Source organism: Wyeomyia smithii, chromosome 3 (assembly GCF_029784165.1).
Source record: "Wyeomyia smithii strain HCP4-BCI-WySm-NY-G18 chromosome 3, ASM2978416v1, whole genome shotgun sequence".
NCBI classification, from domain to species: Eukaryota; Metazoa; Arthropoda; class Insecta; order Diptera; family Culicidae; genus Wyeomyia; species Wyeomyia smithii.
In genome coordinates, this window is record NC_073696.1 from 10,701,700 (window position 1) to 10,773,788 (window position 72,089).

The 72,089-nt window shown below is 38.5% G+C and overlaps 1 protein-coding gene across 1 annotated transcript; it reads right to left on the reverse strand.

The window, feature by feature from the left end:
• Positions 1–17,721: 17,721 nt before the first annotated feature.
• On the reverse strand, positions 17,722–19,836 carry LOC129732107 (37 kDa salivary gland allergen Aed a 2-like). The gene is made up of 6 exons (XM_055692624.1): positions 19,698–19,836; positions 19,432–19,626; positions 18,863–19,378; positions 18,586–18,807; positions 18,334–18,525; positions 17,722–18,271 (listed from the first exon to the last, which is right to left on the reverse strand). The coding sequence occupies exons 1-6, from the start codon at positions 19,737–19,739 to the stop codon at positions 17,972–17,974; spliced, it is 1,467 nt and encodes a 488-aa protein (XP_055548599.1). The 5' UTR covers positions 19,740–19,836; the 3' UTR covers positions 17,722–17,971.
• Between the last annotated feature and the right edge of the window lie 52,253 nt (positions 19,837–72,089).

Here is a 72,089-nt window from a genome sequence, read left to right on the forward strand (position 1 = left end):
GTTGTTTGGCATCTAAAATACTATACTTTAACATAATGTAGTGCATTATTAAACCATTATTGAGCTTTCTAGAAAGGTGAATGCAAAAAAGTGGGTTTTCCCATATAAATTTTCATACAAATTTGAAATGCAATGCGCCAAGCGGAGACAAACCAATCGACTCCCGGTAAGTTTAGGCTTGTGTGGGGCCCCAAAAGAAACCAAAAAAACTTGGTTCTGGAAAATCGATTACTTTACCCCACCCTAATATCTATAGACTTTTTCATAATCCTCCGATGTCTTTTTGTATTTTTTTCCTCAACGTGAGCATTTCTACATTCTTTCCAGATTAGGGTTTGCAATACTACTGGAAATTGGTTCTCCGGAAAACTGGAAGGAAAATTTCATTTTCCGGGAATGAAAAAGAAATCGCGAAAATGAGATTTCGAATAAAGATTATTAATGAAAGGTATCAAAAAAATATTCACATTTTGTCATTTCACTTCAATGATGGTTTCAACAAACCTAGCATGTACAAAATTACATCAGCATTTTGCTCAAAATTCATATATCTCTCACCGTGTACCGCATGTGTGTGAAATATTAATTAACAGTGAAACACTTGAAACCAGACAAGGGACGATCCATTAATGATGTCACGCAAAATTCGGAAAAAATTAACTCCCTCCCTCCCTCTTGTCACAAGCTGTCACAACTTCCTTGCCCCCCCCCCTTAATTACGTTACGTTTTCAAACCCCCCTCCCCCTTTTTGGTAATAATTGATTGAAAATCGAGAAATTTGTTAAAAATGCATTTTTTCTTAATAAGAACAATTTTACTGAAAGAAAAACTGAAACTTAAAAGAAAAGAAGATTATAGAGGATAACTAGAAAGCGTTTAGTTCTAAGTCCAAGGATGCTGTTGATGGAGTCGCACATAGAACATAGAAAGCCGAGACAGTAGCTGCAGCATCATTGCTGATTTTCGAGAGACCATCAATATTTAGTTCCTCTTATTCAATCAATTCGCAATCCAAATTTTCTCCACATGTTACAATAGCCAAGCATTTTTATTTACGTTTTGTCACAAGTTTTGTATTTATTGATTGGATTGAGAGACATTGAAAATTAATGAAATTGCGCTGTTATTCATAAACGAACATGCACGGTGAAACATAATTAACGAACATTATGCTTTTTGACATGAAAAAAAAGTCATTTATTTCATCTAAAGCAAATCTTAAGCGAAAAAAGGGATCGTAGAACTATAAATGAATGATTCATATATCATAAATAGTTCTGAGTTGAGCTCTGTGGTTAGGTATGTGACTATTTTATTTATTTATTTTTTTTTGAGTTTAAATGTGATGTCACACTCAAGCTAACCACCCCACCCCCCTCCCCCATATGTCACAAAATGTCACAATAATTGATACCCCCTACCACCCCCCCCCCCTAAACGCGTGACATCATTAATAGATGGTCCCCAATTTAAAACTTCATTTTCACGTATCTGAGAAGCTGTGGAGATTTTTTAGCCGAGTGAAACGAAAACAAAGTTGGCCTACTTGATGTTCGATCATATCTTTATCTGGCACACGGAAAAGAGTATGTATAGGTATTAAATTCTGTCACATACTTTGTTTCCCGCTCGCTTGCACTCTTTCAAGGCAGTGGTGATCGAAATTATGTTGACCCAAAAAACTTGATTTTAGAGCCATAGTGTCTTCAGTAAAGTTGTTCCATTATTTATTCTCCTTGTTATAGAAATTACTGTTTTGTGATTAATCCTCTTAACAGTGGAAAGCGAATTTTACTTTTTTCATTTTTGCATATAAAAATTCATAGTGTTCGGCAAAGTTGTAGCACATTTTATAAGAAACAACTTTGTCAGAGACACCATACTTATATCTACCTATTTAAATGGACTTATGTGGAGTTTTCTGCTGATTAACTTTTAATTGTGATTTTCTACAATTTTTCGATGTTCTACAATGTTGTTTGCTATAACAAAACAAACAATGTCTGCGAAAAAGTTTATTTTTATCTCACATATTTCTCCGGTTATCGACGATTATTTTTGAAACAATGTATTAAATTACTAACAAATATCTCCAAAATCTGCAAATATCTGCAGACTAAACCATTTCTCTATCTAGGTATAACTAAAACATCATTAAATACAGATATAAGCTGTTGTCTCTCGCTGTCTCCTGTGTTTATATCTGTACGTAAATTGGTGCACCATTTTGATAGAAATCTTTAATGACTAAATAATTATTAGAGATAAAAATAAGCTTTCTTCGGTGAACTCGTGTCTTTAATTATACCGAAAAACATTGTAGAACATTAAAAAAATTTTGAAAATCACCGTATAAAGTAATATCAAAAAAATGATTTTTTGGAGCATTCTAAAGGAAACTTCACAATAGTTCATTTAAACTGACAGATAGACGTATGGTGTCTTCGACAAAGCTATTTCTTATAAAATATGCTAAAACTTTAGTCAGCAGAGTGGATTTTTATATGCAAAAATGAGAAAAATTAGATTCGTTTCTCTCTTTTGGGTGGATAAATCACAAAATTCTGAAGAATAATTAACAAAACAACTTTGCTGAAGACACTACGGCTCCAAAATCAATTTTTCTGAGTAAAAAGTAATTAGTGTGATTAGTACATTATTCCAGTAGAAATCGTCGATAACTAAAAAAAAAATTGAGATAAAAATAAACTTTCTTCGAAGAAATTGTTTGTTTTGTTATAGAAAATAACATAATAGAATATTGAAAAATTGTAGAAAATCTCTACTAGAAGTTATGTTGAAAAAACTGATTTTTAGTGACAATCTGTAGAAAACTCCACATAAGTCCACTGAAACAAGCTGATAGAAGTAAAGTGTCTTTGACAAAGTTGTTTTTTTTATGAAATGTGCTACAGCTTTGCCAAACAAGATGAATTTGTATATGCAAAAATGAAAAAAAGTAAAATTCGCTTTTCGCTGTTAGGTGGATTGATCACAAAACTATAATTTCTATAACATGGAGAATAATTAATGGAACAACTTTACTGAACTATGGCTCTAAAATCAAGTTTTTTGGGTCAAAATAATTTCGATCACGTTTTCGCAGCTTTGGAAACAGTGTGCAAACGGCAAGGAAAGCTCTTGGTAAATTTGCAGATAATCAACTTTTCTATCTTGAAAGTGGTGAATTTTAACTCATCTGCGTATAAGAACCAAGACGTGAAACAAATTAAAATTGCAGGACGATATGAGACTGAAAAACGCAACCTCGTGTTACAAAATATGCATATGAAATTCTTTTGGGGGACCGCAAAGTTTCTGTGCTTAGCAAAGGGGACCGTAAAGCTCTTTGTGTTTAGCAAAAGGGGTTACAGAACCTAAAAGGTTGGGGACCACTGGGCTAAGGGTTAGTACTGCTTTATAGTTTTATGATGTCTGCTTTTGCGCTGTTGTAGGAAACTAAGGTTGTAGGAAACTAAGGCTGTTGTAGGAACTAACTTTTTGTTTCTAAGATCCGGGAATTTTGGGTAATCATTTCAGGGATTGAAAACCCTATTCCACATTATTATTTTTACTTTTTCTTCAATTTTTTTTCCAGATTATAAATTTTCCTTTTCCTCGAGTTACGTTTCTCACGTGTAATTAATTGAACGTTGAGTTAAAAATCAATCATTTTGGATTTAGTTTCGTAGCATTCAACTAATTACTAGCTCACTTCTATAGCTGAGAACAAGATGATATAGTGCACAATCGTACGTGCCATGTGTCGTTTCAAATTCATTGTTACTTTTACTAAACAGATTTTGAATATTAATATCTTAATCAATAGGTGAAGTTTTCCTCAAAATTCTCAAAGATCGTGGAGAACCTTCATTTTCAGAAAATGCATTTGAGATAGAATTAAATTGACAACTTTCTTCAATAGCTATATTTTTTTCCTGTATAATTCTAAACTATATTTCGAGAGCAGGTTTGTAGAAGTTTGCTTCAATTCGTTAAAAAAAACTTGATGCTGATTCATAAAACTAGGTACTGCGATTTCTAAAAATAAAGCGAATAAGTAGAACCGCCTTCAACTAACATACATGTTTGCTGTTCTAGTTTGAAATCAGCATCATTGTTTTCTATCACTGTTGTCCCATGTTCGATTATTTCAAAAAAAAAGTTATTGCTTCTAGCCAGCATTTAAAAATTGGTTTGTGATCGAAAAAAAAAGACTCATGTACTCCAGTGATAACATTCATATTATATGCAAAAACCACGTCAAGCTTTAATTCAATGATCGTCTTTGGTTAACTTTCTGAAAACTATCTTTTAAATTCAATTCATTAATTAATGAAATTGGACTTATGATGGCATACGATTTGTAAGTGACTGGCCAAATATGTATAAAGTAATAGTTAGTATAACAAAGGTTTCTGCACCACTAGGTGGATTAATTCAGGTTTTTTCAATTGTCAACCAGTGAAAAAATAAACTAAAAATCATTTCGAAAAGCATTTTCCAACCAATCACGAGCTCGCTTTCTGTTCGCGATGTTTTTTAGACAAGGCTTCGCCTTTTTTCAACCTCTTTCATTCCCGTAGTTTTGCAAGACGCGAAGTGATTTTATTCTAAAATGTAATACGAATGGACGGAACATGAATCTCCTTTTATGTTGGCAAATAGTGATACAGGATGAAACATGAAAGCTAGCTATTCAACCTTTCCTGAGAATTTTGGTGTCTCTAGCCATTACCGTTTTTTCAAAGACTTAAATGAGCTTTCTCGTAAACATAACGTTAAAGCGACGAATCAGACTTTTTTCGCCTTTTGTCGACCACATTTTATCTACCACATAAAATATAACACAAAATATAGGCTTATTACGATTTTGTGTGTTGCATATTGCAGCTATGTGCCTGGGTAACAAACATATCTGTTCGTACTACCGTTGCACAGTGGTCCAATAAGGCAAAAAATGGAACTTAATTCCATAGCACCTTTTACCTTTATCCTAGCTTAAAAGTGTCTTCGGAACAACTGTTTGTTTGAACGACCCGCATAATCGCAAATTATCAAAAAGTATGAAAAGTTTACTATACTTAAAATAAAAAAATAACTTTTCTGTGTTAAGGGATAGAAGAATAGTTTGTTCAGCAAAGTTGAAGAAGATTCAAAAATATGAAACTTTGTTGAACAAATGAAAATCCTATCTTCTTTCGGTACAAAGTTATAAAGTATATTACATGGAATTTACTTAAAAGTTAATTTTTTGTACTTAACTTTTGTTAGTTGCATTTTACACGAAAGTATTGTTCGGAGGAATTGTTAAAGCACACAAAACACACATTTTTGCCAAAGGTAATATATCTCCGAGACTTTTCCTTACAAAGATATATCATATTTTAGCCTATTTTTTCGATAAATTCAAGAACGTATAAGTTAAAAAGGAGCAAGTGGAATCTTTATGTCAATACTTTTCCTTGAAGTTAAGCTGAAGTACTATAAACTTCTTTTGGTTCCATTTGTCCCAATCCACCCATATTAGAGTACGGCGAGCATATGTTACAGTAGGTTTTCTTATGCAGTCATACCTCGATATAAGGCAACCTCGATATAACGTAACTCGATACTACGTAACTTTTTAAAATGTATTGAAATTAAAAATAAATGATACAGCAACTGTTTTTCGGTTATAAATGGTCTCAAAAAAATGTTTGTAGTAAGTTTTGAAACTAATGAAACCAATACGAAAATTGTCCAAAATGGGAATATGGAAGGTTCAAAAAAAATAATAGGTGATGGGAAATAGGTTTTCACGCATCTTTCAGTAACAATTCACAGTCTTGCATTAATTGAAAAAAATTTTTTTTTGCTTGTTGAAATTTTCTCTAAATGGGATAAAAAGGTTTAAAATTAATGGGAAATAGGTTTTCGCGCATCTGTGAGTAACCACCAACAGTCTTGCATCAATTATTTTTTTTTTGCTTTTTGAAAATTGTCCTAAATGGGCATAAGAATGGTTTAAAAATATTGATAGGTAATGGGAAATAACTTTTCACGCATCTTTGAGTGACCTCTTGTATTAATTGAAAAAAATATTTTGTTTTTGCTTCTGAAAATATTTCTAAATGGGCATAAGAAAAATTTAAAAATACTGATAGGTTATGGAAAATAGGTTTTCGCGCATCTTTGAGTAACTATTAACATTCTTGCATAAATTAAAAAAAAAATTTTTTGCTTCGATATAACGTAATTCGATATAACGTAACGAAAATAAAAATAAAGTTGTCTTATATCGAAGTATGATTGTATCAAAAATACTAACTTTTTTGTGTTAGAAGATAGACGAATGGTTTATTCGGAAAAGTTTTAGAACGTGTAGAAATATGAAACTTTGCTGATCAAACAAAATTCCTATCTTCATTGGGTACAGAGTTACAGAGTATTTTCTGTAAAAGTTACTTAAAAGTTAATTTTTTGCGCTTAACTTTTGTTAGTTACATTTTAATTATAATATTTGGCCTTTGGCAAAAATATGTGTTTTGTGTGCTCTAACAGTTCCTTTGAACAACACTTTCGTGTAAAATGCAACTAACAAAAGTTAAGTACAAAAAACTAACTTTTAAGTAGGTTCTATGTAATATACTTTATAACTTTGTACCGGAAAAAGATAGGACTTTTGTTTGTTCAACAAAGTTTCATATTTTTGAATTTTCTACAACTTTGCTGAATAAACTATTCTTCTATCTCTCAAAACAAAAAAGTTAATTTTTTTAGTTTTAGTTTAGTAAACTTTTCATATTTTTTGACAATTTGCAATTATGCGTGTCATTCATACAAACATTTGTTCCGAGGACACTATTAAGCTAAGATGCAGGTGAAAGGCGCTATGAAATTAAGTTCCGCTTTTTGCCTTATTGGACCACTGTGCGTTGGCTAGTGGCAGACATAAGAATAGAGTTCGAAATGCTGCTGAGAAATAGAGGTAACCGTCTTTGTCAAGACGTTTCAACATTTTGAATAGAATGTAACACATTTTCCAACACGAATTCAGCATTTTGAAAATAGGAATTATTAAGGGTTTGGAATCCCGAAACGGCAGGTAGAACAGAAATACAATGGTCTACCAAAAACTCAAAAGTCAGATCTACGAGAGGCTCGTAAAGATTCACATCGGAATGGGAAGCGAAATCGCAAAGTTAGAATGGAATGAAGAATTATATAGGACAAAATTGCGAACTTATGAAGTGCACAAGCAGTTGAAATATCAGTCGGTTTCAAAAATCGATATTTTCAATGTAGTCGTTAGTTTCAATATCAGAGAATATCGGTTAAAAATTTCCAACTCAAAGTGGTTTTGAAGATAGAAGGCTGAGAACTGTTACATATTTGATCATCTGAAAACTTTAAAGCTTATTTCTTCGAACGCAGTTATTGCGGCCTTATGAAAAACTGCTGAATTTATTTATATAAAATTACATTTATTTTAAGATAATTGAATTACGCAACTATTCCTCCGCAGTTAAAAAAAAGTAGGAGGGTGGTATTCAAGACACGACCGCATGACGTTGACTACCGTATTCTTATAAAAAAAAATATTCCATTGAAGCAAATAGTAGAGGGAATTGCAACGCTTCTTTTACAAAACTTCTGTAACAAAATTTCGAGGCACCAAAAGGTACCAGTTGCCGATTATTCTCGTTTACTGGTTAGTCCGTCCAGAATTCCAGCCATTTTAGTATTTTGCAGTAGCCATTTATTACTAACAGCCACCAGCATAACGGGTGAAACCGGCACGAGATGACCGGTACTATTTTGTTTTTCCTCCTTTTAGCTGCTAACACCGAGCGTCCGTATGTATCCGGTACGGTTTAATAATGAAACTGATGGGGTGAAATGTTCGAAGTTCGAACGATACATTTTATACCAAGGCTTCGTCAGATAACTAGAAAGAAGGAGGGGCCACATAGATGATGGAATGGTAGAGACAAATGTTTCTTGAAAGCTGCACCGGCCACTGTCGTAATATTAACACCAGCACAAACATGCATTTTTGCAAGGTTTTTTCCGCTAGCAGCAGCATTTGGTAAAACAGAAAATTCAATTGGCCGCTTCTGTACCAAAATTTCGAGGCACCAAAAGGTGCCAGTTGCCGATTATGTTGTTGTTTTTTGGTTAGTCCGTCCAGAATTCCAGCCATTTAAGTGTTTTGCAGTAGCCATTTACTACTAAAGCCACCAGCATAACGGATGAAACCGGCACGAGATGACCGGTACTATTTTGTATTTCCTCCTTTCAGCTGCTATCACCTAGCGTCCGCATGTCACTGCGGTTTTGGAATCAGAATGATGGGGCGCCGGCCGCTGTCGTAAAATTAACACCAACAAAAAGATGCATATTTGCAAGGTTTTTTACGCTAGCAGCAGCATAAACATCGGAAACAGAAAGTGACAACAACAATAACAACAAAGTCAGATCGATTGTATCCGTTAGTGTCGACTGTGCTTGGGAAGAGAGGTAGTGATTGGCTGCGCGGTATGATTTAGACAATCGATATTAATTACCAATTTTTCAATAGTGTATCTCAAACAATATTTTGTTTTTGTTACATAAATTTAACCGTAAAAGAATTTCTGTTCGATTGATGCCAAAACCTCGAAAACCTGGTTATAGATGACTGCAAAATAAGCGCTCAAAACCTGACCACTTTTCTCTGGTTTTCCCTGGTTGAATTACTAGATTTTCAAATTCAGGGGACTAACTTCGATATAGACGTTAGTCAACGTCAAAAAAGGTTTTCGGTTTTGTGACATTAAAAAGTGTGGAAATAGAGTAGCTACTTCATTCAAAAATGTATTCTATATTTACTTTAGAACATTTTTTTTCTGACTGTTGCTCTATCACCTCGAAATAAGTATTGAAAAAGTTCACCGTTTTCTGTTGCTATCGATGAGGAGACGGAAAAGTAACGTAGCAAAAGAGAATCTCGTAGGTCAGAAAAACTCGATCGGCGCCATAACGAGCTTCGAAAAAAAATCGAATTGCTGAGTGTTTGAAATTAAGTTTCACGTCTAAGCAGGCTTGTTGTTCTCCTCAATATGTGAAAAAAGCATAGTGTAGATTCACCGCTCATTCTTGTTCAGCATGAGTGCTGGGTGTTTTTTGCATCGTACTTTTTTCTTCTGCTGTATTTCCACCGCTCGCAGAAAAACCAACACACTTGCTGCTTACACCACAGCCGAGCGAAACACGTGTGGTGAATAACTCTAGTGAGAATACACAGAAGTACAGCGTGATGCACACTGCTGAGTTAAATTCGAAAGCGTTCGAAAAGCAAAATGAGTGACGGGCGGCTAAATTTTATTTCCAGTTTCGAGATCCAAAGCAAACAACGCAATCTACTTTCCTACCTTGATGCTCCCCTTATTTGATATATGCTCAAGAGACACACAGTAAATGTATTGCAGTGAGCTCTGTTTTGTAGTTATTGCGCGTATAATGTCCTTTCGCGTGAAGAAGCTTACTTCACTTTATAATTATCTTTCTGAAGAAATATTTCAGATTACACAGCGGTGTTTTTTGCGTGCTCCTCAGGTACACACGGTTCCCTACTTCCAAAGAAGTGTGTCGTTTTGCTTCCCAGTATGAGAACAGTTGTTTTCGTAGATATTATTCTACACGCTAGTGATTCTCTGAGGAGAGACAACAAGCCTACGTCGAAGTATACCTCACGGTGGCAAGTTCTCCAGAGACTACGATTGCACGAAGAAAGAGGGAAAAACATTAACAGCATTTCAAATGCTTCAAATGCTGTTATCAGCTGTTATTTCATGATGCTACCAATTTTTGCTATCAAAAAATTGGCGTAATTTTTTGTGGCTAGTAAGGCTGATACAAAGTTCGAATTTTTTTTATGTCCAGGGTTATCAAAGTTAGCAAAGGGGGTGGCAAAAAATAAATAACACCGAGACGAAAAAAAAAACAAATATCTTTGATCAAAGTTTGTGTGCAAGTTATGACGTTTGTATTTTGCACTCAAATAAATGTTGAAGAATAACACTTTATTTTTTTTTTTTTTCTTCACATAACATTTATTTGACACGGCACAAATACAATTTAATGTTTAACGGCGCCAATTATATCTGATGACTTAAAAACTAAAGCAAATTTTTTATCCTCGCTGCCGACTACGAGCTGAAATTAAGTCTAACTTAAAACTAGCATGGGATTTCCAATCAGTGTTTTGTTGTTCAATGGTCGTCTGATAATCGTCGAATGGCATGTATGGATTCGTTCTGCTGAGCCACGATGTCGTGAGTTGGGACAGAGGCTCGTAGTCCTTGGGTCCTGGTTCTATTGTGCGGGGTCTGGTTGCTGGTTTTGTGCTTAAGGTTCAAACGTGTTCTTGTCGTTTTGTTGGGTGTAGACGGAGGGGAACGGGACTAGACTGGGGCGTGGATGGATTTCAGGAAAACGTATATAAGGGACATGTAGGATAGGTCACGGCTCGCCAAGACATCACGAACAGGAACAGCCGGCTGTCTACCCTCGGCCTGCAGGGAAGCTAATAATTTAGACCTGGCGTCACGGTGTACAGGGCATGACCAAACCACATGCTCTATGTCGTGATAACCTTCACCACAGGCACAGATACCACTTTCCCCGAGCCCAACACGACGGAGGAGCGCGTCAAATCTATAGTGATTGGACATAAGCCGGGACATCACGCAAATGAAATCCCGACCTACATCCAACCCCTTGAACCACGGGTTCGTCGATACTTTGGGGATTATGGAATGTAACCACCTTCCCAATTCCCCTCTGGTCCAAGCATTTTGCCAACTGATGATCGTATTCTGACGTACAAGTGCGAAAAATTCATTAAAGGCAATTGGTCTTTCATAAATATCATCGTTTGTTGCGCCCACCTTAGCCAAAGAGTCCGCTTTCTCATTACCCGGTATCGAGCAGTGAGAAGGGACCCACGCTAAGGTAATCTGAGTAGATTTTTCGGATAAAGCACTCAGATGTTCCCGTATTTTCCCCAGGAAATACGGAGAGTGCTTAACATCTTTCATCGATCGGAGAGCCTCAATGGAACTGAGACTGTCCGTAAAGATGAAATAATGGTCCGTGGGCATTTTTTCGATAATCCCTAGGGTGTACTGAATTGCAGCTAATTCTGCGACGTAAACAGAAGCAGGATTATCGAGCTTATGGGAGACGGTTAAATTGTTATTGAAGATACCGAAGCCAGTGGACCCATCAAGAAGTGATCCGTCAGTGTAGTACATATTGTCGCAGTTGATGTTTCGATATTTATTGGAAAAAATTTTAGGGATCTGCCGCACGCGTAAATGATCCGGGATTCCACGAGTTTGTTCTATCATGGATGTATCGAAAAACACAGTAGAATCAGAAGTATTTGATAAGTCGACACGATTTGGAATATTCGAAGAAGGGTTAATATTTTGGGACATGTGATTGAAATACAATGTCATAAAACGGGTTTGAGAATTAAGTTCGATTAACCTTTCAAAATTTTCAATCACGGGACGGTTCAAGACCTCACATTTGATAAGAATACGAGAAGACAGGCTCCAGAAGCGGTTTTTCAATGGTAGTACTCCAGCTAAAACCTCCAAACTCATCGTATGGGTCGACTGCATGCAACCTAAGGCGATACGCAAACAACGATATTGTATTCGCTCCAGTTTGATCAAATGTGTGTTTGCTGCGGAGCGGAAGCAGAAACACCCGTATTCAATAACAGACAATATCGTTGTTTGGTAAAGCCTTATAAGGTCTCCTGGATGGGCTCCCCACCATTGTCCGGTTATTGTACGAAGAAAATTCACTCTTTGTTGACATTTTTTCATCAGATACCTCACGTGACAACCCCAGGTGCCTTTAGAGTCGAACCAGACACCAAGATATTTGTGTACCAAAACCTGAGAAATCGTTTTACCCATTAATTGTGTTTGAAGCTGAGCAGGTTCATGCTTCCTAGAAAAAACTACTATCTCAGTCTTCTCCGGAGAGAATTCGATACCTAGCTGTAAAGCCCAAGCAGACAAATTGTCCAAGGTATCTTGCAATGGTCCTTGCAAATCGGCAGCTTTGGCTCCTGTAACAGAGATTACACTGTCGTCTGCAAGTTGTCTTATCGTGCATGAATTTGCCAGACATTCGTCGATGTCATTTACATAAAAGTTGTAAAGAAGGGGGCTTAAACATGAGCCCTGGGGAAGACCCATGTAGCTAATGCGAAAAGTTGCCAAATCGCCATGCGTAAAATGCATGTGCTTTTCGGACAACAAATTGTGCAAAAAATTGTTCAAAATTGGAGAAAATCCTTGTCGGTGAAGTTTACCCGAAAGAATGTCAATAGAAACGGAATCAAAAGCCCCCTTAATGTCCAAGAACGCAGACGCCATTTGTTCTTTACGAGCATACGCCAGCTGAATATCTGTTGAAAGCAACGCAAGACAATCATTCGTCCCTTTGGCACGGCGGAAGCCAAATTGAGTTTCTGATAGTAGACCATTTGATTCGACCCAGTGGTCTAAACGACGGATTTTTTCCATCAATTTCCGGATACAGGATAGCATTGCAATCGGCCTATAAGAGTTGTGATTAGAAGCTGGTTTCCCTGGTTTTTGGATGGCGATCACCTTCACTTGCCTCCAATCCTGCGGTACAATGTTTTGCTCCAGGAACTTATTGAACAAGTTCAACAAGCGCCTCTTGGCATTGCCGGGTAGATTCTTCAACAAGTTGAATTTGATTCTATCTAATCCAGGCGCGTTATTGTTACAGGACAGGAGGGCAACTGAAAGTTCTGCCATCGTAAAAGGTGATTCTATCGCGTCGTGGCCCGGAGACGCATCGCGAACAATATTTTGCTCAGGAACAGAGTCCGGACATACTTTCCTGGCAAAATCAAATATCCACCTACTTGAAGACTCCTCGCTTTCGTTGACCGTTACGCGATTCCGCATTCATCGGGCTGTGTTCCAAAGAGTGCTCATCGATGTCTCCCTCGACGTCTCGTTCACGAACCGACGCCAATATCCACGTTTCTTTGCTTTAGCCAAGCTTTTAAGCTTGGTATCAAGCTCCGAATACCGTAAATAGTCGCCAGGTATACCTCCCGTCTGGTAGGCCTTAAACGCGTCGGATCTTTGCGTGTAGACATCGGAGCACTCTTGGTCCCACCACGGAGTGGGAGGCCGTTCTTTGATCGTTACGCCGGGATATTTCTTCGTTTGGGCTTGCAACGCGGCGTCGAGAATCAAGCCCGCGAGGAGGTTGTATTCTTCAAGTGGTGAATGATGTTGAATCGACTCGACCGCTTTTGAAATCATTTCCTCGTATAACTTCCAATCGACATTTCGTGTGAGGTCATACGGAATGTCAATTGGTCGCATGCGAGTTGACCCGTTAGTAATTGAAATAAGAATAGGCAGATGGTCGCTACCGTGAGGATCGAGGATTACCTTCCATGTGCAATCCAACCGTAGCGACGTCGAACATAAGGATAGATCCAAAGCGCTTGGGCGCGCTGGAGGTTTCGGGATACGTGTCATTTCACCGTTGTTTAAAATAGTCATGTCGAAGTCATCGCAAAGGTTATAGATTAAAGAGGAGCGGTTATCATTGTATGGGGAACCCCAAGCCACGCCATGAGAGTTGAAGTCTCCCAAAATCAAACGTGGCGAGGGAAGAAGTTCTATTAAATCAAAGAGCAGCCGTTGCCCAACCTGTGCTCTGGGGGGAATATATATTGAGGCAATACAAAGCTCTTTACCTTGTATTGTCATTTGACATGCGACAACTTCGATGCCTGGAATCGAGGGGAGGTTAATACGATAGAAAGAATAGCACTTTTTAATCCCTAAAAGTACTCCTCCATATGGGGTGTCTCGATCAAGGCGAATAATATTAAAATCATGGAAGTTGAGATCAATATTTGAAGTAAGCCAAGTTTCACAAAGGGAAAATGCATCGCATTTGTTTTTATTTATCAAAACTTTGAACGAATCAATTTTTGGTAAAATACTTCTACAATTCCACTGTAAGACAGAGATAGAATCCTTCATATACGCAGTTGAATTAGGCATCGAAGGATACAATCGCTGCAAGGAGAGGCCATTGGGCAGTCAACTGCTTCAAAAATGATCTAACTGTTGGGAGGAATGCTGTAAGAAAAATTTTAATTGGATCGGGTACATTGAAAGTTTCAAAAATCCAGTCCACAATGTCAGAAAATTTCACTAATCCAGAGTTTGTTTCATCAACTGGGAGTGTAAAAGGAGCAACTGGGGTTTTAGATGTTCCTGGCAGTGCTGGGAACTCCTTCTGGGACTTTAAATTTGCCAGCCCAGGAGGAGTTTGCTTCGGTTTTTCCGCAGCACTGTTTGGTTTGTTTGTAACTTTCATTTCACTTTGAGAAATCTTAGGACCTTTTCTGGGAATTTTAGGAGAGGAAATATTTTTCCTCTTTCTAGACTCCCCAGGATTGGCGTAAGATGCTCCCGCTGGTGAATCGTCAGAATCGGTTTCCTCAGAGGGCAACAGATCGAAGGGGTTCGAAGTAACGGGAGAAGTGGTAACGGTCTTCTTCAGCATGTCAGCGTAGGAACGCTTTGAACGCTCTTTGAGAGACCGTTTTATTTTATCCCTGCGCTGCATGTACACCGCACATGTCGAGAGCTCATGCAGATTTTCTCCGCAGTGAATACACTTTTCAGCGTTAACACTGCAAGAATCTTCCGCATGAGACTCCCCACACTTGCCACAACGTGCCTTATTGCAGCAGTAGGCGGCTGTATGGCCTAACTGCTTGCAATTCAGGCAGTTCATGACGCGGGGCACGTAGAGCCTCACAGGGAGACGAACCCGGTGGATCGAGACGTGGCTTGGTAGTGCAGACCCGGCGAACGTAACTCGAAACGAGTCTGACGGAGTGTATACTGTTTTGCCACCGATGATCGATGCTGACCGCAATTGCTTGCAGTCGAGCACCTTTACTTCGGGACACGTTTTGTTCTTAAAGCACCCTTTGGCACTTTGCAGTATACACTCGACGGACAGACTCGAATCGGTTATGACACCGTCGATCTCCACGTCTCGTGCGGGTATGTAAACGCGATACTCGCGTGTGAAGAGCTCAGAGCAAGCTATATCGTTGGCCTCTTTCAGGTTACCGACCACGACACGGAGCTTGTTAGGCCGGACCTTGGAAATTTCGGTCACGCCCTTGTACTCCTTCGTCAGGTCTTTAGAAATCTGCAAGAGGTTCAACTTTTTCGATTTCGGTCCTGCCTTTGGCCGAAAATAAACAGTATAGCTGCCCTGGGCTCCGTCTGGGTAAAGCCTGGGGCGAGGGGGGACTGAAGAATGAACAGGGGAGGGGGTAACAGAAGGGTCAGGGTCAGAGGGGTTCGGGGATGGTGGCGCGGGAGGCGAGGGATCTACATCCATCGCGCTAAGTTTAGCGCACTAGCGCTGACAAGAACACGTACCTTTTTATTTCTCCCTTCCAGTAAGGTTGGTTGTCCGATCGTTCGAAGTAGCAGCCGTTACAGCCAGCAGCACCAATACAGCAGCACCAAACAGCCAGCAGCAGCGAGCCAGGTGTGAGATCACTCCACACAGCGATACAACTCGCTGACACTGATGGCTTCTTCTTTTTCCTCGTTTGTGTCTCGTCCACTGCTGTAGCACAATCCAGCCAGCAGCCAAATCGGCTTACGCACCAGCTGGCAGTCACGATGCGAAACAGTTGCACAAAGGAACGACCTTGAACCCGGATTTATTTCACTCGACCAGGCAAACAATGCCAACACTTGTTCACACGTCTTTTGTTTTATACTCTATCGGACCGATCACCAAACACGTCCAGTACTGATGCGTGTTCGGCACAGAATGGGGGTAACACTTTATTATTATTATTATTTATTTCGCTTGCCTTTCTACTATGTCACCTGACTTGTTTGTTGCTAAATTAAGCATTTATGCTGTCGCAAAACCAATGAAATGAACAAAACGGTTTGAGCTTTTTTTCTTCCCCTTCAAGATTTTTGAAGGGGGGGGGGGGCAGGTGACAAAAAATGAAAATAAAATTTGTAATGGCCTAATTATAACGTTTGCGGTAAAAAATGGACTTTTTTCCAGGAGGGTCATGAAACAAAATACTGAGACAGATAATTGAGTCGGATAAATTTCCCAATAATGGTAATTGTATCATCTTACTTGCAAAAAAAAATCAACGCCCTTGCGAGGGGCCTTCCGGCAGTTAACCGGAACATTCGCCATGGCGGACGAAAACTGGCGTGTAGGCATGTTTTTAATCTCTTTCTTCGTTTTATATTGATTCCTTTTCCGTTTTCGCGACAAAAGTGTTGGAATAGATTTTGCGCTTCAAGTTTTCCCAGAAATTCTCGATGGGACGCAGCTGGGGGACGTTGGGCGGATTCGCCAACTTCGGTACCACATCGATATTCAGCCGCTCCATCTCCTCCAATGATCGCTTCGAGTAGTGAGCCGACTCCAAATCTGGCCAGAACACCGTGTCTTCGCCCTTATGGTATTTCTTGATGAACGAACGATTTCCCCGTTCGCGGCCAGCCCGGAGCGAAAGAAGAGCGGCTTTGACATCCCCTTCTCGCTGAATGTCAGCCACAGCAGCACCTTCTTGGGGAACTTGGTGTGTGAAATAAATTTCACCTCGGAGCTCACTTCCTTCGTGGGAGAAGTGAAATACGAACTACCCTGCCAGTCGTTGCCATCCAGGGTGAGATATGTCTCGTCGTCCATCACCACTGCCACGCCGCGATTCACCGGGAAAATCGACATGACCATCTTATTCAACCACTTCACGTCATTGCCCGCAGCTCCGAGACCAGTGGACGGGACCGCCGCTTCCTGCCATGTATGTCCATGTTCTCTAGATACTTTTTCACTGTTTTACCGCATGTACCAACCTCCCGGTCAGATGCACGCAGCGATGTAGCCACTTCTCCCTCGGTCTTCCTCTTCTGAGCATCTTTTGAAGCTTCTTGTCGCTGAACCGGGCTTTCTTTCGATGCTCTGATCGTTGTCCAATAGTGTCGAGATGAGGCGAATGGCCTCCCGCCGCTATTCGCGTCCACTATAATCACTATAACTGTAATTTTCATCTGAAAGTTGCTAAGAAAAAAAGTGCAATCTATGCGCTTAGTTGCTTGCTGATAAACTGAGTAATAATATTTTTTACTGGAATAATTTAGTTGAACATCTTATATTAGTACTTGTTTGTTTTCTTATTTAAGAAGTTATATACCTTTCTGCCTGCTATAATTTTATAATAGCACAGATTTTCAACAACAAAAAAGTGTTTTTTAATAAAAATTAGTAAAGCCGATACAAATTTTATTTTCATTTTATGTCACAGACACCCCCCCCCCACCCTTCAATAATGTTGAAAATTTGAAGGGTAACAATAAAAGGTTCAAGCCGTTTTGTTAATATCATTGGTTTTTTGACAGCTCATATGCTCAATTTAGCAACAAACAAGTCAGTTTCAGGGTTGTAGCATTTTTCGTCGGTCAATCGACAATCGCGCACCAAAGAGATGCACACTGTCATTAGTTTGGCGATGTTTTTGGCCTATTTCTGTCTACTTTGTTCTATATATGTTATTAGTCATTTCCAAAAAAATCTGCACTCAACGTACGTAACTCTCATTTCTAGAAAAAATGTCAAAATACGTTCCTAAATCCGGCTATGTTTATTGTGGTACCTTCTGTAAAAATAGAATCACAACATCAAAATGTTAATTTTAAGGTGTTATTGAATAGAATCTGGTCATTTATATGTAGTTTGAAAGATAAAATTTGATACTTTCGTTAACAACTCAACTAACAGTTTATGTTGATAATTCAATTGGATGGACTGCTAAAATTGGACCCTAAGTATTGTCTTTATTAACTTAGTAAAGTGTTACTTTGTTGCTCCGGTGCAGATTTTGCTATCAATTTGCCTAATTTCAGCCTGAACTTGCTCTCTGTTATAAGACACTCCATTGATGACCCTATCGTAGTTACCGGAAATAATTTCTTTGTTTTCGAAAGCTTCTTTAAAGTCGGTTGAAGATGTACTGTTCAACAAACAACCGTACAGATAGTAAGCTCTCTCGTCTGCGCACGTCTGTTGAGCCTTAACGGTGCACACGTGGATATCTTTGCTGCTTTGGCGATTTAGTTTCCCGATTAGGGCGAAGTCACGGCGTACTTCCGAAGCCTATGAGAAATATTGAGTTCTTAGCTCTCTAAGATAAGGCGATTTGCATTTATTTATTTCACCTTGACATCGTTACTAGCTGACAAATAGCGAAAACCCTTGAAAATGCAACTGATCAGTTCCTTTAAACTGTCCTTGTGTTGGTCGTCATGTAAAAATTTGCGTACTTCGCATAGTTTACCATGAAGGACATCTTGGTAGTTTCTTTCACAAAATGCCGGGTATGTTTCGTGGGGTAGTTTGATATGCGGAAGCTGTTGTGAAGTGGAATCTCATTTTCGTGGAAATGATTTTTGCTCTTCTTTGGTACTTACGTTCCGATTAAATATGCTCTTGGTTTGATTGGGGTGATGAAGTAACTTTTGTATAATTTCACCGTAGCTTCTGTAGATATCGATGAAACTAATGTGAACTTTTTCACAAGAATCTTCTGCTGCTGATTTTCTTTCCAAATTACTTAGAAAAATGTTATACTGCTCTTCATTAATATCTAAATAATCACCATAATCGTCAAATTGAGCAGAGAAGGTGTTCGACTGAAAGAAAGATAAAATATTCAGGAAAATGAAAATAGGGAAAATATTAAGTCACCTTGAACCCTCCAGCTGGTGAATATATCTTTAAATTTTCAAGAACACATTTTGTAAAGCACTTTGCCTCATTGCTGATTCCCTCAAAAATCATCCATACGGTTGCAGCTTGTTCCCGTGCAGTGTTACCATCGCCGACATGCAAATCAAAGCATCTTGTATATATAAATAACGCATCATCCGGAGAAAAAGAAACATTCGTCTGTTCTTCAATGTCTTCCTCATCTTCATCCCTGCACCGGCTAGTAGGGCACAAATTGCCATCGATTTTCCTGACCTCTTTGGCAACAGTTTCAGGGTTGTAGGCAGTTCCGGGATCATTGTTACCGTAAATTTCTCTGAAATCGATTACGTCTCTCCACTGCTCGAAGCTATCGCTGTACACCATGCACTCGAAAAAGACAAATGCTTTCTTATCCTTCGCTTTTTGCGTACTAGCATTGCACTTTTCAATAGACGAATTGACTTGTTTGTTGAGATAATGAGTTAAACTAAAATCTTTAATGATTCGCTCGATCTGCAAAAAAATCGAATGAAAAATATCCAATATTGATGAATTCCATAATTAACCTTAACGTCGCCTTGTTCCGTGAGATAACCGAATTCACTAAAAATGCAGTACACATGATTTTCCTCACCAGCTTCCTCGATAATGATGTATTGTCGCAATTCACAAAGCCGCTGTTTCAATGGTTCTGATAAACTCCGCTCACATCTTTCTATTCCGGACGATTGGTTGGACTTTGCAAACATCGACATTGTGCTCTTAAAAACAAAAAATTGCAACATAAGAAACTCAAACAAAAACAAAAACTTTAAATTTATTCATTACAAACCATAAAATACAGAAGTTTTGTAACGATTTTCAAAAACGCCATCGCAGCGAAACTATTCGTACGCGAGATGAACGATCTTTATTGATGGATCTTTTTCTAACCAATGCAACTCATTCATAAATGATCTTTTATAGCGCACTTGAAGTTTGCGGATGAATGTTTGTTCAACTGATATGATAATCACGTCAATGTTGATACACATTCGTATATTTACATTCCAGTGCCAGCTACAGATGTCAGAATAGTATTGTTGTCAGTGATTGTTTGATGTTCAAGTATTAAACTTGCATTCTACTAAATCATCAATTGAATATATTGAACATTTTTCTGAATGAAAATTATTCTATTCCGACAAGTTATCGATAGTAAATCAAATCGCACTGTACATCGTACCAGGTACATATCTCTACGCAGTGCAATGTGCAGTTGAAAATTACCCGCTGGAAAAATGCTGCATAGAAGCAGTATTGATCCCGCCAGATTGTAAACCCCATGCATATGCTCGATATGCAAAGCTTGTCCAAACATTGCCCAACCCTACGAAAAAAAAACACCAGAACCTAAGGCCAATGAATCGAAGACCTACAAACATAAATAAAAAAAAAATATCGTCGAGTGGTTTTCTCGCCATGGTGTTTGCCGTAAACATAAGACCGGCAGCAGAGTCTGAGCAGAAAAAGTGCAACCAAACAACGGGAGGTCATTCATGCAAACTGACAATCACCGCCACGACGACCGCTGCACCGCCGGATACGCGAGACGGGTTGTCTCGTCTGCCACGTACACATACCTACTCCCGAACGGACAAGTCTATTTCGATAAGTGATAAATGCGCTTGCACTTTCAACTGCCATGAATGAGATTCTTTCTGGTGTGATACGTACGAGCCTCTGCGTATGTTTGCCCCAAGTGTTCAAATCCGCGGGGACTCCAAACGTCGCGGTGCGGTTTAGATAGCATCAGTCAATAATTTAAAGTACCACATGTGAGCGTGAATCCCTTGCATAACTCGTTTACACCCGGCTAAACAGGCCGATACCCTAATGGCAGTCAGCAGTCAGCAATCAGCGTTGAATCGCAACCAATTCGATTTAAATCGATCCAATTTACGTCCCCAGCCCCCTCTGTTTATGGATGAGAAAATTTCCCACAAGTCGGACCACTTTCCAAAATCGGGTCAGCGAAGGTAAAACCCCTCCCAGGCAGCTTCCAGTGATTAGAAATTGATAGGCAGATCGTTTTTATGTTTGCCTGGCCATGACCACGCCACTGTCCGCGAGCAGGGTATAAATCAATGTTTACACTCGGGCTGAGGTAATCTCGAAATCGAGCACTTTTGTGGACCCCGGCTTCTGTGGCCCACCGGCGCAGCGACACCCAAATCCGTTTTGCATAATTGGTTTACCCGTTTTCGGAAGTCTAGCTAGGCTCTTTCCATTCCTCACGACGCGATTCGATTCGTCGTGAACTGCCGAGCTGATATGTATGTGAGTTTCCTTTAATGTAATATTATTAGCTGCTAACGGTTTCGATATCTTCACACCGAGATTAGTTGGTTGGTTGGAACGGTGGAGGGAATTCAGTTGGCATACCATTCGATCAATCGAGATCGAAGAAAGTTGGCGCACGGTCTAGGGAGAATTACGATACCTAGAGGCTTCTGGTGAACGATGACTGCGAGGGCAGTGTTGCTAGTTTGGCGGGTTCGAAGTTGAGTTTGATATAGTTCAACATTCCCGTAAAAGATCTCTTTAAACTTGGTTGTGCAAATGAACTTATCAACTTCGGAGGAGTCGATTGCAAAGACATCGTAATAAGCTTTAGATGGAGAGCCCTAATTGCATATATTAAAGACAAAAAATTTTTGGTCGTTATGGTAGCTTAGTTTGAGATTTGGCAACAAGTCAGTCAGCCAAGTCGAGTCAGAATTAACATCACCAGTTTTGTATTGCTGCATGAGGGAAGGAATTCGATCGTAGATTTCGATTCAGCTGACCACCAACTGGAATCATTTAACAAAAATCTATATCTAACAAAACTGTAATTGTGCGAGTAGAAATTCGATATCCTATGTCATGGTGTAATCCATGGTGGTGGTTGCAAAGATCTTCTAGTTTTGAATTTTGGAGGAGATTGGCTAGAATTTACATCCTTATTCAAGTCATATCTATTTCAAACTCAGTACTAATAATATTGCAAGGTATTTAGTCGAACTATGCATTATAGAATGGAAGTTTTTAAAACCTATCTTCTGAGTATTCATACATATTGTGAGGAATTCTCTTTTATTGTAGGAAGTTTCATATTATGTAATTTATATTGTCGCGGCAAATGGTTCTTGGTTTAACAAGGTCCGATCATCGTAAAGTTTTTTGTATTCACGAGTTTCATGCTAATGTGACCAGCGGTTGGCAGCATTCTACAGATTTCCACGAAAGTTTGGTTTTCCAATCAATCTCTCTATTGAGTGCCACCTGTGTCAATTTTCGTTGAAAATCATGTCAGTGAAAAAAAATTATATTGTCTAGAAACATTTTGAATATATTTGATCTGAGCCAATCCAATGCATAAAGGCCAATGAAGTAAATGAGCAACTACACTCTCAAACACATGAACATCGCTAAAACAATACAGCGCGTGCGAAATCGCAGTAGTCAGTATTACTACTGTCAGCCGATTGAACCTGTAAGTAATTTCATTTCCAGCTCTTTCGTGCTGACATCGAAATTCACTGCCTTCAATTTCAAGTAATATTCTATTGCTGACAGTGAAAAATCGCAGCTCTGCCTCATACTTAAAAGTTTTGAAAGGATCAATGTCATTTATTGAAATAATTTTGTTTGTTTCAATTTTTATTTCAGAAACTATGCGATCTGGAATTTTTTGGTCTGAAGTTTTAATGTTGGAAATTGTTTGAATTGATTGAATTGATATTGCACAAACAGAACTGTTTATTTGATTCAAGTTGAAAAGGTTGTATATGAGATATGGCCGCAAGGTCAATGAAGAATTACGACAGCCTGTCTTATGTCAATGTATATCTTGCAATCGTTTGGGGAACACACTCGATTGAAATCAATCCATTTGATGATCTGAAGCGATAAAATGCAGTCATAATTCTCGTTAAATGCTAACTTTTATCCACATGTAGCGGTCCTGAAAAACCTCTGGATATCATCCTAGTTTTGGAATACCTATACTGGGTGGTATTTGGTTTTGTTATCATCTCTGGATCCGTTTAAAACTGACTGAATGAGCATCAGAACTTGGACAATTTTTGCGACGATTTCTATATTTCCGATATTTAAATTTGCATCCATATAGCAGAATGTTACTATGAGACGTAATTCTACGTCAAAACATATTACATTTTGCAAAAATATATGGGTCATTTCTAACGAAGTATCCGAACCACATGGATACGACCTTTGCGGATTTGATTCGAAGTGTATGAAGTTGATCATCTGGGGCCAGGCTTATAAATGGTCACGGTAGAACAACTTTTCACTGCGATAATCGTCTTCTTTTGCTTCTGACGGGGCAAGGCTCACTGTTAAATACATTCGTGAACAAACATGTCAAACGAGTACTTGCCACCACCACTTATTGTTCCCTAAACGTATTTTGACATTTTTTCTAGAAATAGACAATGTGCATCTCTACGATGGGCGAATGTCAATTGACCATCTGTTCTTCGTGAGAAAGCCGACGGTCGTTCTACATTTAAGAGCGAAAGCCTACGATGAGCGACGCACGATGTTGAATGAAGTAACCGCCCCGCTGTTGGCCAGAAATTAATTTTTGAAGAATCAGTCAAAGATTCCAGAAAAAATATCAGATATGACCAGAAGTGTTTTTAGATGGGTTCTTTCTGAATTTTAAAACCGAGTTCGCATACTTCGGCAAACACAGCCACTTTCAATTAAAATTTGATGATTTCTTCGTATTCCTCGGAAAATTTTACCCTGAGGTAATATTAGTCAATGTCGAAATACGTTTTTTCAGGAATTGTTTTGAGTTTATCAATTTTTCGCCAAACAATCATGTTCATTTAACAACATTTCTGTTAACATTTTAATCCACATTACAACCCAGAAATGATGTCTAGGAATTAACTGGTTATTGGAGTATCCAAAAACTGTCTCTATTTTTTGCGGCAGTGTTGTCATATTTTTTTTTTAAATATATCATATTTTTTTTAAATGTAAAATGACGAGTTTTTCTATCTTCATTTCTGTAATTGCAATTTGGCCGCTATTTTGTTTTATAATGTTTATTCTAAGGTAATTCTTAATTGAATATATTGCCATTTTGATTTTCTCGCAATAATTGAATGATCAAATGGTTGGCTTGCGACCAGACCGAAACAAGTGCCATTTTTTTTTAAAATTGGGGTTTTAAAACTAGTGGGTGTGAAAATTTTAATAATCTATCTTCCCTGGAAAAATGAAATCATTCGAACAGTTCATAATGATGATACAACAAAAATTATATGTACCAACATGGTGGGGGTGAAACTTGGTGAAACTTGGGATGGTGAAACTTTGAACCCCCTTTACACGAAGTAATATTTTTGGCGCTTGGTTCGGTTTGGCTGCACGCCGACCAAATATGAAAAGGAAATAAAAAACAACATACTAAAGAACAATTTGCTACCCTCTTCAGCATCTCTCCGCTCACGATATTTTTTTGCTTATCTTATCCCACATAGTACGATCACAGACAGAGTGGTACGATGTTATCTTGAACACGCACAGCTGTGCTCTTCATGCACTCACAAATAAGCACTGGTGGCTCCAGTCACTTAGGGCTTCGGCACGAAGGGATTATTAGTAAATTCATATTTTTTATTATTATATTATAATTATATTTTTCAGCAAACTCATTCAAAGAAATACTTCTAAGAACGTACAAAATTAAACCACTATAGCGTAGTTGCTTCTTTTGCTTCAGGAAGTATCTCGGCTAACCATTTTTGGGGAGGCGCGTACCCCTCCCTGAGTTTAGCTTCCATACCTAGAGTCGTCAGTTCAAACAACACGTTTTTAACTTTTTTTGTTAAGCTAACAAATCATTCATTGAAAAATCCGATGCAGGATTGAACGGGTGAAACTGGCAACACTGTTGCAAAAGAGACTTTTCTGACATCTTAATAAATAGAGAAAAAAACTAAAAATCGTGGGTTGTTCTTCGATTGTCGGATGAAAATCAAGAAGTTCAAATTGGTTCTCGAAAAAATGTTGTATCTCGAGATTTACAAATTGTACCACTGAGTGATAGGTATTTCTTACGTAAAATTCCCCGAGGATTCCGGTGGAACCACCGAATTTCGAATAAAATTTATTGCATTTGCCGAAAAATGCGGATCTAGTTTTAAAATGCAGAAAAAAAAAACTATCTGGCAACACTTTTAGCCGAAACTGATATTTTTTCTGATTATGTAATTTGTTTTTTCAAGAATCAGTTCTTATCAGTTTATTTTCGGACGTCTTAAGTCTATGAATTAAAAAAAAAGGAAAAAAAGGTTTTGATCAGAAATGCAACAAAGAGGGTGGTCCAACAGAGCAGGTCGACAAAATCGATTTATTGACCCTAGATGAATAACTCCTATAACTTTGATGGAAAATATATGCTCTTTTCTCGATTACTTCGATTAAAAAGATCCATGTTTTGATATTTCAGACAGAGCAGCGCGCACTATATCTTGTTTGTTACTTCACACGGCAAAAGACTTTGTGATGCAGCGGAACTTTCAGAAAAAATGGTGAGTAGGGATTTTGAAAACACTACACCCAAAACAAACGGTGAAGATTTCGCAAGATTCTATTACATTTTGTGTCTTATGACCGTGCACAAAAAAAGGTACAAAAAGCAATGAACTTAAGGACAAACGGTATTGAAACCACAAACCGACTTTGAACCACCACTTCAAATTTTCAGAAGCACAAGACTCGGTAACATTTAATGCGTCATTTGTGCAAACGTTATTTTGTGTTGGACTAACGTCTTTATTGAAGTTAGGCACCTGAGTTTGAAAATCTAGTAGTTCAACCAGGAAGAGTGGTTTCTAGCGCTTATAAAACTGTCATTTCTTTTCAGAATATCGAGGTTTTGGTACCAACCGATCAGAAATTCTTTTACGGTTAAATTTATATAACAAAAACAAACCATTGCACACTGGGAAAAAATTAACCCAATTTCCCAATAATTTGGAACCGCTGAGCTGGCAGCCTGAATAATAGCATTTCTTAGGTAAATTTGGCCAAAAAATCGATATTTTCATTCTGTGCAGGACACGGGAAAAGTTCTATATTTCCAAAAATACGCAAAAATATGGTGAAAAGGGGCAAAATAAACCATTTCCCGTGCCCTGCGTAGGATGAAACCAGCACCAAGCGATTTGTCGACCAATTCAACATAAGAAATGCTATTGTATAGGCGGCGATTATTTAGTAGAAAAATCGGAAGCCACATTTCCACTAAACAATCAGCGCTGTGCCAAATATAGCAATAGGATGAAACTATCACCAATAGGTTTATTGGCCAAGTTTACATAAGAAATGCTACAGTACTGGACAAAAAAAAGTACGCACCTGTGATATGTTCAAACATTCTTGGTTTAGGTGGAGGTGTACTTTCGAAAAATGTTAGATAAAGCGACATGAGAACGACATATAAGCATAAAAAGAGCTTATATTTGGAAATTGTCATTTTTCTTGTCGACATTTTGATCCAAAATCGACCACAAATTTTCTATCGGATTTAGGTCCGGGCTTTGTGATGGCCATTCCAATAGCTTGATACGTGAAGCACGGAAATACGCAGTGGTTTTGTGGGCGGTATGCTTAGGATCATTGTCTTGTTGAAAAGTGAACTTCTTCTCTAAGCCAACCTTTCGCGCCGACTCTGTAAGATTTCTCTTTAAAATGCTGATGTAATAGTCTGCCGTCATTATGCCATCAATTTTCTCAATATTGCCAACACCCGACCAAGCAAAGCACCCCCACACCATAATACTGCCACCTCCGTGCTTGACCGTCTTCTGAATATTTTTATCGGCAAGTTTCTCACCAGGTTTCGTCCAAACTCGTGCTCGTTGTTTGTGGCCAAAGAGTTCAAATTTACCTTCATCGCTCCAGATAACCTGTTTCCAGAACTCTATCGGCTTGCCGATGTGTTTTTGAGCGAATTTGAGGCGTTTGATCCTGTAGAAATAAACCTCAGCCAAAAATGTATGCTGAATACGAAGTAAACAAACCTGTTAACCTTTCAAATCAAAGGTCGTCGTTGGGCAAATCCACTCTTATAACCCATTTCCTGTAGTATTCTGCGCACAGTTCGTTCAGAGATATTCAAATCAGCATTTTCACGAATCACTCGGCTGGTAGCGAAAGGATTTTTTGCCACTTCTCGAGGAATTCGGCGATCATCGCTAGTTGTAGTTTTCCGCTTCCTTCCTCTACCGGTCCGATCGGCTACGCTTCCCAGTTCTCCATGCTTTTTGCATATTTTTCGTGCTACTGCTTCACTTAAATCGTATTTTCGAGCAATTTCTCTATAAGAAAGACCTTCCTGACGGTTGTTAACTATATGTTTACGAATATCTACGGAAATTTGCTTTTTCCCCATCTTATTCGATTGTACCGCGCACTAATAATGATAAACAAATAATCAAACACATTGTTTCGACGTTTCTCTGCAGCAATAGGAATCTTATTGGACTAACGAGGAGTAGGACACAATGAAAAATAAATTATCTGAGCTGAGAAATAGTAAACTGATAAAGATATAAAGAATGCGTACTTTATTTTGACCAAGCGAAAATAGAGCTTAATTACAATTATGCTGAAGTGTGAATTTAATATGCAATTCTTTGACAAAATTATTATACCAATCGTTAGTATATTAGAAATACTACAACTTATCCGAATTCATCGAGTTCATATACCTTATAATAAAAAAGATACAGGGAGTTCAACATTAGGATAGTGGGTGCGTACTTCTTTTTGTCCAGTACTTTATATTCAGGTTGCCAGGCCAGCGGCTTTTAATCAGTGGGAATTTGGGCTCATTTTGTCGCAGTGTGCATTGTTTGAGATACACTATTCAAAAATTGGTAAATAACATCGATTGTCTAAATCATACCGAGCAACCAATCATTACTTCTCTTCCCAAGCACAGCCGACACTAACGGATACAACCGATCTGACTTTTTTAACGATTTGTTATTGTTGTTGTTGTTGTTTTACTCGAGGTCTTTTTCTGTTTTCGATGCTCTTTTATTTTCCTTACCTTTCCCTATTCTTCGAAACTCCTCCTTCTTTCCAAATAACTGACAAAACCTTGATATATAAAGTACCATTCGAACATTCCATCCCATCATTCCAAAACTATACCGGTATTATACGCACGCCATCGAATTGAATTTCTCATTTGTTCATCGACCGGCAAAGCGGACTGTTCTTTCTGGAGCAGCAGGAAGTGGGTGGTGGCAAATATTAGTCGCTTAGCGAATGCCATCGAATTGGATTTCTCATCAGGGACGAATGACCGTTAAAGTCCCTTAAAAAAATCAAATCAATTGAATTTATATTTCAGTCATTGACCGGCAAAGCGGACGATTTTTTCTAGAGCAGTAGAAAGCGGATGGTGGCAAATATTAGGCGCTTATAAAAGCGCACGCCATCGAATCAAATTTCTTATTCTTTCATGTGCATGGATTGATATAGCACGTGTGTGGGTAGCTATAGTGAGCGTTTATCAAAGCTTTAGTATTTTCTCGTTCATTCATTAACATTCATTGAAAATGGTAAAACACTTAAACAAACACAGTTGTTAATTCGACTTTACAGCAGCGATTTAGGCTTCTCCAGCCAGTCGTTATTTATCAAGGAAAATCTACTGCCGAAAAATGATCGACACTTATTGGCTAGAAACTTCATTCAGATCAAAACAGGTTCTTTTAGGTACCATAAATTATCGGTAAAGTTCACTTAATGAGCATACATTCAATTTTCGTTTTTGTTTCTGGGTGCTCGGTTTTGTTTTTATTTCTCGCACACAGAGAAAAAAAAAACAAACTTGTCTCTATCGTGAAAAATAACAAAACATTAAGAAATGCTCTGAATCATAATTAAAAAAGTGATATATTTTCCTGTCACTCGACAATAACGAAGTTATATGCTGGGCTGGAGTTAAGGTTTTTCTTCAGTGACAACACTAACATACGAGATCCATTTTTTTAGTATATATCATTTTTTATAACGCTTTAACGTCCCAGCATTTACATATGCACTGTTAGATAAAATTGCAGAAAATTCTAGAGTTACAATTCCGTCCATTATTTGTTTTAATGGAATATAAAAATACCGTAGTTCAACGTCATGCGGTCGTGTCTTGGATACCACCCTCTTTTTTTTTCTTCTTAGTTCCGATCTGTCAGTAAGTTAATTTTTTCCAGAAAAGAGAAAAAAATGGTTAAGCCAGAAAGTTTGGTTTGATTGGTATAGCGTCTTCAGCAAAGTTGTAGACAGTAACTTTGTCTTTCCGAAAGAACATACGAAGTGAAACAAAAAGATAAAAAAAACTAATCATAAATTGAATATTTCAAACTCACATTTATCAATCTAATTTTTTCCACGAAAACTGCACATTATGAACCATCAAAAAATAGTTAACCAAACATGGGAAATAATAAAAAAAAAATATAAAATAAAAAACCTTTTTTAAATTTGTTTACAGTGTATACATTTTTGGAAAGAAAAAATTATCATCTACAGCTTTTTTAAAGACATCAAACCACCAAATAAACAATTAAGATGCTCGGTGCGGGTGATAAACCCAAAACATGGTATCCCGGATATTGAGCTGACATAAATCAAATGTCGGAACTAGAATGCCCAGCGCCTAGTGCCTAATGATAAAAAAACATTTATTGCATCTAAACGATTTATTTGATCGGTATAGTGTCTTTGATAACTTTGTCCGTTCAAAGAAAACAACAAGAGAAACACTGGAAAATACAATTAGAATGATAAAATAGTTATTTCGGGTTTTTTTATTTCTCGAAGTCTAGTAAACTAGATAATGTGTTATTTTGGTAGAAAAAAATCAGATTCATTAAAAGTGAGTTTTTCGAGATATTTAATTTATAATTATATTTTTGTGTTGTTTACCAAGAAAATTTTCTCGGTGAATAGTTTTTCTGGAAGGACAAAATTACTGTCTACAACTTTGCTGAAGAATTTGAATTTATTTATAAATATCTACATAAAATGAAAATAAAATTTGTAAAGGCCTTATTTAGTATTTAACCCTCTAGTGCCCAATGCCGCCATTTGGCGGGCATCAGTCAAACCTCTAAAAAGCTTCAATAAATACTTAAAAATGGTTTATAATGGATCATAGTGATTTTATCGAAGCCCATCTAGAAATTAATTTGGGCACTAGAGGGTTAATAGAATATAATTTAAATTATGAAAGAATGCTGTTGCGGGTGTCTATCTATAGCTGTAACGATGCAAAATTGTAAGCTGATGTTATATTTTTGGTTTATTTCCATTCAATGCAACCTATTGGACAATAAATAAATAACGTGGTGAAACAATCATCGAAACGTCATTCAAAAGTTGTTGGACAATTTTTGCTACCCATTTCGAATTAATGAATAAAACTTTAACAGTCTTACTGAATTACTAGCAGCACTGCACTCGAACAAGATGCATCCATTCTCTATCCAGTAATCGAATCAAGTTTCATGTTTTGGCGTAGATTTTTGTTTTCAGCATTTGTACTGCGGCGATTGTGTTATTGCCCGATGACAGGTCACGATCTTAATTATATCGATCCGATCTTATTTATTTTCAATTAGAGTTTAGGAGAAAGACCGCAAAAGGAAAGAGAAGTGAAAAATTTTGCCGACTTATGATTCATATTTTCCCACCGGAAGACTATCGATATCAGTTGCCCGACTCTCCTCGAAGCAGATGCCAGACATTGATGACAATTAATAGGATCAAATAGAAATTGAAGCGCGAATCCTGATGGCCACTGGGTTGCGGCTGCAATCGGGTTAGTTAGACACGCGTGTCTAGCATTAGAAATTAACGGGGAAAACGTTATGATAAGACCAGTTTCCACCGAAACATCAAAGTCCCAAATCATGTTTGCGCGGAAACAATTCACCTTCGCAGCCTGCGTTATCCGTGGGAACCGAACAGAGGGAGTGCGGCGGTAGCAAAACTGATCCCAAAAAGGGGCTTACCTGTGGGCACCGTATAGAATACACAGTGACCACGTGAGAACAACCGCGTGCAGTAATAATTAAAACATTTCACCTTTTTACGCTGCTTCTGCTGTTGCTGCTGGTGGGAGATGGGATGAGCTTCGAGCTAACCATACTCACGCTTTCGTGCGATGCAGATCAGCCAGGGCCAGACAGAGGAAGGAGCTAAACCGCACTAATCGCTTTCTTTCAACGCGTGCTCACGCTCCTGGGCTCCTCGCGGGCCGCTTGCAATCATTCGATAACTGTGTAAGTCGAGGTGCTCTGATGAGAGGTGTGTGTGAATTGGGTCACCACAGAGCGGGCAGATTTTCCCAGCATTAATTGCACCATCGTTGCTGTGCTGGTTGAAGCTGCAGATATCGAGCGTGGTGCCGTTCGGGAAAGGGATTTTCGAAAATCGGCTGTGCATCCGTGCATCGATGATTAGTGCAGGTAATATGCTTTTAGCGTGTCTGCCTGCATCGAAAGCATGGGGGAGGATTGAGCCAGTAAACGGAATCTCATTAAACTCATCATCTAGGATGATTGATGGCAGGTTTCCACATGATATAACCTTGTTAAAACGTCACGGCGATAGTCTAAATGAGCCCCTCTTAATGGTTAATGTGTTTATTACTTCTCTATATATAGGCATATGATTACTTGATCCTGAAGAGAGAAGCTACAGGCAATAAAAATGTTCTACCTAATGTTGATATAAAATCAATCATTTATAATCCAACAAATTCAGGCAGGCAGTGCAATTTATATAATCTAGAATTTCATCAACTTCCGCAAGTCTCCCATGGGACTAGATCTGCTCGTGGTTTTTGTCCCACGGGTAACCAGCAGTGTGAACTATTTTCCCATCCAAATGATGAGAATTAAATAAATATAAAAATTAAGAGATTCGTAACAATATGTTCGTCGCAGATTATAGAAGGGGACTTCCCTTCAACGGTGCACCATCAACTTGATTCCTTTGTTGTTCCCAGCAACTGAAACGACAGCCTGGCCGCTGGTTAGTTTCGCAATCAACCCTCATCTCATCCCGTTGCGGATGACTGTTGGTGGTTACTTTCGTTTATACAACATGATTATGCGTATCGTAATAGCAGCAGCAGTACCAGTTACAAGACCGTCGTCGTCAATGTTGCATTGTACTATTTTCAGCAACCACTTTCAAGTATCACTTGCTAGCCCATTGAGTTGCAACATATTTCATTAGCCGCGGGACTTCAGCCAACCAAACCATTGAAGGAAGATAAGCGGGACACGCTCCCACAAGAGTTTTTCGTGGGTTCGGGTTCGCCTGCTGCTGGATGGTGGTGTCATGTCCGTGTGAGTGATGCTGTAGGTTGAAGTGGAATGACGGAGGCTACCGGTCTTGCACGGTGTTGGGATTAGGTTACCATTTCGATTTGACGAACAGCAAGATATGGCTGGCTGCAGCTGCTACCGGTTTTCGGTCGTAACGGTCAGCTGAAGTGTAATTTGAATGACAATTTATTATGATGTTATTTGGCCACAGAGCCACAGAGGCGAAAATTCGTATGGATAGAATTTCGAAATAAAGGAAAGATAAATAGAGGAAGCGCATTCCTGGCATATCACTGAGAAGGCGGTTTTAGTTTGGCATTTCATGTGACGAATGGGTTAGAAATTAAGTTGGAACGGTGATGATTGAATGATAATATAACGAGTAGTAATATTTTTCTATTTATTTTGAACAAGTTTTGAACTAGGGCTTATAGTATAAAAATTTTGTAGCTGCATTGTAGATTTTAGAGTACACTAGATAATGTAAATATATAAATAATATTAAACTTGTAAGTTCAAATGTTTATTATGTTAAGGTATGACATTTGAAACATATAAATAACTTAACTAATCTATTACTTTAACTTTACTTTCACACTTATTTCGAATTATGTTCTTAATTATGACACCTTTATAACACCAGATCTCGACTTTTCATACATTTCTAAGACATTTGAGATAAAAAAATCACAGGAGGGTTGTGTGCAAAGCCACGACCGCAAGGATGAAGTAGAATACTTTTACAAGAAAGAAAGCCCGGCTGCTTGCGTGTCAGTCATTTTTTAATTTGTTGTTCAATTCAATATCGGATAAGATACCGATCACATCTTGGCGTTATCACTGACAGTGCGAATAAAGTATTTCTTGTGATAAAATAAACAGTGAAAAGCTGATTTAACACTCAAAACTAGACGGCTCATGTGTTGTCAAAATGAGTCAACTTTTCATTGAATGCATTTGCTAGTGCCCGCTATCGCACAGAGACTTCATTCACTAAAGTGCCTCACTGGATCAGCTGCTATCGCTATCCATAGCCATGCCAATGTTTTGGCCGCTATACGCTGCTATTGGTATCCGCTGTCCCAGCTGCTATCGATGCTGAAATAGGCTGCAACTAGTGCATTATCCATTGCAATGCCACAGCTATGGCCGCTATCTGCCTGGTATCCACTGCACTGGTACTGCTGCTGCTAAGGGAAGACTGCCGTTGTCGCTGTCTAGAACTATTATGAGTGACTTCGACTGAAACAGGCTCTTAAATAGGAATGAAAAACCTATCGATAGTAGTAGGAAATTATCGATAACTATCGATAACCATTTTAGTCGATAATTCCCATTCTTACTCTTATGCAGACAAATAGCAAATTTAAAATGGCAAGGTCTATGATTCTGTCGACCGTGCTTGGGAAGCAATCATATTAACGACTAATCAGATCAGTCGAATTTTGCGCTCAAACAAGGATTGACCATTCTCAATAATATAATTGCTTGTCATCATTTGAACTTGATAATTTTTGAATTTAAATTATGCGAAAAATTATTTTTTATACTGATAATGAGAGCTTTTCGGATGTTGTGCTCATGACTGAAGGAAAAGATAATTCAGTACGTTCTGAGACACGGAGATGAAGCCAAATATATATCTGTTCCAAATTTCTTGAAAGTGTAAATTGATTCAAAAGAAAATATTAACTCTTCAATTAGGTTTTTATTTCATCCTGAAAAAGACAATTTGTTGTTTAATTCAATGTTTGATAAGATGCCGATTACATCTTTGCGTTATCACTGACAGTGCGAATAAAGGTTATCACTGACAGTGCGAATAAAGTATTCCTCGGGGGAAAATAAACACTGAAAAGTTTTCCAGAACGTTCTTTTCATTGGATGCATTTGCTGGTGTGCCTGCTATCGCTCAGAGACAACATTTCACTAAAATGCCACACTGCATCAGCTGGCCCTGCTTATATTGATGATGAGACCAACGTCAACCGCTGCGCTATCCCCGTTGTCACAGTAGTGGACGCTTCCGTTGCCATAGGTATCCGCTGTCCTGCATCACCTGGTCCTGTTATCGATGCTGGCTGAGACGCGCTCCGCCGCTATCCGTTGCCATATCACAGCTGTGGCCGTTATCCGCTGCATTGCTACTGCTGCTGTATCCACTGCTGCTGCTAAGGGAGGACTGCTCCTGTTGCAGTCTAGAATTATAATGAGCGGCTTCGAGTGAAACAGGCTCTTATATAGGCCAAATTGCACATTTGAAATGGCAAGGTCTATGATTCTGTCGACCGTGCTTGGGAAGCAATCATATAACGACCAATCAGAGGCCGAATTTTTTGTTTTGACAAGGCTTGACTATTTTCAATAGTACAATAGTTTGAATAATAACATTACAATTATCTGCATTTGGGAAGAATCTTAGAAGATTTTCCAATCTATTGCTGCCAGAACGAAGGAAATCCATCGAATACTAACCGATTTATTAGCATTTGAAATTGGATATATTTTTCACTTTTTTCGGTTTTAGATTTTCATTTTACATCCCTATGTAGCCAAACTTCCTGAAAGAAGTATTCAACTTCAAAAATTACGATATCGAACATTTCATGAACTGCTTACTGTAACTGAAATTTTGCTCTTTCGAAAAGACAGAACTTTTCGTTTTTGGATATTCATTACCCATCATTCAAAATATTTAAACGCTTTGAGAAAGATGGCTAGTTCGACTTCACAGCAGCTTTTCAAGTTCAGAACAGAATTTGGTTATCCGCCAGTCACAGCCGCAGGATGCAATACGTTACAGCTTGGTATACTGTTGCTTGGCTGACAGTGCTGCACTCGTGCTATCTGCTTCCAATCGACACGAGAAGGATTTGATTGTCCTGCTTTTAAGTAAACCAGAACTCGATATAACGTATTATTTGTTGCGTGGCTGAGCGCACGCTTCTGGCCTATCTTTTTTGTACATTCTTACTATACACGAAATAAAAAGGTTTTGCGTCTCGCGAAACTGAGAGAATGATATGACTTGATAAAAAAGGCGGGGCCACTCACAACATGGGTAATAGACTGGGACACGGTTATATGGGAAAAATGGTGTTAGTTTTTCGCTCCCACGCACTTCTCGTGTTCCTGCCGGGTCCTATAATAACTGTGTAACCTTTCAGATCAGGTGGTACTATATTTTCGCGCCCGATTTTTTTTTATTTTTCATACAATTTCATAGGAAAAATCCACTTTTTCAAAACTTATTCTCCAAAGATGTCCAGTATCGTGTGTATCGTGTAGCAAATTTTTCTGGGAAAAACTCTCCTGAAACTGTATGACGCAACTATGTTTGTAAAAAACAGTTATTCACCCCATACTGATTGAATGTCTGATGAACGGCTCAACATTGATTCTTTTAGGCAATAAGGGTGAAGCATGCTGGTGTTGCATTTTCGCTCTAAAGATACTATGAGAAAAAAATCACTTTTTCAAGCTTAATTTTACCCCAAATTTTTTCTCATCCGTAAACAGCGGCTCGTTCCACCACGTTAACAAATGTTCCATGAGCCTTTATTTGATGTTTCGAAGATAAAACTTGAATGAAAAGCTCGTGACAATTTTCTTTTTCAATTAATTTTTTGAGATAGTTTTGGAATACAATTAAAGCAGATGTCTTGAAGGAAAACATACAGCAAAGCATGAAGAAAACTGTTTTAAATGGACGCGGGGAATGTTTGTAATTCGACAGCCTATTGAGCTGTGGCCTTCAGCAAAGTTGTTGAGATATTTTTTTAAGGTCATAGTACAAGAATTTTGTGCGCACTAACGCCACTTAGTGGCAAAATTTCGCACTGATCTTTCACAGCACACGACCTTTTTTTAACAAGTTTGCTAAAAATCGCAACATTCTAAGTCGTCGGAATAACGAAATATCTGCCTAACGAGGGACAACTAAATTTTAGGATTTTTAGTGACTCTCTTACTCCACAACAAAAGCGTGTGAAGAAAAATGAGAGTATTTATCTGAAACTCTCTCTTTCGCTTTATGCAAGTATGTTTTTGTTTTGCTTATGCATCCTCAGTCTTGTTCACAATGCACGGTGGTCCAAAAAGGCAAAAAGTGGAACATAATTCCATAGCGCCTTTTACCTTCATCATAGCTTAAAGGTGTCTTCAGAACAATTGTTCGTATGAATGACCCGTATAAACGCAAATTGTCAAAAAGTTTGAAAAGTTTACTATACTAAAAATAAAAAATTAACTTTTTTGTGTTAGGAGATAGAAGAATAGTTTATTCGGCAAAGTTGTAGAAAATTCAAAAATATGAAACTTTGTTGAACTAATAAAAATCCTATCTTCTTTCGGTACAAAGTTATAAAGTATATTACATGTAACTTACTTAAAAGTTAGTTTTTTTGTACTTAACTTTTGTTCGTTGCATTTTACACGAAAGTATTGTTCGGAGGAATTGTTGGGGCACACAAAACACACATATTTATCAAAGGTCGTATATCACCAGGACTTTTCCTTACAAAGTTGTAGCATATTTTAGCTTATTTTTCCGATAACTTCAAGAACGTATAGGTTAAAAAGGGGCAAGTGGAATTATGATGTCAATACTTTTTCTTGAAGGTAAGCTGCAGTACTATAAACTCCTCAAGGTTCCATTTGTCCCAATCCACCTATATTAGAGTACGGCGAGCATATGTATGTTACAGTAGATTTTCATATATCCAAAATACTAACTTTTTTGAGTTAAGAGATAGAGGAATGGTTGATTCGGCAAAGTTTTAGAACGTGTAAAAATATGAATCTTTGCTGAACTAACAAAATTGCTATCTTCATTGGGTACAGAGTTACAGAGTATTTTCTATCAAAGTTACTTAAAAGTTAGTTTTTTGTACTTAACTTTTGTTAGTTACATTTAACAAGAAAACGTTGTTCTAAAGAAGCATTTGGGCAAACAAAACACACGTTTTTGTTTAAGACCACTCATCCCCATGACTTTTCCTTACAAAATTTAGAACAAAGTTTCCTTGTAAAATGTAGCTAACAAAAGTTAAATGCAAAAAACTAAACTTTAAGTAACTTTTACAGATAATACTCTGTAACTCTATACCCCATGAAGAAAGGAATTTTGTTTGTTCAGCAAAGTTTCATATTTTTGCACGTTCTAAAACTTTGCCGAATTAATCATTCTTCTTTCTCTTAACAAAAAAAAGTAAGTATTTTGGATATATAAACCTACTGTAACATATGCTCGCCGTACTCTAATATGGGTGGATTGGGACAGATGGAACCTAAAAGAGTTTATAGTACTTCAGCTTAACTTCAAGGAAAAGTATTGACATCATGATTCCACTTGCCCCTTTTCGACCTATACGTTTCGGAAATTATCGAAAAAATAAGCTAAAATATGATATAACTTTGTAAAGAAAAGTCCTGGAGATATATGGCGTTCGGCAGAAATGTGTGTTTTGTGTGCATCAACAATTCCTATGAACAATACTTTCATGTTAAATGCAACTAACAAAAGTTGAGTACAAAAAACTAATTTTTAAGTAAGTTCCATGTTATATACTTTATAACTTTGTGCCAAAAAAAGACAGGATGTTCATTTGTTCAACAAAGTTTCATATTTTTGAATTTTCTATAACTTTATACTTTTCATACTTTTTGACAATTTGCGATTATGCGGGTCATTCATACAAACATTTGTTCCGAAGACTTTATTAAGCTATGATGAAGGTGAAAGGCGCTATGGAATTAAGTTCCACTTTTTGCCTTATTAAACCACTGTGCAAATAATGATGTCAAAATATGAAGCATTGCCCAAGCGCATTGTGCAATTCTAACTGAAGATATTTTTCCAGTCCAGTCCAGTCCAGTCCAGTCCAGTCCAGTCCAGTCCAGTCCAGTCCAGTCCAGTCCAGTCCAGTCCAGTCCAGTCCAGTCCAGTCCAGTCCAGTCCAGTCCAGTCCAGTCCAGTCCAGTCCAGTCCAGTCCAGTCCAGTCCAGTCCAGTCCAGTCCAGTCCAGTCCAGTCCAGTCCAGTCCAGTCCAGTCCAGTCCAGTCCAGTCCAGTCCAGTCCAGTCCAGTCCAGTCCAGTCCAGTCCAGTCCAGTCCAGTCCAGTCCAGTCCAGTCCAGTCCAGTCCAGTCCAGTCCAGTCCAGTCCAGTCCAGTCCAGTCCAGTCCAGTCCAGTCCAGTCCAGTCCAGTCCAGTCCAGTCCAGTCCAGTCCAGTCCAGTCCAGTCCAGTCCAGTCCAGTCCAGTCCAGTCCAGTCCAGTCCAGTCCAGTCCAGTCCAGTCCAGTCCAGTCCAGTCCAGTCCAGTCCAGTCCAGTCCAGTCCAGTCCAGTCCAGTCCAGTCCAGTCCAGTCCAGTCCAGTCCAGTCCAGTCCAGTCCAGTCCAGTCCAGTCCAGTCCAGTCCAGTCCAGTCCAGTCCAGTCCAGTCCAGTCCAGTCCAGTCCAGTCCAGTCCAGTCCAGTCCAGTCCAGTCCAGTCCAGTCCAGTCCAGTCCAGTCCAGTCCAGTCCAGTCCAGTCCAGTCCAGTCCAGTCCAGTCCAGTCCAGTCCAGTCCAGTCCAGTCCAGTCCAGTCCAGTCCAGTCCAGTCCAGTCCAGTCCAGTCCAGTCCAGTCCAGTCCAGTCCAGTCCAGTCCAGTCCAGTCCAGTCCAGTCCAGTCCAGTCCAGTCCAGTCCAGTCCAGTCCAGTCCAGTCCAGTCCAGTCCAGTCCAGTCCAGTCCAGTCCAGTCCAGTCCAGTCCAGTCCAGTCCAGTCCAGTCCAGTCCAGTCCAGTCCAGTCCAGTCCAGTCCAGTCCAGTCCAGTCCAGTCCAGTCCAGTCCAGTCCAGTCCAGTCCAGTCCAGTCCAGTCCAGTCCAGTCCAGTCCAGTCCAGTCCAGTCCAGTCCAGTCCAGTCCAGTCCAGTCCAGTCCAGTCCAGTCCAGTCCAGTCCAGTCCAGTCCAGTCCAGTCCAGTCCAGTCCAGTCCAGTCCAGTCCAGTCCAGTCCAGTCCAGTCCAGTCCAGTCCAGTCCAGTCCAGTCCAGTCCAGTCCAGTCCAGTCCAGTCCAGTCCAGTCCAGTCCAGTCCAGTCCAGTCCAGTCCAGTCCAGTCCAGTCCAGTCCAGTCCAGTCCAGTCCAGTCCAGTCCAGTCCAGTCCAGTCCAGTCCAGTCCAGTCCAGTCCAGTCCAGTCCAGTCCAGTCCAGTCCAGTCCAGTCCAGTCCAGTCCAGTCCAGTCCAGTCCAGTCCAGTCCAGTCCAGTCCAGTCCAGTCCAGTCCAGTCCAGTCCAGTCCAGTCCAGTCCAGTCCAGTCCAGTCCAGTCCAGTCCAGTCCAGTCCAGTCCAGTCCAGTCCAGTCCAGTCCAGTCCAGTCCAGTCCAGTCCAGTCCAGTCCAGTCCAGTCCAGTCCAGTCCAGTCCAGTCCAGTCCAGTCCAGTCCAGTCCAGTCCAGTCCAGTCCAGTCCAGTCCAGTCCAGTCCAGTCCAGTCCAGTCCAGTCCAGTCCAGTCCAGTCCAGTCCAGTCCAGTCCAGTCCAGTCCAGTCCAGTCCAGTCCAGTCCAGTCCAGTCCAGTCCAGTCCAGTCCAGTCCAGTCCAGTCCAGTCCAGTCCAGTCCAGTCCAGTCCAGTCCAGTCCAGTCCAGTCCAGTCCAGTCCAGTCCAGTCCAGTCCAGTCCAGTCCAGTCCAGTCCAGTCCAGTCCAGTCCAGTCCAGTCCAGTCCAGTCCAGTCCAGTCCAGTCCAGTCCAGTCCAGTCCAGTCCAGTCCAGTCCAGTCCAGTCCAGTCCAGTCCAGTCCAGTCCAGTCCAGTCCAGTCCAGTCCATAGACTGAGGCCGTTGCAGGAAGCCATTGTTGATGAATACCAATGCGGTTTTCCAGTAGGATGATCTACAACGGATATTTACCTTGAGATAGACACATCATTTGTTTATAGACTTCAAGGCGGCGTACGATTTAGTGAAATCGCAACGCAACGAGTTGTGGCAGATTATGCTTGAACATGGTTTCCCAGCAAACCTGAGTTCTGCGACCCTTGATGATTTTACGCCATGATCTGAAGCACGAGGACGGGCTCTCGAACTTGCTGTTCAACATAACCTTGAAAGTGCACTGTACGAAGGGCAGGTGTCCAGAGAAGCGGCACCTTCACCACAAAGTATACCATGCTTGTAGGCTTTGCGGACGACATCGACCTTAGGAAAGCTGCAAGAATTGTACATGATGGTTGACATGTAGTAGAGCTTGCTACTCCTACGGGTATTGATGCTGCGGTGATAATGGATGCTTTCGAAGTGGTTGATGAATTTGTCTATTTTAGTACACTCGTAACGTGTGATAACAAAGTGAGCCGCGAGGTTAAGAGACGGATTGCGGAGCTAGCTCAGGTCCCTTATGAAATTTTCGATGTATAAGACGCTGGTGCTCTCGGTGGCTCTCTATGGACATGAATCGTGAACGTGGAAGTAGGTCAATTGGTCTTAGAGCGTAGAATCATGCGATTAATACTCCCACCGACCTCGAGGCAGATCTCGCACGCGTTGGGTGTGTGCTGTCGACGATAATACGCAAGCAGCGGGTGTAAGGGGCGACTAGAGAGGAGCAGCTCAAAACAAAGTTTTATAGAGGCGTATTCTGGATTCGGCATAGTATCTCTATGATCTGTGCCATAAAAGTTAACATAAGTAAACTAAGCAACTATGAGTAGTGGATTTGACAAAAGAAAAGAAAAATGTTTCATTTCTTCACCCTGGACTCTTTACTGAAAGTTTTGTTATAAGATCAACTTTAAATTGAAATTTGTTGACATTACTTTTTCTGTGAAAATTTTTTTCACAATGCAATATTAGCTTCTTCATTAAATTCTCAGACAGTTTTTCTTACAATTTAAGGTTTCTGAGCTTCAATGCTTTGAAATAAAGTTGATTTACTCCTTTTTAGAAAATCAAGCGTCTAAACATTTTCTCTTCTTATGAAAAATACTGAGTTTTCTAATCCAAATATGTGTGTATAGTTTCATTCAGACAAAAACTAATCAATTGAATTTTTGTGGTTTTTGAGATCGTTTGACATGGCATTTGCTCTATGTAGTTGAGTTTAATATATTCATCGAAAATAATGTTTTTTGGGATGTGTTGTTTAAATCACATGTTTCAAAAACTTGATTTTCCGAGCCATTTTTTGACGTTGGTTTTACGTAATTACTTCAAAGCTTTCAGTCGATTCGAATATGGGTTTTCCATATAAATATGTGGATCGCAACATTTATACTTATGTTTTATGTACTGCTGAAATCTCCGTGATACTTCATCATGATTCAATATTTCAGTCTAGTTTCAAGCTCCACCCAGGGCTCAGGACCCGTTGACTTACGTGCTGGTGTCACCGGCTTCGTGCTATGAAAGGCGTGAACCCAGCGATTTTCTGTCTCAGAGAATTTTACCGCGTCGGCTAAGTGTCATTCTTAGATCTGTAGGGTTTGATTACTGGTCTCGATACTGGATTTTAAACCCAGTTCAACAGCGCGGTTGATGGAGACGCTACAATCTATGCTAAACTGACTCTTTTATTATTATTATATTTCAAACAAATTGTTTTTCTTGCTAAAGTCTGCCGCTTGATTTTTTAGTATTGTTACAGTTATAGTTTTCGTTCGTATGTAAATCTCTGTTTTTTATTCAACGTCTTCATCAAACTAATGACCGTTTCAAATGTTAAGTAATATCCTTTTACAACCTGCTACCTCCAGAGCAAGTGGCAACGGTATCGAAAAGCCCAGTTCCCACAGGCCGGCCGGCGGCAGTCAGCTTTCCGTCACTGGCGATTAGCTCACTGTCAGCTGATGTTATCTTTGGGATTTTCGGTCCAGTATTTGTCCCACCGACTGGTATGAGCCAAATTGGATAATTGGCCGTGAGAAATGTTTGGGATTTGTTGCTGTCGGAGCTACTAGCTAGTGTTGCATGAGTTTTCGAGTTTGGATGAAAACCTGTTCCGATGTTCACCGTGGTTGTGGCAAATCCCAGGCGGGGGGCGCATATGTTTATCACTTGTCTCGCTGGTGTGCGCTGCAGTTCGCACCTTAGAAGGAATGCTTTTGGGCTCACTTAGAGCTGACGCCGTATCCGTCTCGGCAGCTAGCAGTAGTGAATTGTGTGCGGTTGATAGGCAAGAAAAATATGGAAACAGGTTCTGATAGTAATACCGATAGGCGCTGTGCGGCGGTTCAAATAAGTAGAGAAAGAACGAAACTGACCACTGGGCAGCTATCAATTCTTTTATTGCGAAAGGCGTAAAACAGCGTGCAGCGGGACCGGGGAGTATAGAATAACAACCGTGATAAATGGATTACTGGAGCTTTGCTCTTGCTAAGAATTGCGCGCAGTGTCGGATTGGTTCTACCGCAAGAGTATTATTACCCTCGTGACGCTTCAGTAAGTTCGACTCTGAGCAGTTGCACTATCGTAGACTCTTTCTCGCTTTCTAAACCTTTAACTCAGAGCGGTGGCAGCTGCTGCGCAGAAATACGCGTGATCAGTTCCGATCCCGGTTTCTGTGCAGTTCAAGCCTTCCCTTAAACGCTAATTAATTAAAAGCATTTTGATGTCAAGTGATTTTATTTTCACCCGTCGTCTCAACTTCGCCGGTAAAATTTCCACAGCGGGTGTGTAGCGGGAGGTAAGGATTCATATGACCGCCTGTGTGCCCGTTTGTATTCTGTCCTGATACAGGTTCAGGAAACTGGATTGCATTGACTGGCTGTGCACCGAGCTACACATATGAAAGCTGCACAGCCGGAGGCAACTTATGCCTATCCGCTCGCGGTAGGACTGCTGCTCTGCTGCTGCTGTTGCTGCAGCAGGAGTGTGAATCTGTGGATATATGCGGAAAATGTGTAAACAAAATTATCAAAAGTGAGCTGATTAATGAAGCGAATGCGCGAGAAAAAGCACGGATAACAGTGCCCGCGGAAGCAAGGCGCGAAAGCAAAAATCCGGGAAGAATGAAAGACGACCCCAGCGAGGCGAGATACGGTTTCAATTTATTAGTTTATTTGCTCATGAATGCCTGGGTGTTGTCGTGCTTGCAGATTCTCCCGACGGGTCGCACCACACCGCATTAGTTCGGGTCTCGATTGGGTACCCCGCTCCCGACTCTCCTCTTCGTAGTGCAAGTCTGGAGCCTCAATTTATAAACCTTTGGGGCTGCATGGTAATAACCGCAAATAGTGAACAAATGGATCACCGGAGCGATCAGAATGGCCGTATGCAGTGGCAAGGAAATTCTGAACAGTTTTTGTGTCCAAGAGGATAAAAATAAAACTTAAAAAAAAATACTTGCGTTGGCAAAGTACTCACAATAAAAATATGGGAAATCCAACAGAGTGCTACAGTGAAAGAAAGAGAGTAAATGAAAATTTATGATTGCATCTAAAAATATACCGTGCATACATCTCTCACTCACAGCGGAAAGGGTCAGGTAATATTTTTGTCGCAAGGTGTGTGCGTTATCCGCGCGTAACTCTGCCCACGTTTCCATATCGTTCGTTTTGTCGATATATTTAACGAATGCCGCGCGCACACTAGCACTGCTTTCTCTAACCATCGAACCGGTGGCCCAGCCGCCGGTGTGGGCCTCGGCAAACAACAATAAGGCGGCTAATAACGGCGGAATTTCGCCCGACTACAAAACGTTCACCAATGTTCGCAGCTCCTCCGCAGGTTCCTTATATTCCGATAAAGGAGGACACTAACATCGGCAGCATCAACTCTGTTCCTGAAATCATTCGATATCGCCACCACAGCAGCAGCGGCACCGGTCAGCAAGCATGCTGCTGCTCTGTAAGACCATTAAGGATTGTCGCTCGATTATGAGAAGGCTGGCAAGTCTTAATGGACAAAAAGGGTGCCTCGAACGTTTGTCCCTTCCGCGGGTATCTTTACCGTTACCGGAGCTCCTCTTCCGGTGCGCAATTTATAAATCAAGTTTTGCACTTTACTTGCCCACTGATTAAAAATTATTCGAATATGTGTAATTATGCGGCATTTAATCCTCTTCGCCTGTGCCGAGCGAGGAGCAAAGCATGGAGTGTGTTTGTGTGTAACGGTTCACATGTCATTTTGGTGAGCTGCTTCGTTTTAATCTTTTTTTATCGTTTCCTTTTTTTCCTCCAGCACCTGGTAACATCGTATTGCCTCAACCAGAGCGCTGTTGCGCTTTACTTTGATATACGAAAAAAAGAGAGGGGCAGGCTAAATCGTGTTTATGAAATTAAAATAATCTTCCCGATGAAACTACTTGTACCATCCAACGGCCACTTGTTTGCTCAACCGATTTTCCTTCTTTTCGGGTTGTTCCGGTGGCATGTGATCGGATTGGCGATGGACTTCTGCAGCACAGTATCTAATCGGTGGGAAATTTATGTTCGCTCGCATTCTGGCTACCTACCAAGTCGTGCAGCAGCTTGCGCAGGATTCGCAGAAGGGGAAAACGTTTGCCACACCTGTCTGTATCTGACGGGATCGCTGCCGCCGGAGGGAAATGCGATTTGTCGATTTCTCCACGGTTTAGTTTGATTAGATGGTTCCGCTTGCAGGGATTTGTTCCCGTGTAGGTCAGGGAAAATGTACGTTATTGCACGTATTTTTGGTGTACTGAGTGTACAGTCAAAAAATTATTTCTTCAGAAAATAATAATTAATTTTTGTTTTTTTTTTACGCATTTGACGTTAATTAAATTAATCTTTTCTGAGTGTTAAGGATGCCAATCAAAATCTCGTGATATAAGAAGAATCACACATTCGGAAGCACTATACTTCTTGTTTTTACTAATTATTCTATAATTTTTGATGCAAACTTCTTAATTTTTACTTTTTAGTTTATCTGCCCAAATGCTGCCAGTGAAGTATTTTTTCACACGGGAAATAACTGTGTAAAAAACGGGTCAACTGAAAAATCGTCGTTAAAACTGTGTTTTTTTAAAAATCCCTAAAACTAACCGCGTTGCTCTGAAAACTATCGTGGACAACTGCGTTGTTAGAAAATTCGTTGTAAACCAAATCTTGTAAAAGACTTTACTGTATACCTAATTAACTGGGAATCCATTTTTCAGGCCATATAAGAGTCTGCTTCGGCTCAAGCAAATCATTTTACTAGTGGACGGTGCGACACGCAGTCATATCATAGCAGCAATTTTCGATCTGCGTATCCGATTACACATGAAACAGCAAACTGTTTTTCTCAGGACAACAATATAAATGACTGAAGAATAAATATTTTTCTGGCCTGACGCATACTTTTTACTACAGGTCGGACTCGATTATATATAGTCTTTTTTTCACTATATATCCTGATGTAATTGCAGTCAAATGTAAAGAAAAATTTTGATCAGTGTAAATTGATTTGTCAACTCATTTGTATTTCATTCCTCAAAGTTTTGAAAATTTAATTTTTTCAAATATTTTTCTATTTATTTTTAATTTTTTTCAAATTTTTTTTAAATTTTGAAATAATTTTTATTTAGGTATTTCTATTTCTATTTATTTTATTTTAAAATTTTTTATTAAATTTTCTAGATTTTGAATTTTTTTTATTCTTCTCTTTTTTTCTGCTTTGCATCAAGCGTTACGTATTTTATGGATGTTCTCTCACGACATTAGCTCTAGACAAGTCATATTTGAAATAAAAAAAAAATTTAGCTACTACATATATATAATCGAGTCTAAAATTATATATAATCGAATCTTATATAACAGAATAAATATATAAGAGTCTATATACAATCGAGGCCGACCTGTGTACTGTTCATTTTTTTAATTTTTTATTTTTTTTAAATTTTATACTTTTTACTCTATATATTTCACCTATAACTTTTACTTTAATTCTTTGCTCTGTTGTCTACCTATTATTCTTAAATCTTACCTTATTTTTTTTTTAAATTCGATTCTTTATTTTTAGTTTCTTTTCTCTTACGTTTGCTAAAACTTGTGATATTCAACTTCTAAACTAAAATCAAATCTCTGTTTTTCGACTCTATGCTTTAAGGTTTTATTTAAATTTTGACTTTAAGTTTTCGGTTTTCAAATTTTAGTTTTTGATTTGTGAGTTTTGACTATCTTTCATCTGTTGTCTATTGTTTTTTTTTTGTATTTTGTCCTTCGTCTTTCGCCAGTCGCATTTCGCCTTTCGACTCTCGTCGTCTTTTGTCTTTTGTCTTTTGTGTTTTGTGTTTTGTGTTTTGTGTTTTGTCTTTTGTCTTTTGTCTTTTGTCTTTTGTCTTTTGTCTTTTGTCTTTTGTCTTTTGTCTTTTGTCTTTTGTCTTTTGTCTTTTGTCTTTTGTCTTTTGTCTTTTGTCTTTTGTCTTTTGTCTTTTGTCTTTTGTCTTTTGTCTTTTGTCTTTTGTCTTTTGTCTTTTGTCTTTTGTCTTTTGTCTTTTGTCTTTTGTCTTTTGTCTTTTGTCTTTTGTCTTTTGTCTTTTGTCTTTTGTCTTTTGTCTTTTGTCTTTTGTCTTTTGTCTTTTGTCTTTTGTCTTTTGTCTTTTGCCCTTTGTCTTTTGTCTTTTGTCTTTTGTCTTTTGTCTTTTGTCTTTTGTCTTTTGTCTTTTGTCTTTTGTCTTTTGTCTTTTGTCTTTTGTCTTTTGTCTTTTGTCTTTTGTCTTTTGTCTTTTGTCTTTTGTCTTTTGTCTTTTGTCTTTTGTCTTTTGTCTTCTATCTTCTGTCTTCTGTCTTTTTTCTTCTTTCTTCTGTCTTCTGTCTTTTGTCTTTTACTTTTGTCTTTTGTGTTTTAACTTTTCATTTTTGACCTTCAGATTTTCATATTTTACGTTTTTTTCGTTCAATCAAGATATTAGACCTTTAATTCTTTATATTTTACTTTCAACTATTTACTCGAAATTTTTAATATGATTTCCCTTTTTACTTTTTCTAACTTAATTTTTACCCTTCACACTTTGCTGTTTACTTTTTACTTTCAAATTTTAACTTTTAACTTTCTACTTTTAACTTTTAACTTTTTACTCTTTACATTTTACTTTTTACTTTTTACTTTTCATATTTTACTTTCAACTTTTAACTTTTTACTTTTAACTTTTAACTTTGAACTTTCAACTTTCAACTTTCAACTTTCAACTTTCAACTTTTAACTTTTAACTTTTAACTTTTAACTTTTAACTTTTAACTTTTAACTTTTAACTTTTAACTTTTAACTTTTAACTTTTAACTTTTAACTTTTAACTTTTAACTTTTAACTTTTAACTTTTAACTTTTAACTTTTAACTTTTAACTTTTAACTTTTAACTTTTAACTTTTAACTTTTAACTTTTAACTTTTAACTTTTAACTTTTAACTTTTAACTTTTAACTTTTAACTTTTAACTTTTAACTTTTAACTTTTAACTTTTTTCTTTTTACTTTTTACTTTTTACTTTTTACTTTTTACTTTTTACTTTTTACTTTTCACTTTTTACTTTTACTTTTTACTTTTTACTTTTTACTTTTTACTTTTTACTATTTACTTTTTACTTTTTACTTTTTACTTTTTACTTTTTACTTTTTACTTTCTACTTTTTACGTTTTACTTTTTACTTGTCACTTTTTACTTTTTTTTTTTTTACTTTTTACTTTTTACTTTTTACTTTTTACTTTTTACTTTTTACTTTTTACTTTTTACTTTTTACTTTTTACTTTTTACTTTTTACTTTTTACTTTTTACTTTTTACTTTTTACTTTTTACTTTTTACTTTTTACTTTTTACTTTTTACTTTTTACTTTTTACTTTTTACTTTTTACTTTTTACTTTTTACTTTTTACTTTTTACTTTTTACTTTTTACTTTTTATTTTTTACTTTTACTTTTTACTTTTTACTTTTTACTTTTTACTTTTTACTTTTTACTTTTTACTTTTTACTTTTTACTTTTTACTTTTTACTTTTTACTTTTTACTTTTTACTTTTTACTTTTTACTTTTTACTTTTTACTTTTTACTTTTTACTTTTTACTTTTTACTTTTTACTTTTTACTTTTTACTTTTTACTTTTTACTTTTTACTTTTTCACTTTTCAATATGTTCTAATACTTTAATTATATTACAGTTAATATATTTTTAATTTCACATTCTGTTATTTTCTTTTATTGTTCACTATTTTGTTGTTGTTATATCCATTGCTATTTACTCATTTTTCAATGCTTACGGTCTTATCCTTTCTCATAGTTTTTTTTTTCCTTTTTTGCAGTTGTGCCACGGGATCCTTATTTTTTATTTGAATTTCCGCTTTCAATTTTTTATTCTTGGGTCTTGACTTTTTACTTATAACGTTTGACTTTTGGTTTTTGAATTCGATTTTTGCTTTTGAATTTCGACTCTAGCTTTTGGCTTATGATTTTTGATTTTTGATTTATGACTTTCTATTTTTGACTTTCGACTTTCAATTGTTTACTCTAGATTTTCAACTTTTTATTTAACTTTTAACTTGTAACATTTTCTTTTGACTCTTAAATATTTACTTTCAACGTTTGACTTTCCATTTATGTCTCATAACTTTTGAATTTTTATTCTTCACATTTGAATTCAGTCTTTTGCTCTTTGAATTCTAATTTTTGGTTTTGATATTTGACTTTATACTTTCCATTTTAGACTCTATTCTTTCAATTTTTGAATTTTGACTTTTACTCTTAAGGTTTAACTTCTGATTTTCGACTTTTTGATTGTGACATGATTTGATTTTTTTCATTCGGCTTTTGACTTTTCACCTTCAACTTTTTACTTTTAACATGTGATTTTTGGCTCCTGTTTTTTTCCACTTTTGGGTTTTGACACTCGATTTTTAACTTTCGACTTTTGAGTTTTAAATTCCTAATTTCTACTTTTACTTTCCTCGTCGTGACTTTTGGTTTTTGACTTCTGAATTTTGAATTTAAATGTATTTTATATTTGGGTTCCGACTTTAGACTCTTGATTTTCGACATTCGACTTCTGATTTTGATTTGACGTTTAACTTTTGAAGTTTGATTTTGAATTATGAGCTTCGATTTCTAACTTTTTAATTGAAACTTGTTCGTTTGAATTTTCTTCTTTCAACTGTCGAAGTTTGATCTAGTGACTTTTAACTGTTGGCTTTTGAAATTTCATTTTTGGATTTTGGCGTTTGACCTTTGGTTGTTGACTTCAACATTTTTACTCTCTACCTGTGATTTATTCAATATTATATACTTCAATTATTTCTTTTGAGTTTTGTTATTCTAAGTTAGATATTTGATTTTTTATGTCTATTACTCGATGTTTCTTGCTCATAATTGTTTGTTGGTGTTTTATAATTGATATATATGTGATTACCTTCACAAATATTTTTTTTTATTACGCAGGGTATCGGCTCTATGTTAGTCAGGTTTGTACTATTATTGTCCGGTGGGTTGATGAAGTCATGGAAAACTAATCTTTTGTAGTAAACTGCTCTGTAATTTGAAGAACCATCATGCAAGAAATTAACGCTCTAGGACATCGTTACCTCCTAACGATAATAAAATAAACCTGACGATAATAGAGCCGATACTCTATATTTTATTTCCGAATCTTTTTGAATGATATTATTTAGATTCACTTCAATTTTTATAGTAAAACTGTTGTTTAAATTTCGAGGAAATAAAGTATAAATACAACTCGCTTTCATGCCAAAGTGTTATGTTAAATTTCTCACGCGTTTTTAGAAAAAAGTAAACGTAACAGTTTGTGATTGAAACTATTGTATCAAACTTTCATCGAAAATAAAATATGAATAGGACTGCTTGGGTATGATCTAACCTAATCTAATCCAAAAAGAAGACTATTTAAGTCCTAGAGAAAACTTATTTTTATGTCATTCTTTCATTCGTTGTAACTGTAAATATTTACAAAAAAACAATTTCTCTCTATTGTGATCACACGAAGTAATCTTTTAATATCGTTCGCTTTTATTTCGATTATATCCGCAAACGTGAAAAACCAGTATGCTGCACACAAACGGGAAGAATCCAGCGAACAGATTGCACCTTTCAGGACCATATTGCAAACAATGTAAACAACAACCGCTCCGATGCCAGACGGTATCCAGCGGCCGCCGAGGGACGGGTGCTATTTTCGGGATGCTAGTTTAGGAGAAAGAAAAACCGTTAAATTTGCTTCCATCATCATCCTGACAATCATCATAACCATGCGAAGGGGTCTCATCTCTCGCACCGAACGTTACCCACGTACGCTGTGTTCGGTTCCCTTTCAAACAGGGGAAAATGGCCCTTTACCGGTGCAGAACTTTCCAAAGAAAAACGACGCCGCACATTTCTAAATAGAGCAATAACTGTTAATTTCGAACAGCCATCACCGGCGAAAACGGTATATGTACACGGAAGATGGAAGCTCGGAAAAAAGGGTGCGGGCAAGATGTGTTTTATGGGTGCTCTTTGCCACGCTGATGGGATCGAATTGATATAAATGGGGTGAAAACAAAGTGGTTCCGCGTTGAGTCATTTGTTTTTCGATGGTTTTTCGGGTGTCGACGAGAAATAGGGAAAAGGTGAATTAGTGGAAGGTTTAGACCTCGTTCATTTTCTCGGCTAAACACAATAAAATCTGCTGATTTACGGTATTTTCCATAAGGAGGTTTGATTGATGAAAGTTCACAACTGTCTTGCGCTGGCTCTGATGTATGTTAAGGTGCTCGACGTTAAGTGTTGGTTGTTACAGCGGGATTTCATTTCGATGACGTTGACTTGACGTAATCTTAAGCATGTAATCAGGAGGGCGTATCGAATTGAAAATTGAATATGCTTATTAATGACTTTTATGAAAATACAAAAAACTTGCTTGTTAATGGGAAAAGCCTACAGGATAAGAACTCAACAAAACACAAAGTTCATTCACTATTTTTAAGCGCCGCCATACCTATGACTCACACCGCTAAAACATAAAAAACAACCGCACTGAAACGAGAGCAAACAATCTGTCAACGCTCATCATCTGAATTATGACTGACAAGTGGCTCTCAAGAACGCCACGCCGACAGTCCGCGAGTAGGCTGATGGCTCTATGATTCGCGCGGCGGCCAGCGAAACTGCGTCTCGAGAACGGAGCAGACAGACAGCATAAGCAGCCTAAGGGGGGTTTGTGGACCGTGCGCCCTTGCAACTAGATAGTAGCTACAAAGCCAGCAACGTTGTCCGAGCATGGCATCCACGGTGGGAGTTCCGTGGTACAAATAGTGCAAATGAGTTGAGTATTGCCCGGGGCCTCACAAGTTCGCGCATAAGTAACCCAATTAAGGCAACGCCATACTGCCATCTTTAGATACACCATTTGTGCAGGAGAGGATGATGTAAGGCTCTGAAATGATTCTACTCGGTCGGTGCTCCAGTTTAAGGTCTTCCGTCCAGTGTGGAGCAGCGAGATAAATTATCTCCAGGGCAGCGAAATGTACTATTATTATTGTTTTAAAATGTATTCCATTTAATATCGGTTTTAGTTATTACCTCTCATGCAGGGCACCGACTGAGCCAGAGCAAGCAACCGAGCGTGTGAGTAATTATGATTCGTTTTGGTTTTCCACTTGAAATGGAAACGGCAAGCTGTCACATTAACATCTACATCAGATCCAGCGGACCAAATGCTGCACGTGCTAGGTAAATCTCCCGGGTTTTCTATTTTGACAACTTGTTTCAACAATTTGCCTACAATTGCAGACAAAACTGTGCCGACAAGCGGTGGAAGCATAATTTGCACGGTGCGCTGGGGCAGCCGTCAAAAATTTATTTGAATTTGAGAAATATTGGGAGAAACCAGTCCTGCCAGGGACTCGCCATTTGCATCACGGCGCCCGGTTGTAACTCAGCCGGGAGGGACCCCGTATGGTGGAATTGTGGCAATCGTAGCCACAATATCATTTTCTAGCGTTTATTTATTTTTATCTTTGAAATCAAATTAAGATAAAATTGCTCATAAAGTAACAGAGCGACTGTCCTACTGCTTGGCTGCTGCCGCCGCTACTCACGAAGCCGCGAATCTAGGTACAAACGTTACGGTCGGCCAGCTCGGCTCTCGGAGTCGGACCAGGTGGTTGATTTGCTTGTCCCATGTTCGCGAACCAGTGTATGTACATGAAAACATGAGCTGGCAAGCGATAATATTTGTCGGCGAAATCCATTCCGGCCCGGTTTGATCCGAGAGTCGTTCGCGTGAGCTGATAAATAGGCAATAAATCTGATTGATAAGATATTGACGCTAATCAGGTGAGATCTATCTATTAAAGGGCACGGTGTTTGAACTTTCGAAATGTTTGTGCAAGCGAGCCGTCAATTAACGACATAGTTCTCAAGAAAAACAACAGTTAAGAATATCCGACCACTGTCAAATTTTAAAATTTTTCGAAGACTGAAAAAAAAATTCTTCCGCTAAATATGGTGCTTATTACGGGAGTCACTTCACGGTGAAATCAGAGTGAAGTGAACAAAATCCTATTACGGGACTCACGTAAGTGAGAAAAACGTCGCAAAGTGACATCTGCCGCGGAATCTGGGTTATTATGGGTGTCATATCAGTGAAGTGAGAACGGAAAAAGTGACGTTTCGCGTGGAATTATTTCACGTCCATTTTGAACGGTGAAATGATTCCACGAAGCTGCCATAAGTCTTAAAGTTGATTGATTTGTGACCTAATGGTAAATATTGGATTTATTCTTCAGTAACGAAGCGAATCAGAGTTTGATCCGTGCCTTAAAGCGGTCAATTTTTCATTTTTTTGCCCGATGAAAAAAATGCAAACTAGTTCAGGAAATTTCGATGCCGAAAAAAACATTTTTTTTTTTTATGCCGAATGTTTTAGAAATGCAGAACACGTCAAGATCTGGTGTTATCTAAAAAAACGGAAAAAACGACTTTCTGGGACTTAGAGATTTTTGAGCTGGGAAACAATCTCATTTCACTTGTCCTATTCTCAATTTCACTTCACTGTCAATCTCACTACACGGAGGCAATTTTTGTCACCTCACTTGAGGTGAAATCGGGAATAGGTCTAAAAAAGTGAAGTGAGCGTGAGAGTGAAATATATTTCACCGTGAAGTGACTCCCGTAATAAGCACCTATATTTACATTTATTTTAGAACTCCGCTCTAGTACTTAATGACCTCAGGAAAAAGTTAGATTTATTTTGGCTGTTCAAAATAATTTCGTCCTAAAAATCTAGTTTTGCTTTGTGGGGTCGAAGATGTTTTTTTCGCTTTTGCTTCTTTTACTGTATTGGATATGGAAGATAGATCTGTTGTCTAATCATACTTAACAGTCTCATAGTTATAAACCCCAGCTATAGTTCTAAAACTGCAATCAAAGTTTAGATGTTAAGTGATTCCATACGACATCACCCATGTGAAATGGAGTAACGAATATATATATTGGAAGACACCTGCACATTCACATGAATGTATCAAAATTGAGATGTTTTCGATCTCATTTCGATTTGCAAAATGGAGACGATACGAAAGACGAAAATGATAATGATCAAAACAAAACAAATTGACAGTTACCTCTGGTATTGCGCACAGTAATGCAATTACGCCGAAGGAGTTATTAACATCGAATTCCGTCTTACGGCAACATAGGGGTGCAAATTGAAAAACCGAAAACGAAACAATCGATCAATTGGAAAACTCGCTAAGCGTCCATCAACACCGCCACGGAGCTTTTCAGCGCCTCAAAATCATTAAATTGAAGGAGTTAATATGTTTCTGCCACTCGTCAAAACATTGCTTTTAATGTTGAGAAGAGTTATGTTTTAAACCTGCTATTTTATATATTAAACGATTCTCCCGGGTTATGTCGTTACTAGCAACTGGCGGTTTAATCTGTAACGTTTGGACTTTTTCGAATGGTGATAAAAGCATAACATCGATAATAAAGTTGGTTAATTTTTCCATGGAAGGTAATTATATTAGCTCACTTACCAAAAAAATTCTACGCTCTTGCAGTTAACCGGAACATGCGCCATGGCGGACGAAAACATGCGTGTAGGTGTATTTTTGAGATATATCTTCGTTTTATTTATTGTAGCTCTACTGCTACAACTACAGAAATAGGCTCAACTCTAGATTGTATCCCCAGAGACGACATTGACTTCAGCTCATTCACGATAACCGACCGCCAAGTGGAAGCTGCAATCGACAAAATGAAATCCTCTTTCGCTCCTGGGCCTGATGGCATCCCTTCTTGCGTCCTAAAAAATGTCAAGCTGTATTCATACGTCCACTATGATTACTATTCAACTTGTCGTTTGGACAATTTGTTTTCCCTACCAGTTGGAAAATATCGACCATGTTAGACAAACGCAACGTGCAGAGTTACGGAAGGCATAACTCCCATTTGAGCTTGTTCAAAAGTATTTGAGATCGTTTTTTATGATGCACTTTTCGCTAGCTGTAAACACTATAAATCGATCGATCAGCATGGCTTTTATCCAAAACGTTATACCGCTAAAAACCTCGTTTAATGCACTGCAATGTGCCTAAAGAATTTGACTGAAGGAGCCCAAATTGATGCGGTTGATACTGATTTGAAAGCTGCATTTGGCTGCGTCGATCATGGTATCCTGCTCGCTAACATGGAGAAACTTGGGATGGCCCCTGCTCTGGCACTATGGATGAGGTCCTATTTGTTATATCGTACACTCTACGTAAAGATTGAATCACAGCATTCTGCTCATTTTTCGAATGTATTAGACGTTTCGCAAGGCAGTTATTTAGGACCACTGTTTTTTGCGTTGTACATAAATGACGGGTTAAAATAGTTCCAGATGCTATAAGGTCATAGCAAAAGCGAACCGACGGCTCGGTTTTATTTTCAAGGTAGCCTCGGATTTTCATGATCCACTGTGACTTCGATTATTATACTATTCTCTGATGCGATCTGTTCTTGAAACAAACTCCGTAGTGTGGTGTTCATTTAACGCAAACTGGATTGCAAGAATTGAATCCGTGCAATGGAAATTTGTACGGAACGCTTTACGTTTTCTTTCGCGGCGAGACCTGCATTAGCTACCGGCGTAGGGGTAAACAGGGTAAGACCGCCCTGCGGGGTAAGACCGCCCACCGTAGTTTTACTACCAAGTTATAAAATAATTGAAAAATTTCTTTAACGTGTCTATTACAGTATAATTACATAACATTTTGCACGTTTTTCTGTTTTGATAGTGCACGAACGGTCGCAGAAATAATCAAAAACAACCTTTCAGCTGGCAACCGTAAATGCGCTATTGTTTTGTGGCAACGGGACTTAAGGTTTTTCAGTCTAAAAATCTATTGTTTTGTTCGTGAATATACGTTTAATCGCTTGCCTGAATCTATCTTCTTTCGGAAATATCGAAGGCCGTGAGTAATCTTGTAAATTTGACTACTTTTTCGGTCAAATATGAAAATGTTCCACTGGGGGTAAAGTCGCCCACTATACAAGGGGTAAAACCGCCACGAATCCAACTGTTTGTTGTTTTACTTTAAGACCCAAATGCCTCGACACTACAAAGGGAATATTTACAGGATCAGTAAAGCAACTTCAAGCCACATAAGACATCGATGTTAATCGACCATTTTCGATTTGGTTTAAGCTTTTCTAGTAATATATTTTAACAAGACTTATTTTTGAAATAAGTAAACCTGTGTGAAAATGGTGCTAATGAACCAAAATAATTTTAGAGCCAGGACGGTTTGTTTGATAGGTATGACGTCTCCGGCAGAATTGAAAATAGTAGTTTTTTACTTTCGAAAAAAGTACACACTCTAAAAAAATTTAAAGAAAAAATATGGAAATAGAATTAAAAATATATTTTTTTTCAATTTTTTTTGAAAAAAACATGTTTTTGCCTGTAAAATCTACAAAAGGTAAGCGTAAATTTTATGGTTGTTGGATCATGGAGTAATAGAAATATTAATAGCTCAATTTTTGTGAAGAATTTTTTTTGACGGTTTATTTGGTGTATAGAGTCGTTGGTAATTTTGTTTTTCAAAAAAAAAAAAAAAAAAAAACAGAAAATTTAAAATATAAATAAAAGAAATAATAATTATTAGTATTTTTCTATACATAATAAGTCTTCAAAAGAATCATACAGATAGGTTTAATGAGTTTTAATTTTTTGCTTAAAGATAGGTATATTATGAATTCAATATCTTGAAAACCCGCAATTCTGAAAAATCTATTTATTTTGAAAACCAAAAAAGTTACCTAAACATTGATCTGAACTTGAATAATCAGAAAACAAAATAAGTTGAAACTTAGAAATTTTTTTTTCAGATTTTTCACAGTGTATATTTTATTTAAAAAGAAAAAAAATACCATCTACAACTTTGTCAGAGACACTATTCCGGTAAAATCAACCGTTTCGGCCCTAAAAATATTGTTTATCCTCAAAAAATGGTGGGCGATCTTACCCCGCTGGTGGGCGGGCTTACCCCGCATGAAAAAGATCTGCACATTTTCAATGAAATTTGAAAATTTGAAAAAAAAAGCTGGAAAATAAACAAAAATATTTCAGTTCTTATTTTTTAAATGCGGGTATTGAATAGAAGAACCTCTTAGCGAAGAAAAAATGAAATTGCAGCCGCAACTTTTTTTTCTATAAACAGAATTGCTTAAGGGGGCGGTCTTACCCCGCTTACCCCTACTAGGATCGCTGCCAGCTTGAAGGCATGGAAACACTGCAGCAAAGACGCTTCGATGCACAGGCTGTGTTTGTCTTCAAAATTTTAAGCGGTGAAACCGAACCGAAAATTTTGTTGCGATTAAATCTGTGTTCTCCGGAAAGGTAATTAACAAGAAGGAACTTCGGAGCAAACTTCCTTCGCGGAGGAAGGAAAATATTAAGTGCTCTGTCAGTCGTTAAGACTCGTCGTTCATCATCACCGCAACGTCGCGATTTGCCGGGAAATTCGGCTTGACCATCTAATTCAGCCGCTGCCGCTTCGTCGTTGTCTGCAGCTTTGAGACCAGAGTACGGGACTCCCGCTTCCTGACATGTATGTCCATGTTCACCAGGTAGTTTTTCACTGTTTGACCGATTGCACCAATCTCCCGGCCAAGCGCACGCAGCTGTGTGGCAACTTTTTTCCATGGTCTTCCTCTTCAGCATCCTTTGGAGCTCCTTGTCACTTAGGATCGTCGGTCGTCCGGAACCGGGCTTTCTTCCGATGCTCTGATTGTTGTCCCCAGATTTTGTAGATGCCGGAACGGGCGTATCCAGCGTACACAAAATGTTGCACAATGTCCGTTTTTGACTCGGTGGGATACTGTTCTTTGAAAGCGCACACTTTTGAACGGAGTAGCTTCACTGTTTACGCCATCATGGTTGGAGTTCGACTGATAGAGCTGTCAATTTTTTTTTTCTGCGGGCTCATGGGTTACTATGATTGATGCTGCATGATTAGTTTCGTCAGTGCGTGTGAAGTGGAGCATCCTACGCGGGACGTCCCGGGATGGAATTTCCCGGGAAAATTCAATTACTCGGGATTCCCGTTTCCCGGGATTTTTTTTTAATCTAATCTCGGCATTCCGGAAAATATGTTCTGCAATGAAAATTATTGGTAAATCGAGCTAAAATTTAGATCCTTTCGAAATTTAATACTACGCGTCATCGCTTCCGCTTTCTGACATTGTAAATACGGTAAACAAACCTATAGTGGACCCCTTTCTTATTAACCTATAGTGGACCAACTGTCAAATTAACTCAATTTTTCTCAACAAAAATCGGATTTTATAAATGTTTGTGGTGCAGATTGGCTGGATAAGATGTCTCCTGATGGAAGTTTCCTGAAAATCCCTCGAGTTTTCGTATAAATTGAGTTAATCTGGCGAGTGGTTCACTATAGAAAAAGGGTCTACTATAGGTTGATTTACCCTATTCAGCAGTTTGTTTTCAAAAAATAATAATTTTTTTTTATTGTTCTAGTTTTAGACTTCAAATCATCTCAGTACCTACAGTGTCGGACAAAACGTTAAGACCACTCCAATGCAAAAAATTCAAATAAACTTTCAACTGCCAATTCATATATAGTATATGCGAAACTGAGCGGCGAGCACTTATACTAGAATTACAACTTTGAAAACCGCAAGTTTAACGCAATCAAAGCAACCCATTTCAGCAAGACGCACTGATAGCTGTCAAAGGTTGAAAACCGGTGCGACAAAATTTAGGACCAGTTCCTCGTTTCGTCTGTTTCGAGTGTTATTTCGATTGATTTTTGAAGAAAACTGATTATTTCTCGGTGATATTTTGTATTTTCGGGTCCTGGTAAGTGTTCATCATATGAACAAGAAGTCTGTGAGGTCTAAATTCTCAAATTCCAGTTGCAGTCAACGAAAAATGGATCGCGCTCAGAATTGCACAGAAACATCGATTGGATCGGTCCGGAGAAGCAAAAGAAGTGGCGAAATATTCTGTGGTCGGATGAGAAGAAGGTAAACCTCTTCGGCTCGGACGGAAAAACTTGGGTCCATCGCCCAATAGGCTGCACTTACATGCTCCAGTATACCACGAAGACATTTAAGCAAGGAGGAGGTAACTTTATGGTGTAGGGGTGCTTCTCCTGGTACAGGTTGGCCCCCTGTACTGGGTGGATAAGCTCATGGATCAGTACCTCTACGCCAAAATCCTAAGGGATGTTATGCTGCCACATGCCGAATGGGAGATGCCCCTGAAATGGCAATTCATGCAGGATAACGATCTGAAGCACACCGCTAGGACCGTCAAAAACTGGCTCCAGGAGAACAAAAACGACGTCATGAAGTGGCCAGCACAGTCTCCGGATCTGAACCCTATAGAGAACCTATGGGAGATCGTGAAAAGGTCGGTGTACATGGAGAAGTCGAAAAATAAGCAGCAACTGTGGGATAGGATCCAAGCCTGTTGGTACGCCATCCAGGTCACCACGTGCCAGAAGCTGGTGGAATCCATGCCGAACCGGATGCGTGAAGTGATGCGTAACAAAGGTTACACGACCAAGTATTAACCGTAGAAGCTTTTCACGGTATTAATTTGCTTGTTTCATTTTTTTTTACCACGCGTCTTTTTAGTTATTAAGTATGCATGAAACGCATTTTCAATGAACTACTATTGTTTCAACTACATATGTTATAAATTTCTTCGGACAATGCAAATTAGTTATTAAAAATTGATTGAAGCACTGGATTAGATTTTTCATCTCCTAGTTTTGTCACTTCTTTTTTTGTTTGAGCACTGGTCTTAATGGTTTTTCTGACACTGTATATTCATCTCACCGCGCCTATTTGATCAATTTATCGTTAAACTTTACCATATTTTCAACGTAAAACTTTCAACTAATTGACAAAATCGAGAAGCAAATAGATTTACTTTAAAAAATTTGTAGAAATTTGACGGTAAATTGGTTAAATGAGAGATATAAGATGAATTTAGGTGCTGCCAGCTCGGTCCGATGTATGCCAGAGAACTATGTATAGCAGAAAAGTCAAAAATTTCAGAGATGGTAAAAATGTCATACTGAACTCGTTTGTTTCCATCTCGTCCTACTTGTTCTAATAGTTATAGTTTATGATATTCGTAAAGTGCGTATAGTTTTCTTATGAGTGGTTTACAATACGATATGAATCATGGTTTGAAGTTTTTTGCAAATTTTCAATTAATATTGTCTATTTTTTATTTGGAAGTTTCGAGCATCATTGGTGTAAATATCAGATCGAAAATCATCCTAGAGCGAACCTCATCTTCATTAAATGTTCGACGAGTACCTTCCTCATCAAATTGGTCACGTTTTGTTTGAGGATGACAGCACAGGAAAGTTAAATAGATGCATTGTGTCGACTAAGTGCAGCAGCGAGGAAAACCAACCCAAAGTCCGGCGAAGGGTGTACACGTGGAAAAGTAAATATTCGATTTTTCGTTTATCCAGCAGCTAGGAAAGTAATGATCACCGGAAGCGTTTTATTGCGCCCGTGAGTTGGTTCGTGCTTGGCGTCACCCGTGGTAGTGGAGGAATAATTCACACTTTAGCGCTTCTTATTCTGTTTCCACTTCTTAATGGTTGCCATCTCGTGCGCTGGCGGGGGCCACGTGACCGAACGTCGGCTGACATTTAATTCTTTGCATGCACAGGACCCTCATTCCCAGTGCTGTGCTGCGCTTTGCGTTGCGCTGGCTGGTGATGAAGTTGCACAAACTGTTAGTTTGCTTCATTTTCTTAATTTGGTAATGCCTTTGCGTCGCACCCGTAGGACTATCGGATTACAGTTTTTATCGGCATATGAAGATCGCACCCCGTCGTCGGCTGTGTGGAAAAGGAAGCAACCGCGGCTCGATGGTAGATTTGGGTTGTTGATTTTGCTTCTCTTGATGCAATTTTTCACATTTTCACATTGATAAGTAGCCGCGAACGGGTTCCTATGCGATCCGATCCGAGCGGTGCCGGTCCACGGTATGGAGACATGATTGCGTGTAAGCGAATTATAAATCTAAATTAGCCCGTTCGGCAAAGGCAAATAATGTCAATGATTAATCGGGATTTTTTTTCGCATTAGATATTTAATTAGCAAACAAATATATGTGCCACTCGGGGGCAAACACGCGAACGAACCGTTTCAAGCTGCGCCGCTTGCCCACTCGTTGAGGAAGTGATTTATGGAGTTGATAAAAAGGTTGTTAATTGATTCCAGTGCACGATTATATAGGGACATTGAGTCATTTGGCAGCGTTTATCAAGATCACAGAATGTTTGTTTGGTTATTTGATTTTTTTTCATGTCATGAGTAGTACTTGTACGGTTTTTTTTTATTATACACTAGTCAATTTTTCGTTGTTTTTGTAAATGTCATTACCCTAGTTTCGAGTTTGCTGCCAACAAAACCTATAATTGTCTGCTATCCTTGCAAGGAAATCTTTTTCATCTCGTCATCATGGCTAAGATTTATTGCACCACAATTATTGTATCACCGTACGTACGAAAAGCGAAAGCCCGAAGAGTGCTTATACCCACAAGATCTACTTGCACTGCACAGATGAAAAAGATTAAGCCAGTGCACCTAAGTGCCCAACTCGAAAAACGCACAAACAAAGCGATCCGAAAGGACCGCTGAAAAATCGAAACTGTAACTTGTGTTTAGCCCAGTTTTCAAATTTTCCCGCTATACATTTCAATCTGTGGGAGGGTCCCGCGTAAACCGTTCCACCCGAAGGCCAAACAAAAATCCCGGCCCCGCCACACCGGGAATAATTCAGAAAAATCACTTTTTAATTAAATCAGTTGCAAAATGTCAGATGCCCACGGCAGTTTGCGCAGTTCGGCGGTGAAAAATTTCTCTCCGAAAACCGAAACGACCTCGGGAGAAATTATGCGTTTCTGCTCGATCGGCGCAAGGCGCGCAACCAGCCGCGAACGCGTTTTGCGAACCCTCGCAGGGGAAATATTTTATGATCCGAAACGATACATTAATTATGACATCAAGATAAAAATTAAGAAATTTCTTCTGTGATGAATCGGTTTTAAATATTAATAAATTGCAGTTTCCAAAACGGCCACAAAATGATTCGTTTATGCGTCCCGTGCTGGGACCGAACTGAGGCGGGGTGACTGAGGCTGGCGTGCAGAACGTCCTCCGGACTGTTCGAAATCGTAAGCGTAAACACAATAAATATGCACACACACACTGGATTCTGCTTGAAAAAAAAAAAAAAATCGTTCATGCACAGTACGAAGCGAGTCAATTGTCAGTTGGTAGAATAACAACATTTATTATATTTCAAAAATCAGACTGAAACCGTCGGCGAGGGCTACCAAAAGCAAGAGTACTTTTTAGTATTAGTAACTGGGTTATAGTTTTTCTCACAGTGTCATGAATAAACTGGGAAATGCCCTTTCCCCGTGCATCATCTGTTATTTTGTACTGAAAACAGAAAAAAGTGTATCCAAAAACTATAAACGCATGTGTGGCTGGGCTGTTTTTTGTGTACATTTTCTCTCGCAGAGCATATATCATTCGCATTGGGTTCGCTTTTCGCAAAGAGACGCTCGTACGCGGTATTTTTTGGTGCTTTTGCCTATATCTTCCCCTCGGAGTAGCCTCGATGCGGACAGGAGATTTCATCGTTATCTCCGGTATAAATCAGTTATTGAATAATCACCTGTAACCTGTAATCAATAAGTCGTCGGGTGTACGGAAAGGGGCTATTTATTCACATAACTCCGGTACGGATGTATGAAGCCACGAAGGCATTTAGTGTTACGTCCTCTGGAAGGCGCTGAGTCCTGTTGGTTTTTCTTCGACGCAAATTTATTTTGAATTGGTTGAAAATGAGTTGGAACAAATTTTCGATTGAAAATTGGTCAAAAATTGACAAAATTGATGGACTTTGAAAAAAAAAATGCAGCTGGCCTTTCAAATATGATAAATAGTTGTAACAAATAGTAGGAGAAGTAAAAAAATAAATTAGTTATTAAGACAATAATGGACTCTAAAACCCATTGGCTGATATTCATTCTCATTATTGGAATGGTGGTAACTCGAGCACCAGAACGTATCGCAAAAATGGTTCGTTAGAAAGAAATTTTCGTTCCGACGTTAATCAATTTAAGCATGATTTTTATTGATCACCTTCTCCTTGATAGAATCGGGCTGGTGTTTTCTACCTTCAAGGTTAACATTCATCAATTAACAAACTAAAAAAAAATATTTAAGGCCTACCTTTGTGTTGGACCACGTTAACCTATTTGGCACAAGTTTCTCGTACGTGATGGATTTTGTCCAAAAAAATTGTTTGTGAAAATTTACTTTTTGAAAACGAAAATTTTACCAATAAAATTTTCATAATTTATTGAGCTTTTAAATGTTGACTTTTAACGCATTATAGAATGATTACAAAATCGATGAAGAAGGCTTTTGTCATGCTCGTATTGAAAAAAAAAAATCAAATCTATAATAATTTATATATTTATGCAACTTTTCATCCCATTACTTACTTTACTTTACTTTTATCGCGACAGATCATTGAGATCCTATGCCGAATCCAGAATACGTCTCCACAAAACTCGGTCTTGGGCTACTACTCTCCAGTCTCCCCTAACATCCGCTGCTCTGGTATCCTCGTCGACAGCACACATCCAGCGCGTGCGAGGTCTGCCTTGAAGGTGTCGGCCTCTATCCGGTTCCCTGCTAAATATTATCTTTGCCGGTCGCTCATCCGCCATCCGTGGTACATGGCCAGTCCACTGAAACCTGCCGTGTTTCATCAGCTTGACAATATAAGCGTGTTTGTATACTTCGTTCAGTTTGCGTCCGAGTATTGATCGCTGGATTCTACTGTCGAAGACCCCAAGCGCTCGTCGATCGGCCTCCTTTTACGCCCACGATTCATGTCCGTAGAGCGCCACCGGGAAAATCAGAGTCCTTAAGAGCGCAAATTTTGAACGAATCTGTAGGCTACGGGACCTAAGCTGGCTACGCAATCCGTAATAAGCTCTATTCGCCGCCGCAATCCGTCTCTTCACCTCGCGGCTCACCTCGTTGTCACATGTCACGAGAGTACCAAAATAAACAAATTCGCCGACCACTTCGAAAGTATTCCCATCCATCTCCACCGCAGAACCAACACCCGTACCCGAACTACCACGCTCTCTGCCAGCCACCATGTACTCGTTTTGGCAGTGTTTATGGTGAGTCCAATTCTCGCAGCTTCCCTTTGAGAGCCGTAAAGGCCTCCTCAACTGCTCTACGGTTAACACCAATTATATGAATGTCGTCCGCAAAGCCCAGAAGCATGTGAGACTTAGTGATGATGGTGCCGCTCCTCTGCACACCTGCCCTTTGTATAGCACCTTCCAAAGCTATGTTGAACAGCAAGTTCGAGAGCCCGTCATCCTGCTTCAGACCATCCAACGTCACAAACGCGTCCGAAAATGCACCCGCTGTCCTGACGCATTTTTTTTAAATAAGGGGGGGGGGATGTTTTGTGATGAATTAATTATTTACTTATATTTATTTAAAATTATTGTTGTGTGTTCTGCCGCAAAGGGTGACATATCAACACTACTGTCCTGACGCATGATGTGAAACCCTCAAGCGTCGCACGTAACAGTTTAATTAGTTTTGTTGGGAAACCATGTTCTAGCATTCTTTGCCAAAGCTCGCTGCGTTTCACTGTGTCGTACACCGCCTTAAAGTCAATAAACAGATGATGCGTCTGCAAGATGTGTTCTCGAAATTTGTCGAGAATCTGTCTCAAGGTAAACATCTGGTCCATTGTAGATCGTCCCACTCGAAAACCGCATTGCTATTCGCCAACAAAGGCTACCTGCAACGGCCTTAGTGGCTGGAACAGGATACGGGAGAGAATTATTTCATCCCATTATTATTATATTTATCTAAATTTATTCTGAGTTATTTTAACCCTCTAATGCCCAAATTAATTTTTAGACGGACTTCGAAAAAATCGGTATGAAGCTTTATAAACATTTTTCAAGTTCTCATTGAAGCTTTTTAGAGGTTCAACTGAAGACCGTCTGAAGCGGCACTGGGCACTAGAGGGTTAAATTTGATTCTGTGAAAACAATCAACAAAAACATTCTGAGTTTTTCCAAAGGGGGCATTCTGGATAAAAATGTGAGAAAGAGGACTGGCCCCAAGGCTAGTTTAAAATGTGTGTTGTAACTTTACGTGATGGAACAAAAACTGTTTTCTTGTAGAAGAACTGCTCCATTATTCATCTCATTAAGCCGATATTCACAAAGAATGCACGAATTGAACATAAAATTTTCGTCGTAGCAGGTTACCTACATATACGCTGTAGTTGTTTACTTGCAAAAATGGTAACCTAGGTAATCAATTCAGTGCTGTCGGGTTATGTCAATTATGTTGGAATAATTCAACATTTTCAGTATGATTTTTTCGTATTAACAGAAACTGATTTGGCAACCGTTGTAGCCGTATAGAACAATGCGCGAATTTTGTTTTATGAGGTAGGTGATTGAATTAAATAAGTTTTCGAGTGCAGATGCCCGATTATAATATCGAATTTAGTGCTGTAAAGTGAGTTTTTGAGGATTATACTTTATGAGGAATCTAATGCGAACTAAGAAAAATCCATTCAATGGATTAGCAGTTTGGTTTAAGAAGAAAATATGCATTTTTCCTGTTTTCAATTGTGTTTTCATGTTGTATGAGATTTATATATGGGCTAAGATGAATAATGGAGTAGTTGCCCTATAATTATATTATTGTTAGTGATAATGCTAGGTTTAGGTTTTACTTCTAACCGGAATAGCGAAGAAAATAGTCGGCAGGCCATTTTGTGCGAGAGAAGTAATTCATATTTTTTCGATTTTTTGTTCATTTTGAAGTTGTCGCACATATTGAACACGGAAAAACAAACCATTTTGCAGACTTGAGTTTGAGGATTACAGGTGGAAAAAGAATGGCTTCGATTTTCAATGGGTTAGATATGATATTTTCTCTATAATTATGTTGGTATAATCTATGATAATGCTAAATGACAACATATTGAAATGCCGAAATACAGTATTAATAGTGACGAAAAGCAAGCATTTTCGGTCTCTGAAAATCAGCTCATTAAAAACGTGCTTGAAATTTTATATAAAAATGGTAAAAATGGTGCATCGAAAATGAAAATTCATTGAAAATCACTGCAATAACTTTTCTATAACGATTTTGCTATATTTTTAGCTCAAGCTTAATTCCTCACTCGAAAGTGAATCGCAACGATCTTGACTCGTATCGTTATACAATTCTGAATGTTTTTTTTTGTTCCTTTTTCCCGCATCACCGAAAAATGCCTATTATGTATTTGATAACAGGTATGTTGGAACAAGTATATTAAAAATACTCATTGATTAGATTAAAACAACAAGAAACCCCATTTTCATGAACCATGAGATTACATTTTTACTTTATTTTCACTCTATTTACCTTTTATTAGATTTACTTGCACCAAACATATTTGACACCGCGTAGAAATAATTTTTAAAACCGCGTAAAAATCGCACAAATAAAATCGCTTAAAAAACTGCATCAAAATAACCCTCATGTAAAAAAACAGAGTATGGTCGATAAACAGTAAACGGCTAATCACCTCTCGAGACCAAGATAAAAAGTGAATCTCAGAAAACATATTTCAGAGGTTGAAATGACGAACACCAAATTAATGAGACGTGAGGTACTCGAAGCAGTTTGTATTTTTTCTGGAAGATAACAAGGGAACAAATTCAAAACTTCCCAGAAGGGCGAATTTTTCGACTTGACTTAAAATAACAAAAAAAAAAAAAAATTTTTCTGCCATCACAGATTTGAAACAAACTCCATATATCCCATTTCTAGACAGTAAACCCCACCGCCAAGTTCAAGTTTCGCAAAAACCGTTCCTCAGCCGTTGCTGGCTGATCAATCAATGCTAGCCGCGTTATGCAGCTCCGGCGGAGAAAAAAGGTCAGCCCGAGCTAATAAACTTGCTCAACAGCACGTGCACCGTGTCGAGCGAGAGGAACATTTTTCGAACATGCAAGCTTTTTCTACTTTTTTTACTGCTTTCCTAGGCGGATGGAAACATTCACCACACTCTGCCGGGGCACACGATTTTGTCGCCAAACGAAGGTAATTTATAGCGGGTAGCACAAGGTAGCTAATTAAGAAAAATCGATTGCTAGGAAAAAATGGTAACGCTTCGTCACTTGTTGCTCAAAGAAGCGGCTGAAAGGTCGAACGACTATAAAATGATGTAGTAGGACGATGCCGATGCCAGGCGGTGTTACCTTCTTCTAAGCCGATTTGCCAGAAAATTAATAAAGACTCTGAACTATAAAAAAAAATTGTTGCAGAAGCGCACGCGAGCAAGTCGTGATGGATCGAAAAAAAACGAAAACATTCCTGAAAAACATGCTTTTTACCCTATAACTTCGAAGCGCCGAACAGCGAAAAGGGGAGCTCCATACTTCAATCGATCACTTTCGTCTTCCAGACTGGCAAAACTTTTTGACGTTGGACTAACGTCTATATCGAAGTTAGGCACCTGAATTTGAAAATCTAGTAATTCAACCGGGGAAAACCAGGGAAAAATGGTCAGGTTTTGAGCGCTTATATATCAGTCATTTCTTTTCAGAATTTCGAGGTTTTGGCATCAACCGATCAGAAATTCTTTTACGGTTGAATTTATGTAACAAAAATAACCTATTTCTCGAGATACACTATTGAAAAATTGATAAATCACATCGATTGTCTAAATCATACCGAGCAACCAATCACCACCTCTCTTCACAAGCACAGTCGACACTAACGGATACAACCGATCTGACTTTGTAAACAGTCTCACAGCTTTTAACCAATAACGAGCTCGCTTTCGGTAGCTGCAACAGGTGTTTCAACACCGTTTTTAAATGCTTCTTTTATCATTACCACTGAACAGATTCTAAACACCAATGGCTTGATTGATAGGGGAAATATTGCGCAAGATTGTCATATAATAATTTAAATATGTTTTCGATACTAAACTAGTTAAAAGTTGTGTTAAAAGTCGTGCACATTCAACCAATCACAAGCTCGCTTCTTGTTTGCTCGCGGATGGATTTTTGCTTTGGGCTATATAATAGCCTGTGTCGTCCCATAGCAGTCATCAGTTAACATGTGAAAGGCCACCAGGCCGGTCTTGTATAATCAGCAGCGGTGGCTGATTCCAGCGGCCAAACTGAGCTGCAGCAGAACCAGAGCGGTGGTATCAGGCAGCAGCGGCGGAGGTAGTGGGAAGCTGCATTTCTTCATTCAGTTCGGTGCTCCTTCGATCTGAGTTGGACCCCACCAGCGGTAATCCAATTCAGATATCGTTGGGTGAAAACGTTGGGTGTGTGTGCAGTGTGCACATATAGCGTATGTGCATCTGTATTGCTATGACATTTGCGATGATAGGGATGGCGCTGTTGCGTGTGTATGGCTAGCTATAGCGTGTGTAAGACACTAGCATGTGTAGCATATTATGGCTATTGCGTGTATATCTTCAGCGTGTGTACGGATAGTTATAGCTTGTGTGTGGATAGCTGCTGCGTGTGTAATGATTAGTTATAGCGTATGTATGGATAGTAATAGCACATGGTTGGATAGCTTATGCGTGTGTATAGATAGTTGTATCGGATGTATGGAAAGGAATAGCGTGTGTATGGATAGCTATAGCTACAGCGTGTGTATGAATAGTTTTAACGCGTGTTTAGATAGTTATAGCATGTGTGTGAATAACTATAGCGGGTGTTTATCGAAGATTATTATTGTCATTGAAAATATTAAAACGTCTTAACGAACACAGTTGTGAATTTGATTTTACAGCAGCGATTTTAACTTCTTCAGCCAGTATTTATTCATCGAGGAAAAATTACTACCTATGAATGATCAACACTTATTTACTAGAAATTTGATTTAGATCAAAACGGGTTCTTTTGAGTATCATAAGTTATTGGTAAAAAGAGTTGCAAGTTTTCTCAATGAGCATTCATAAAATTTTCGTTTTTGTTTCTCGGTGCGCGGTTTTGATTTTGTTTCTCGCACACAGAGAAAGAAACAAACTTGTCGCTATCGTGAAAAATAACAAAACAATTAGAAATGCTCTAAATCACAACTGAAGAAGTTAAGATATTTTCCTGTCACTCGCCCAAACCTTGATAACAACTACCGAAAAACGTGTGATTGAGCTCTTGCTATATTGAGTTATTGAACCAAACGTTTTTTTCTTTTCAAATACATGAAGTTATATGCTGGGCTGGAACTAACCTAGCATGAGTTTTATCGATTAAATGTCAAACAATTTTCAAATTTAAAATTTTCGGTTGAATCGTTCTGGGCTCCAATTTCAGATAGTTTCGTAAAGTTTGCTTTTTGCTTAGATAGGAAAATTTTACCAATTCGCTCAATTAAATGATTGTCTTGGTAGTGCAGCAAACAAAGGGTTGATTCGAATATGTATGAAATGACAGCGATTAAATAAAAAATATCCATTCTTTTAGTATATAATTTTATTTATAACGTTTTAACGTCTCAGCATCCAGAAATGCACTGTTAGATAAAATTGCAGCAAATACTAGAGTTGCAATTCTGTAATTGTTTTAATGGAATATAAGCATACCGTAGTCCAACGTCATGCGGTCGTGTCTTGAATACCACCCTCCTACTTTTTTCATTACGGAATAGTAGGCTATGAACTATTTTTTATTTGCTTCTGCTTCTCTCTTGGCTTCAGGCCTAGGTAGGCCCATCTCGCCATTTGTTGTTTTTATTCTGTTTGTGCTTTTGCGCGATGGTTGGTCGATTATGTTTTGTCTTTAACTGTATTTAAACCGTTACTTTTATTTCGTTCAAAAAACTTGTTATTTGCTTTAGCTCTTGTTCCTTCAGATCTGTGAAAATCTCTATCATTTTGACGTTGGACTAACGTCTATATCGAAGTTAGGCACCTGAATTTGAAAATCTAGTAATTCAACCAGGGAAAACCAGGGAAAAGTGGTCAGGTTTTGAGCGCTTATATATCAGTCATTTCTTTTCAGAAATTCGAGGTTTTGGCATCAACCGATCAGAAATTCTTTTACGGTTGAATTTATGTAACAAAAATAACCTATTGTTCGAGATACACTATTGAAAAATTGATAAATCACATCGATTGTCTAAATCATACCGAGCAACCAATCACCACCTCTCTTCACAAGCACAGTCGACACTAACGGATACAACCGATCTGACTTTGTAAACAGTCTCGCAGCTTTCAACCAATAGCGAGCTCGCTTTCGGTAGTTGCAACAGGTGTTTCAACACCGTATTATAATGCTTCTTTTATCATTACCACTGAACAGATTCTAAACACCAATGGCTTGATTGATAGGGGAAATATTGCGCAAGATTGTCATATAATAATTTAAATATGTTTTCGATACTAAACTAGTTAAAAGTTGTGTTAAAAGTCGTGCACATTCAACCAATCACAAGCTCGCTTCTCCTTTGCTCGCGGATGGATTTTTGCTTTGGGCTATATAATAGCCTGCATCGTCTCATAGCAGTCATCAGTTAACAAGTGGAAGGCCACTAGAACGGTCCTGATTAATCAGCAGAGGTGGCTGATTCCAGTGGCGGAACTGAGCTGCAGCAGAACCAGAGCGGTGGTATCAGGCAGCAGCGGCGGAGGTAGTGGGCAGCTGCATTTCTTCATTCAGTTCGGTTCCCCTTCGATCTGAGTTGGACCCCACCAGCGGTGATCCAATTCAGATATCGTTGGGTAAAAATCACAGGAGGGTTGTGTGCAAAGCCACGACCGCAAGGATGAAGTAGAATACTTTTACAAGAAAGATAACCTGGCTGCTTGCATGTCAGTCATTTTTTCTAGTACAAAAACGTTGACTAATCAGATCAATCGAATTTTGCGCTTCAACAAGGATTGACCATTTTTAATAATATAGTAAGTTGCTTGTCATGATCGGGGCGTAACAATTTTTAAATTTTGGTTATGCGAAAAATTAATTTTTATACAGATAATTAAAATTTTTCGGATGTCGTGCTGATGGAAAACATAATTTAGTACGTTCTGAGATAAAGTAAAATTTATAACTTTTACAAATTTAAAGATGTAAAATAACTCAAGAGAAAATATTAACTCTTCAATCATCCGGTTTTTAATTTCATCCTGAAAAGGATAATTTGTTGTTCGATTCAATATCGGATAAGACACCGATCACATCTTGGCGTTATCACGGACAGTGCGATTAAAGTATTTCTTGTGATAAAATAAACAGTGAAAATCTGATTTAACACTCAAAACTAGACGGCTCATGTGTTGTCAAAATGAGTCAATTTTTCATTGAATGCATTTACTAGTGCCCGCTATCGCACAGTGCCTCACTGCATCAGCTGCTATGGATGCTGATATCCGCTGCAACTGCTACGCTATCCGTAACCATGCCACAGTTGTGGCTGTATATCGCTGGTATCCACTGCACTGCTGCTGCTAAGGGAGGACTGCTGTTGTCGCTGTCTAGAACTATTATGAGCGGCTTCGGTTGAAACAGGCTCTTATATAGGCCAAAAAGTATAGTTTAAATTGCAAGGTATATGATTCTGTCGACCGTGCTTGGGAAGCAGTCATGTGAAGACCAATCAGAGGTCGAATTTTTCGTTTTTGCAAAGCTTAACTATTTTCAATAGTTCAATAGTTTGGATAATAAAATTACAATTATCTTCATTTTGGAAGAATCTTAGAAGATTTTTCAATCTATTGCTGCAAGAACGAAGGGAATTCATAGAATACTAACCGATTTATTCGCATTTGAAATTGGACATATTTTTCACTTTTTTCGGTTTTAGATTTTAATTTCACATCGCTATGTAGCCGAACTTCCTGAGAGAAGTATTCTACTTCAAAACAGCCAGAAACTGCACGAGCCAGCACCGCCACTAGGAAAGCTACCTCCATTTAGTGTGTTTGCAGTGTGCACATATAGCGTATGTGCATCTGCATAACTATGACATTTGCGATAATAGTGATGATAGCTAACCAACCCATGTGTATTGAGAGCTAGAGCTGTTGCTAGCTATAGCGTGTGTAAATCAGGTATTAGACGAAGAAAATATTTGCTATTTTTGGTACGGATTTTATTTTGTGCAAATAAAATTCGTACCAAAAATAGCAAATGTTTGCTTCGTCTAATACCTGCTTAAGACATAGCATGTGTAGCATATTATGGCTATTGCGTGTATATCCAGCGTGTGTGTGGATAGCTGCTGCGTGTGAAATGATTAGTTATAGCGTTTGTATGGATAGTAATAGCACATGG

Coding starts and splice junctions, on each gene's coding strand:
- LOC129732107 (XM_055692624.1), bottom strand. CDS start 19,739: ATGGCGTTTTTGAAAATCGTTACAAAACTTCTGTATTTTATG. Junction 19,627..19,697: donor CAAAACTTCTGTATTTTATG/GTTTGTAATGAA, acceptor TTTGTTTTTAAG/AGCACAATGTCGATGTTTGC. Junction 18,272..18,333: donor CAGCTAGTAACGATGTCAAG/GTGAAATAAATA, acceptor TATTTCTCATAG/GCTTCGGAAGTACGCCGTGA.